Source organism: Grampus griseus (genome assembly GCF_964374135.1).
Source record: "Grampus griseus genome assembly, chromosome: 1".
Taxonomy (NCBI): domain Eukaryota; kingdom Metazoa; phylum Chordata; class Mammalia; order Artiodactyla; family Delphinidae; genus Grampus; species Grampus griseus.
The window spans coordinates 160,953,329-161,014,276 of NC_139017.1; the positions used below are offsets into that span (position 1 = coordinate 160,953,329).

Genomic DNA, 60,948 nt, shown 5'->3' on the forward strand with positions numbered 1-60,948 from the left:
GCAATATTGTAACAAATTCAATAAAGACTTTAAAAATGGTCCACGTCAAAAAACAATCTTTAAAAGAAAAGGGGGGTGGGGCTTGAAAGATGAGTGAGCGGCAGCAGGGAAGGAAGAGTGTCTGGGAGGAGAGTACGGGACAGGCTCAGAGCTCCCCAGCTCAGTGCCAACTACCTCTGCGTGAATAGAGGCCTCGGTGCTACAGGCAGAAGGCGAGGGGCCTCGGAGGCCCGGGGCCCCAGCAGCCCAGCAAGCGTTGCACAGTGGGGAGAAGGGCCTTCCGCGGACTTACCCTCAAGGACAGTGCATACTACCTCCCCGCCTGCCTCCACAGGATGGTGGAAGTGAACGTGCTCCATCTGTCTCCTGTTTTTTTCTATCAGGCTGTCATTTTCCTTCTACAAAAAGTATTTCTTCCCTTTCCTGTCTCTACTTTTTCTTCTCCGCTCATTCCCTTCAGTTCCCCTTCCCACCACTCACCTCCTCCTGCCCCGAATTTGGATTCCCATTCCCTCCACTGGATCCCTATTGCCACCCACTCCCATCTCTCCTCCTTGTCTAAGCTCAGTAATTACTCTCCAGTAGCACTGACGTTGCGCTTCTCTCATCTCCACACTCCACGCTTGACGGTATGAGAAATTGCTTTCAGTTGACCTCATCAGATGGGTATTCCCCACCGGCAAGTCCCTGGCCTCCTTCTTCCCCTTTCCACCCATCCCTGTCCTGCCCCCAAAGCCTGGGCAGGACTCTGAACCAGAGGAGGACACTGGGGGACTAGACTGAGTGCCGACAGTCTCAGCCCTTGTGGAGAGATCCTGCCTTCAGGGACATCTCTCCCCCTCCTGCAAAGGGCCCTGGGGCTCAGGGTGCTGGCCTCCCAGGGCCATTTTGGCGGTGAGGCAGGGTGGTGTGGTGAACAAACACAACGTTAGGAGCCCTGGGACTAGCATTCTGTCACCAGATGTACAGAACTGTAGGACTGGGGAAAAAAAACTTAGGCATCGTCTCATCCAACCCTCCCTTCGTTTACAGAAAAAGATGCTGAGGTCCAGGGGCTTCCCTGGTGGCACAGTGGTTGAGAGTCTGCCTGCCGATGCAGGGGACACGGGTTCAAGCCCTGGTCTGGGAAGATCCCACATGCTGCGGAGCGACTGCGCCCGTGAGCCACAACTACTGAGCCTGCACGTCTGGAGCCTGTGCTCCTCAACAAAGAGAGGCTGCGATAGTGAGAGGCCCGCGCACCGTGATGAAGAGTGGCCCCCACTCGCCACAACTAGAGAAAGTCGTCGCACAGAAACGAAGACCCAACACAGAAATTAATTAATTAATTAATTTAAAAAAAAAAAAAAAGATGCTGAGGTCCAGAGTGGTGAAGGGACTTACACGCAGCAAATTAGTAGCAAATTCAAGACCAGAACCTATGTCTCCTGAATCATGTAACAATGTGCTTTCTCCCACACCGGGCAGGGTGACCTTGGGCAACTGCATCTCTTCACATACCAGGCACTTTGGAAGCACTGTTATGTATATGACGTGGTTTAACCCTTCACCTAACTCTTTCAGGGAAGAAGTGCCATGATCCTCAGTTTACAGACGAGGCATCCAAGGCTCAGAGCAGTTCAGGAACTCGCCCGATGTCATGCAGGGGCTGGATTGCAACCCAGGTCTCTCTGACTCCAGAGACCCTCCTGGCCACGGCACAAAACCTCTTTGTGAAACACAAAGCACTCCGGGCCGCAGTTTCCTCACCTGTTAAATGGACGAGTTGAACTTCATGGCCCTAAGACCCACCTGCGAGGCATCAAAAAGAACTCCAAGGAGAGGCAGGCTGTTTGCTAGTTGCCCACATTCGTGGGAGAATTTGCTTCAAAACAGCTAGCCCCCGGGTTTACACTGAGAGGAGCCCAGGGATGGTACCATGGCAACCACAGCGGCTCCAGGGAGCCGAATTCGCCTGACTTGGCCAGACTGGCAAACCGAGTGACCTGAGGCCTGCCCTACTGGAGAGGGTCAAGGCAGAGGCACAGCTAGCCCAAAGGACTTGAATCAGACCACAGGTTGTCCAGGGGAGGGGTCAGTAGCCTGCACTCTGCCCCAGAGATCCTGCCAGCGCAGAGCGCGCATGGATTTGTAGCCTGAAAATAAGGTTCTATGGCCAGATCCGTGACGTATAAATTTGGGGATCTTGGGCAAATCACTTACTCTCTCTAAGCCGCAAGTATTTTCTTCCCACCTAGCACATAGAGTATGCACAAAATAAATAGCAGCTACTATTATTAATACTAATATTCAAATTTTGAAGAGTTGGATGCCCATCAGCTAATGAACTTGAAAATGCTTTATAGAGAATTTCCTAGTGGTCCAGTGATAAGACTCTGTGCCCTCACTGCAGAGGGCCCAGGTTCACATAACTAAGATCCCGCATGACACATGGCTCGGCCAAAAAAAAAAAAAGCTTTATATAGGGCAGCACTGCACAAGTGCAAGATATTATTATTACCCAGTAAGAATATTCACACTCCCCTGGCTGTGTAGGACCCTTTATTGCATATAATAACTGAACCAAGCACTTTCCATATAAAAGCCACATTAGACACTATGTTTGGGGAGAAGTACAAAGAATTCTCAGAGCACCTGAATCTTTACAGGCTAGAAGGTGACATTATAAGGGAGGAGTAAGTGTTATGAGCAAGGGTCAGATGGAGGTGTTGGGAGTTGAGAGACAGAGACCATAGCTTGAGTTGGGAAAGGCTTTCCTGGGGATGTAGCCGAGTAGGGAGGCCACATCCTCACTGTACCCCGGACTGCAGACACCTCTGTTAAGCATACACCTCCTGAGTTATAGTTGTTCACAGCCATTGTCTCTCTGGTTGCAAGTAACAGAAACCCACTGCAGCTAACTTAAGCCGACAAAGGAGATTTATTGTACGGGAACGGAGTGTCAGAGAATACAGAGTCAGGGATGTAGACTGGCTCTGGAAAGACCTGGGACCAAGAACAGAATCCCAGGAACTCAATCTCTGTTTCTCACCTCGCCCCATTCTTCTCTATCTACAGACCAGCTGCTTCTGTGGCTCCAGCCAAAGTGATGGGTCTGACCACCCGCAGCTCCTAAATGCTCAGGTTTAACACTCAGTCTGGAACCCAGCAAATAGGGCAAGCAACCATCCCGGGACTCTCTTAGTTTTTCCATGGCAACCTCTCAGTCCTGGGAAAATCAGGAGGGTTAGTCACCCTGACGATAGCTGCTCAAGACATACTGAGTTCATAAAGGTTCTAGTGCCAGCTACAAGCAAGGGTAGTGTCTGAACCCCTATTCAGTGGTCCTGAGGGAAGGAAACCTGATTGGTCCTGCTTAAGTCAGGTGACCTCCCCCCCAACCAATCAGCCATAACCGCAGAGTACAAATATGGCTGCCAGGGGTGAGGTCATTGGTTGCTGGTCTGGATAGATTTCCCGGAGGGTGTCAGCTGTCATTTCTGTCTTCCCTCCAAATAAGGAACTCTTTAGAGAAAAGGACCATGCCCTATTTATCTTTGTATTCCCAGAGCCTAGCACATGTCTGACAGAAACTACATAATAGGTACAAGATTTTTCTTTACACTTAACTGTCCCTTCTACCTAGAATGTTCTTCCCCCACTCCCCACGTGGCTGGGGTCTCACCTCAAACAGCAGCCCTGAGCTCCAATCTAGATTACATTCCTCCCCCATATCACTATCTTTCACGTCAGCCTCTTGCAAACAGTTATTACTTCCTGGTTTTCTTCCCAGCGCTTATCACCACCTGAAATTATCTTCTTCAATTTGCTGGCTGGAGTTGTGTCTGTTTTCCCAATACTAGCATGTGCACTCCAGAAGGGCAGACACCTTATTTCTCCGTTCATCACTGTGTCCCCGGTGCTAAGTCCCACTACATGCACTGTTGTAGGTGCTTAAGAAATTTTTCTTGAATAAATAGATGGATAAAATGTAGAGGAGGGGGAGGTACATTCCAGGTGTGATAACAGCACCAGGTGAAACACAACAGAGAGAATTAACTGCAGGGTCTGTACCTTGAACAGGAAGTAGCTGAGTCTGGCTGGAGAGTAGGGAGCGCAAAGGGAAGCATGCAAGGATTTGATGAGCAGGTTAGTGGGTTAGGGTCAGATCTTCACACCAGAGTGTTCAGCTCTTAGCTTATTCATGCCTGCAGGAGAAGATTTTAGGTGAGGCTCTCCTTTTTGTAAAAGAATAAGTTCTTGGTTGCTTCAGGTCACATAGGTAGTGGCACTTTCTATCAAAAGAGACATTTTGTAATAATGTCAGACAGGAGCATTTTGTAATGATGCCAGACATGAGCAAAGACCTTTGTGGAATGTAAAATGCTTGCAGGAGAATGTCTTCTATGCTCTGACAACAGCCCTGGGAACCACACAAGGCTGGCTCTGGTCACCATTCCAAGACGCCTTGTGGTAGGGTGGAAAGAACAGCTGCCTGCACTGAGTTCTGAAGACCTGGGCCTTCTTTTTGCCAGCTGTGTGACCCTGGCCACTCCTGAAGTTCATTCATTCATTCACTCTGCCACTCATTCAACAAATAGTTATCATGTGTATATCGTGATGGTTAATTTTATGTGTCAACTAGGCTGGGCACAGTTAAAAGATATTTGGTCAAACTTTATTCCAGATGTTTCTCTGAGGGTGTTTTTGGAAGAGATTAACATTTAAGTTGGCAGACTTTGGGTAAAGTAGATTGCCCTCCATAACGTGAGTGGGTCTCATCCAATCAGCTGAAGGACTGAACTGAACAGAAGACTAAGCTCCCCTAAGCAAAAAAGGAATTCTCTAACTTGACAGACTTCAGACTCGAACTGCTCTTCCCTGGGTCTCCAGCCTGCCAGCCCAACCCAAGGGTTTCGACTTGCCAGCCCTCATAATCACCTGAGCTAATTCCTTAAAATAACTATTTCTCTCTACATATACACATCCTGTTGACTCCATCTCTCTGAAGAAACAGCCTATTCTGTGCTTAGTTCTGAAGACAGAGCAGTGAGCAAAATGCACAGCCTGTGACCGCACTGAGTTTACATTCTGAAGGGAAGATGAAACTCATGAGAAACAAAAGCGACTTCCCTGGTGGCACAGTGGTTAAGAGTCCACACTCCCAATGCAAGGGGGCCTGGGTTCAATCCCTGGTCAGGAAACTAGATCCTACATGCCTGCCACAACTAAGAGTTCACATGCCACAATTAAGGAGCCCACAGGCCGCAACTAAGGAGCCCCGCCTGCCGCAACTAGGACCCGGTGCAACCAACTATAAATAAATAAATAAATATTTTTAAAAAGAAACACAATATTAAGCACATTAATTAGAGATGTTTACAAGTGTGTACAACCCCAGGGCATAGCTCTCCCTGCCCTGAAGTCCAGCCCAGGTGAAGAGCTGGGTAGAGCAGCTTTTAGGCAACAGGCAAGACTCATTTCAGTTTCCTCTTTTGTAAAATGGAGGAAGTTCCGTTGTCATAGAGGATGTATAGAATGAGCTCATTTTTGTTTAAAAAAAAAAAAGAGATGTGTCTAGCAGGATGGAAAGAATTGTCATCTTAACAGATGGCAGCAGGTTCCTTGGGGAGAGAATTGTCTCTCTTTAAGATCACACTTTGATAAACCACTTGAGGAGGAAAGTGTGCACCCAAGGGCATTAACTCTCAGACCAGCCTGTGAGAGAGATGCATTAAGAACAACATGAGGGAGGGACTTCCCTGGTGGCGCAGTGGTTAAGAATACACCTGCCAGTGCAGGGGACACGGGTTCAAGCCCTGGTCCAGGAATATCCCACATGTCGCGGAGCAACTAAGCCCATGCGCCACAACTCCTGAGCCTGCGCTCTAGGGCCCGCATGCTGCAACTACTGAGCCTGCGCGCCTGGAGCCCGTGCTCCGCAACAACAGAAGCCACCACAATAAGAAGCCCGTGCACCGCAACGAAGAGTAGCCCCCACTCGCCACAACTAGAGAAAGCCCCGCGCAGCAACGAAGACCCAACGCAGCCAAAAATTAAATTAATAAATAAATAAACAAATTTATTTAAAAAAAACAAGAACAACATGAACTGTGGAAGGAACAAGGAAAGGAAGGAGGGTGGGATGGGCGCCCTGAGAGAGGATCCAAGGACTTTTCTTAACAGCTTGTCAACATTCAATTTTATTTGTATTTTTTTAAATATTTATTTATTTATTTATTTGGCTGCGCCGGGTCTTAGCTACAGCACCAGAATCTTCGTTACCACGTGTGGGATCTTCATTGCGGCATGTGGGATCTATGCGGAATCTTTGGTTGCAGCATGCAGGATCTTAAGTTGCGACATGTGAACTCTTAGTTGCGGTATGCATGTGGGATCTAGTTCCCTGACCAGGGATTGAACCCAGGACCCCTGCATTGGGAGCACAGGGTCCTAGCCCCTGGACACCAGGGAAGTTCCCAACGTCCAATTTTAAATGGTTGTATTCCCCATGACTGTCCTTCCTACCTTAGCAATGTTTGCAATATGTATATACCTGGCTTCTTATGAAGGCAGTGTTTCTGGAAATGGAGGAAAGGAGCTAAATTCCAGGTCTCAGTCACCACCTGGTCCTGTTGCCCCAGGAGTTACACACGAGAACAGCCAAAAGGATACAGAGCAGAGACTAAGAATTCCGGTGGAGGGCTTCCCTGGTGGCGCAGTGGTTAAGGATCCACCTGCCAATGCAGGCGACACGGGTTCAAGCCCTGGTCCAGGAAGATCCCACATGCAGGGGAGCAACTAAACCCGCAAGCCACAGCTACTGAGCCGGTGCGCCTAGAGCCCGTGCTCCGCAACAAGAGAAGCCACCGCAATGAGAAGCCCACGCACCGCAACGAAGAATAGCCCCCGCTCGCCGCAACTAGAGAAAGCCCGGGCGCAGCAACGAAGACCCAACGCAACCAAAAATAAATAAATACATTAAAAATAATAATAATAAAAGAATTTCGGTGGAGTTGGCAAGGTAGGAGCCAGATGTGACTGGGCTCATGTAGGCTCCCTGGGGTAACTCAGTTCTGAGGAGGGAATTGGAATTTCCAATGGGCGTGGGAGGAAGGGTTCAAGCCCACCTTATCTTCATCTTAAGACCCCAGCTGACTTCTGGGTCACCTGGATATGAAAGCATAAGAAAACAAAGTGTGAAAATCTTGCCACCAAAATGCTAACGGGGGCTATATCTGGATGATGGAATGATGCCATGATCTTGTTTACTTTATAGATAAATGATGATAGATAGATAGATGATAGATAGATAGATAGATAATCTTTATGCAGCTGTCTAAATCTTTTATAATAAGCAGAAAAAATCCAACAAAGCTATTTTCCTTTTCTTAGAAATCAGTACAACTCCTGCTGCCAGTCCTGCTGAAGTGGCCGAGACACCAGTAGGGGACATGGAGAGGGGCTGGGAGGATGTAGGCTGGGTGCCCTTCCTCCACTGCACTTGGAAACAAGACTCATCTTGCTCTTCAATTGTCTGCGAAAATGAACACAGAGCTCCCAAGGAGCCTCGCAAGTTGCCCAACTCTCCCTTCTCTCTTTCCACAGTGAGAGTGAGAGGGACCCGACCGTGCTGCTCTCTCCAGAGGGCTGGCTCCTGGCCCTTTGCCTGCATCCCGGAAAAGGCCTCCTCTCTCTGCAGCCTCCAGTGCCCTCCTGAAGCCCCCAGCCCTTTACGCCCACCGGCCCTGCTGTCAGGGAGAGCTGCGGCCAGAGGAAGCCAGGCCTCTCCCACCTGTCTCCTGGAGACCCCACCCGGACCCCACCCTGGTTCCTCTCTGCAGCCCAGACTCTTCCTCACCTGCTTCCACTAGCCCCCTCGTCAGATTATGGTCCAGGTAGAATCTGCAGAGGGGCTGGGGATTTGAAAGGGAAACACAGGTTGGAAGAACCTAAAGGCCAAGGTACATTTAGTGAATGGTCCAAGTGAGAGAAATTGTTATCAAGATGGTAACAGTTGTCACCTGAGAGTCCCATTTTCTGATATGCCTGGCTCCCCTTCACTTTTTTTTAAAATATATTTTATTTATTTATTTCTGGCTGTGTTGGGTCTTGGTTGCTGCGTGCGGGCTTTCTCTAGTTGCAGTGAGCAGGGGCTACTCTTCATTGCGGTGCGCAGGTTTCTCATTGTGGTGGCTTCTCTTGCTGCGGAGCGGGGGCTGTAGGCGCGTGGGCTCAGTAGTTGTGGCTCGTGGGCTCTAGAGTGCAGGCTCAGTAGTTTGGTACACGGGCTTAGCTGCTCCGTGGCATGTGGGATCTTCCAGGATCAGGGCTCGAACCCGTGTCCCCTGCATTGGCAGGTGGACTCTTAACCACTGTGCCAGCAGGGAAGCCCTCCCCTTCCCTTTAATATCACATCCAAATTGTTCCATCTCTCCTTCTGAACAACTGCAAGAACTCCAGTCTTCTTGCCAATATTTCTGTAGAGGAGGTACTTAATAATAATAACAATACCAACAACAATAAAAATAATGTCCTGTGTTTGTTGGGTCCTTATTAGGTCAAACCATATGAATTTACCTCTCAACCATATTTGAACACAAAACAGCAATTTCATATGGTTGAATTGAAGTCTACATGACACGCGTTATACATACGGCACAGCAGTCCCCACTTGTCCTTGGGAGGTACGTTCCAATACCCCCAGTGGATGCTTGAAACTGAGGATAGTACCAAACCAGATATATACTATATTTTTTCCTATATATACGTACTTACGATAAAGTTTAATTTATGAATTAGGCATAGTGGGACTTCCCTGGTGGTCCAGTGGTTAAGAGTCTGCCTTCCAGTGCAGGGGACGCAGATTCAATCCCAGGTCAGGGAACTAAGATCCCACATGCCGCGGGGCAACTGAACCTGCCTGCCGCAACTACAGAGAAACCCTCGGGCCATAACTAGAGAAGCCCACCCACCGCAATTAGAGAGAAGCCCGCAAAAAAGAGCCCGTGCAGCCAAAACAAACAAACAAAAAAGTAAACAAATTAGGCATAGTAAGAAATTAACAACAACAGGGACTTCCCTGGTGGTCCAGTGGTAAAGAATCCACCTTCCAATGCAAGGGACGCAGGTTCAATCCCTGGTCAGGGAACTAAGATCCCACACTCTGCAGGGCAACTAAGCCCACACGCCACAACTACTGAGCTCGCACACCTCAACTAGAGCCCGCGTGCCGCAAACTACAGAGCCCACACGCCCTGGTGCCTGCGCGCCACAACTAGAGAGAGAAAACCCGCATGCCACAACTAGAGAGAAGCCCAAGCACTGCAACTAGAGGGAAGCCAGCACGCCGCAAAGAGACTGCGTGCCATAAGGAAAAAAAGATCCCGCATGCCTCAACAAAGATCCTGTGTGCTGCAACTAAGACCCGACACAGCCAAAAAAAATAAGGAAAATAAATTAAATAAATAAATATTTTTTTAAAAAAATTAACAACATTAACGCATGTATGTGGAACCCAGAAAAATGATACAGATGAACCGGTTTGCAGAGCAGAAATTGAGACACAGATGTAGAGAACAAACGTATGGACACCAAGCGGGGAAAGCCGCGGGGCAGGGGGGGCGGGGGGAGGGGATGGTGGTGTGATGAATTGGGAGACTGGGATCGACAGGTATACACTGATGACTAAGTGTATTGATGACTAAGAAGAACCTGCTGTATAAAATAACAAAATAAAATTCAAAAACACAAACCAACAAAAAAAAATTAACAACAATAATAGAACAATTATAATGACATTTTGCAATAAAAGTTAGGTGAATGTGGTCTATCTCTCTCAAAATATCTTATTGTACAAATTTAATGCTTTTTTTCATCTTAACTAAACACTTATCATGCATTGTGACCACAACTTTTGCAGTTTGAGGTGCAACAGAAAAGGTAGCACAAATTTGGGGACTTTCCTGGGGGTCCAGTGGTTAAGACTCCGCGCTCCCAATGCAGGGGGGCCAGATATGATCCCTGGTCAGGGAACTAGAGCCCGCAAGCATGCCGCAACTAAAAGAGCCAGCATGCCACATGCGGCAACGAAGATCCCACGTGCTGCAGCTAACACCCGACTCAGACAAATAAATAAATAAATATTTTTAAAAAGGTAGCAGCACATGGGCTTCCCTGGTGGCACAGTGGTTGAGAGTCCGCCTGCCGATGCAGGGTACATGGGTTCGTGCCCCGGTCCGGGAGGATCCCACATGCCGCGGAGCGGCTGGGCCCGTGAGCCATGGCCGCAGAGCCTGCGCGTCCGGAGCCTGTGCTCCGCAACGGGAGAGGCCACGGCAGTGAGAGGCCCGCGTACCGCAAAAAAATAAAATAAATAAATAAATAAATAAATAAATAAATAAATAAATAAATAGCGTAGCACAAATTCCTATTTCCTTCTTCACAATTTCATGGATAGAAGATTCGTTCTTACTGTAGGTCTTAGCAACCTCAGCATACGATTTTTTTTTCTTTCCTTAAGTTTAGAACTTTCAACTTTCACTTAAAAGAAGCACTTTATGGCTTCTCTTCAGCATATGTGAAGTGCCAGCGCCACAACTCTTGAGCTTTGGGGCCAGTATTAGGTAAAATAAGGGTTACTTAACACAAGCACCGGGACACCTCGACAGTCAATCTGATAACCGAGGCAGCTACCGAGTGAGTAACGGGCAGGATGCGCTGGACAAAGGGATGAGTCACGGGCGGGACGGAGCTGGACCGCACGAGATTTCATCGTGCAACTCAGAACAGTGCACAATTTACGACTTATGAATTGTTTATTTCTGGAATTTTCCATTTAATATTTTCAGACCATGATTGACCATGGGTAACTGAAACCTCAGAAAATGAAACCACGGTTGAGGGGGGACTGCTGTATCTCATTTAATCCCCATGACAGTCCTGTGAGCTAGGGACTGTTTTTCTCATTTAACAAAGAGTAAAATGGAGGCTCAAGGAGGTGAGTTAAAATTGCTCAAGGTCACACAGCTTGTAAGGTACACCCAGGAATCAAAACCCGGCTCTCTGAAACCAAACCATAGTCACATGTCTTGTTTCCGTGTAATCAGCACAGCAGCTCTGGTTGCTTCCCGATCATTCCAGGCTGCCTTGCAATCACTTTTTCAGGCTGCTGCCACCCTCCCAATCGCCTCCACCCAGAGAGAGCCTCTGTTCTTCCCTTCATCGCGCAAGGCAACACCAGCCCCAGGCTAGTTGTGGCGCTAAGAAGCCTTGCTGACGGCTTGTGTAAGTCATGAGGAAATAGCAATTCAGTCAATGCAAACTGGAGACTGATGTCCTACCAGCAAACTCAAACGAGGGGCACCTTCAGGCTTCTCAGCCATGCCCCTCTGGTCCCTCAGCCTCCCCTCCAGCCCCTGCCACGTTAGTGGGGCCTTCCCTGCTCAGATGAAGCCCTTCCGTCCCTGCCCTTTCTTTTCTGTGTCCAAACTGTGCCCCACACCCATTTCTTGGGTCCTCCAGAGAAAGAACCAGAACAGCATCTATAACCAAACAAAAGCAAACAACAGCAACAACAAAACAACCAGCCAGAAGACTCGCCCTTTATCTCCTGGTGCAAAGTATTTAGCCCTTTTGGTCTCAGCTTCTCTCTCCCCATTCATCCTGAGACTCGCTTGGCACCATGGGAGGCCAAGTAGGAATATTGTCCCAGAAAAGGTAGTCTTCAGCAGACCATGCTTTCTTTTCCAGTGATCTTTGAGAACAAAAGAAAAGATCTTCAGATGCAATGGTTTTGTGTAGCATCTTGTCTGTCACGTTTTGTAAATACTGGAGCTTTGACCAATTTGACTTAGAGATGGAATGTAACTTTGCTTACGAAAATTGCCGTTAAACTGTTTAAGGTACCCTAATTTTCTGTGAGCACACTAAAAGCGAAAAGTGAATGTGACTGAAACGTTAAATAACTGAATAAATATATAAGGTGGTCTTCCACCAAGAAGAAATGAAATCTGGCAGCTTTTTTTTTTTTCTCGTTGAATATACATAACATAAAATTTACCATTTCAGGCAGCTTTTTAAAAATAGCAATTTTCCCCATCCCTGCTATGTTATGAATAAAGTGGGCAAAGTCTGAGGAGAATGTGAGTGACAGAGGGTGGGAAGGGGGCATCGTTTTGCCAGGCAAGTGGCCCCAAGTGCCCAGCCACAAGTGGCAGGCACTTTTCCCTGGTGCCCCCTGAGTTACTGCTCTGCTTGCCTGGTGGCTTCTCTGCTGGGAGTAACAGGGGATGAGACTGTGAAGGTGGGTTGAGGCCCTGCTATCGAGGCCTGAAATGCTACTTAGTTAATGACGTGTTACATTTCTAATCCATGGGGAGCCACTGAAGGTTCTTGGGCATGATCAGAACCACGCTTTACTAAGATTCATTCAGGGCGAAGTTGAAGAACAGCAGAGGAAGACTCCCAGGGTAGGGGGACTTCCCTGGTGGTCCAGTGGTTAAGACTGCACGTTCCCAATGCAGGGGGCCCAGGTTTGATCCCTGGTCAGGGAACTAGATCCCGCATGCTGCAACTAAAGGAGCATGCATGCCGCAATGAAGATCCTGCGTGCCACAACTAAGACCTGGCGCAGCCAAATAAATATTAGGAAAAAAAAAAGATTCCCAGGGTGGGGAGATGAGTTAAGAGATGGCAAGGGGTAGCTGGGTCCAGGTTCTAATGATACAGGATGAGGAGGACCCTCCAAGGACTACACCCTCGGTGGAAGAAATGAGGAAAAATCTCTCCTCTGGCACAGAAAAACAAGGAAATGTGTTATGTCTCGGCCTGCGTTAGAGTAGGAAGGTGGGTATTTCCCTGAGAATTTATAATCCAAGCGCAGGTTTGTTTGTTTGGTTTTCGGTTTTTTTGGACGCACCATGTGACTTGTGGGATCTTAGTTCTCCAACGAGGGCTTGAACCTGGGCCCTCGGCAGTGAAAGCGCGGAGTCCTAATCACTAGACCTCCAGGGAATTCCCCAAACCCCTGTTTATAGTTTGACTTTACACTACTCACATGATCTTGGAATCACAAGCTGAAGAATTAACATAAAAGGTGTCCTGGGCCCCTAAGGATGCTCGGGAGGGACACTGCTTCATCCCAGGCCTGTACAGCCTGGGGGCAGTGCTAGACTTCCCCTGGAGGGTGAAGGGGTCCCTAGAGGGACTTCCAAGGAGCAGAGGGATGGCTCAAGCCTTCCGTCAGGGCCTCCTGCTAATTTCATGGTCTCACACTGGGCACTGTCTTTGGGGATCAGACTGGAGGCTGCAGGGTCTGTGCTCAGCAATCTCCCCAGCTTGAGAGGCAGAGAAGGCCTCAACCCCAGGGCCCAGGAGCCCCTCATGAAGAGTCCCGGACTTGTTCTGGGGGAGATGCCAAGGACGAGGAAATAGGCCTCTGTAGGGTCTCACTGGAAGACACACGGAAGGAGGAGTTTTAAATCACCCATGGAACATGCAATGCAAACTGAATACATGCCACCACGAGGCTATGAAATAACCGAATGACAGGGCTCAGTCAGGGACGGCATCTCAGTAGAGACGTGTCTAGTCAGGGCCCTGAACAGGGCAGAGGAGATGGAGTTTCACTACTGGCTCTGCCTATTCCTGGCCATGTCTTGTCTAGTCCCTTCCCTTCCCCAAGCCTCTGCTTGTCCATCTAAGGTCTCTTCAGATGCTAAGATTCTCTGACAAGCTGGGGGAACAGAAGGGAAGAGCAAAATCCAGAAGGACTCAGCTCTGAGGCAGGGGAAGTTGGGAGGAGTGGGACGCCCAGTGGAGCCGAGGGCAGTGGTGGGCTGGGGCAGGTGGTAGAGAGCTTGGACTTGGGGCCTGTGTTCTCATCCGCCTGAAACCCCACATCCTCACGCTCACTCAGTCCCCAACACTGGCCTGACCACACTCCTGAAACTGCCTTCTCCGTGGTTCCCAATGACCCAGGTACCAAAGCCCTCTCTGGGTCCTCATCTTCTGTCTCTTGGGAGGAGGTGACAGTGTTACTTACTATGTCAGCTGGCCTAGGTCCAGACTTCCTGCTTCACACAGTCCTCTTGTGGGTACTGGGTTATTCTTCCTAAAGTGGAAAGAGAACCCCTTGTTCCCTTGCTCAAAAACCTCCAAGGATCCTTACTGTCTGCTGGTTCAAGTACCAGCTCATCTCCCAGACATGCAAGGCTCTCCACGGCACACCTTCCACCTCCCTTCCCAGCTTCAACTCACTGCTCCCTTGCAACAAACTGTGTCCCCCAAGCACACCTTCACCGTTCTTTCCTACTACCCTGCCTTTGCTCATCCAGTGATTCCCTCCTGGAAACTCCCTTCTCTGCTGGTCAAATTACTTACCATGTCCACACTACCGCTTCCTTGAAAATCTGTCTCAGTCATTCCCAAATGTAACTGTGATAGTTAAACTGCTGAAACAAAGACACCCTCAAATACACAGGCTTGAATGAGCCTCCCTTGATTCCCGCCTGTTTTCTGACCCTAGTTCTCCAGTTCTCCTTTGATTCTGTGAGCTATTTGATAACCTTCCAATACGCTGGTCCTCTGCTTAGGCTGCCCAGAATTGGTTTCTGTTGCTTGCCATCGATAATACCCTACCTCCCTCCTAGATTTCTGTCATCAAGTGAGACGCTGTGCACACAGGTGCTTTGTGAACAGGGAAGCCCAGCAGAGATGTGATTTACCATTCCCCTCTGTGTTCCCCTATCTGTTCCCTCCCATCATCCAGCCACCGCTGATAGAAGAGAACCAGCAAAACAACTCTCAATCGCATTATCCAAAGGGAATGAAGGGCCAGAAGAGCTAGCAATGAGGCCAAAAATAGATCAAACACTCATGTTACACTTGATAATTACCTCCCTGACTATGACTTTTGCAATATATAATCCCAAACTTTTTTTTTCAGAGTAAACAGGGAATATATAATCTCCACAACCACTTACTGACGATTCCTGACCCCATTTAAGTGTTTTGTTTAGATGCTCTGTCATTGAGCCACCGAGAGAGAAAGTGGCCGTTTCCCCCCTTGTAGTTCCTTCTCCAGGCCATGCAGCTGCCTTGTCCACTTAGCTGGAAGAAATCGCTCCCTTCTCTAAACTCCTCTGGTGCAATTTTTTTAAATATAATTTACATACAGTTTACTGTATGTGAGATTTCCACAAATCTTGGGACTCCCCTGGTGGTCCAGTGGTTAAGACTCCACGCTCTCAGTGCAGCAGGCCCGGGTTCGATCCCTGGTCAGGGAACTAGATCCCGCATGCCACAACTGAAGATCCCGCACACGGCAACGAGGAGCCCACGCGCCTCAGCTAAGACCTGGGGCAGCCACATAAATAAATAAAATAAATATTTTTTTTTAAAAAAAGAGATTTCCACAAATCTTAAGTGTACTGTTGGATGAATTTTTACATATTTTGCATATGCCCAGGCATCCACTACCCAGATCAAGAAAGAACATTTCCAGAAACTCCCTCATGCCTTTCCCAGCCAGTACCCCAGTGGGAATCATGCTTCTGCTCTCCATCACCAGTTCTAGAACTTCACAAAAATAGAATCATGTGGTATGGACTCTTTTGCTCCTAGCTTCTTTCATTCAACAAGTTTTTGAGTCTCGATTTTTTTTTAATAACTTTTATCACTTTGCACATGAAAGCTTTCCTTTTTTTTTTAAGATGTTTTTGACGTGGACCATTTTTAAAGTCTCTATTGAATTTGTTATGATAATGCTTCTGTTTTATGTTTTGGTTTTTTGGCCATGAGGCACGTGGGATCCTAGCTCCCCAACCAAGGATCGAACCCACACCCTCTGCATTGGAAGGCGAAGTCTTTTTTTTTTTTTTTAGTATGTATTTATTTTATTTTTGGCTGCGTTGGGTCTTCGTTGCTGCGTGCGGGCTTTCTCTAGTTGTGGAGAGCAGAGGCTACACTTCGTTGCAGTGCACAGGCTTCTACATTGCAGTGGCTTCTCTTGTCGGGGAGCACGGACTCCAGAGTGCAGGCTCAGTAGTTGTGGTACACAGGCTCTGCATGTGGGATCTTCCCGGACCAGGGATCGAACCCGTGTCCCCTGCATTGGCAGGTGGACTTTTAACCGCTGCACCACCAGGGAAGTCCCTGGAAGGCAAAGTCTTAACCACTGGACCACCAGGGAAGTCCCATGAAAGCTTTCTTATTTATGTTTTCTGTCTTATTCTAGACTTGGGGTGGGAGGTCCATTTCAAATGGTTCCCCACACAGGACGCTCCACAAATTAGATGCTCGATAAATAGTTCCCAAATGACCTCACCAATGAGGATCAGACCCACTTTCTCTGTCCCCTTGACTGTCTCCGTCATGATGCTGTGCGCATCTATTGAGCACCTACGACGTACCAGGCTGAGCCCTTTATACACATGAGCTTCACATAAGCGCTTACAACAACTCTGGATGCGGGTACGACTTGTCCCCATTTTCTGCGTAAGCGCACTGAGACTCAGTGATGTCACGTGACTTCCCCAAGTTCAGCTTACTAAGAAGTGACAAAGCCAGGACTCAGACCCTGGTCTACCTGACCCAGAACCCAGACTGCTAACCACTAACTTGCACTGCCTCGCGGTTAGGAAGGAAGCTGACATTAATGGCATGGAGGTCCTCTGTGACAGCTCATGAACTCCTCTCATCAGCCCAGAAGTGCACATATGATTATGCCCATCTTTCCCGCAGGTGGGAAAGCTGAGGGGCAGAAACGTTGAATGACATGTTCACACAACTAGCAAGTGGCCAAGACTGGAAGCTAGAATCCCAATGGAAAACGCTTGTTCTTTGTCTGACACCCCTGACCGCCTTTCTGTAGGACAAGCTGACTGCATGAAACGCTATAGCAGCAAATCTCTGTGCAGCCTGGGTATTTGCTTTCTTGAACCAGGGTGATGTCGGGGTCAATGGCCTCTTTTATTTTTTATTTATTTATTTATTTATTTATTTATTTTTGCAGTACGCGGGTCTCTCACTGTTGTGGCCTCTCCCGTTGCGGAGCACAGGCTCCAGACGCGCAGGCTCAGCGGCCATGGCGCACGGGCCCAGCCGCTCCGCGGCATGTGGGATCTTCCCGGACCGGGGCACGAACCCGCGTCCCCTGCATCGGCAGGCGGACTCTCAACCACTGCACCTGGCCACCAGGGAAGCCCTCAATGGCCTCTTTTAAAAAATAGCATTGGAGCCTGGTAGACTGGACTGTGCAAGGCTGTAACTAGGGTGGCCCGGTCTGTGAGCATTTAAGATGTCATCCTCAAATACTCTAAAAGAGCAGATCCAGGGCATTCCCTGGTGGTCCAGTGGCAAGGCTCCACACTCTCACTGCCAAGGGCTCAGGTGTGATCCCTGGTCGGGGAACTAAGATTCCACAAGCTGTGCAGCCAATAAATAAGTAAGTAAATAAATAATAAAAGAGCAGATCCAAATGAAATGGCCGTGGCCTTTTCTTCATATGTGTTGAGATCATGACGTGAGCCAGGCATAGTGCCAGGCACTGGTGAACACAGCAGACCTGGTTTTTATTCTCATGGAGCCTCTGGTCTAGCAGGGGAAACAGGCATGCATAAAGAAGGCAAGGTCAGAACCCTGGGGTCTGTTAACAGGGGTCCTAACTGAGCCTGGAAGCCCCAGGAGAGCTTCAGAGAGGAAATGAGGTTTAATTTTGACCTGAATGATGAACCAGGGTTAGTAGTTGAGGGGAGCAGAGCATGTGAGTGTGAGGGGAGAGTTGTGGCAGAGGGAGCAGCCTGAAGCAGGAAGAGGAAGCTCGGGAGGGGTCTTGAGGGCAGAGACATTCACCTTGTTCACACCCAGTCTCCTAGTACCACTCCGAGCACCAGTGAGGCACTCTAGAAATATCTGGTTGCCTGAATGAATGATTGAATGAATGCTTAAATGAAATTCCTACTGGCTGAAGTAGAGTGGAGGAAAGTCCAGCATGAGATGGAGCCTGAGAGGTGGGCATCAGCCAGAGCATGCAGGGTCTTGAAGGTCATGGTTAAAGGGCAAGGACTTTATATGAAGGAAATGGAGGGAAAACAACAACAATAAGGACAGCAAAGAAATGCGAGGGTTTGAAGAATGTTGAGTCCTGGCATGATCTATTTGCATTTTTAAAATGTCACTTTGGCTACTGAGGAGAGAATGGCCTGCAGAGGGAGCAGCTGGAGGTGACGGTAGTGATGTGAATGGAAGGCAGTGGAAAGATTCAGGCGAGAGTGAGGGGGCGGAATGATCAGGACTTGAGTCAAGGATGACTCACACACACACAGGCTTCTGGCTGACTAGACAGGCTGGGTGATGCGGCCCTTCACCATGATAGAGGAATAGGTGGGGAAGATGTGGAGTTTTTATACATGCTGAGATTACGATGCCCAAGAAACATCCAAACGAAAAAGGCAAGTAGGCTGTTGGATGTGTGGGCTAGAGCTCAGAGGAGAGCTACGACGACAACTCCAAGGACGGTTGACATCTAGATGGTAGTTGAAACCACGGGGAAGAATGAGATCACCCAGGCAGAGGATAAAGCAAGAGGAGGCTAGGGCCTAGAACTCAACCTTAAATGGCTACAGAGAGGAATGGAAGAAGCCAGCAGAAGAAACCAAGAAGAGGAGAGAGGCACGTGGTAAACTGGAGAGGATGGGGGTCGCACAAGTAGGAAGGAGACTGTTTCGAGAGAGGAGTCCTCTGAACTAAGAACGAGGATAGAAATTCAGTGGGTTTATCAATATGGATGCGATGGATGACATCAGCTGCTATAAAAATATAAGTGATGATTACTATTTTCTCATCCCTAAGGAAGGAGACTATGTTCCAGGGACAAGACTTGGGAATCCTCTAATAAGGAAGGCTCTGGACACCAGGGACCTCACAGGTTAATTGCAATCCTTTCCCCTTTCGGGTCAGGCTTTTCTTGTCTTTAAGGGAAAGAAAAGCTGTCTGTGAAGAGCTTCAGACACAGGAGGAAAGAATCTTAGCAAACACAGTCTTAAAGCATCAGCAAGGACATGTGATTTAGCAAAGAAATCACCACAGTCCCATGATTCATTCATTCAACAACATATTTATTGAGCCTCTACTACTTACCTGACACATAAATCTCAATCCATTGACTATTTCTTGAGCTGCTATGCATTGCATTAATTCCATAAGTCTTTTGTCCTTTCACCAAAAATGTAAACTCTCAGAGCAGAATGTTTTCTTTACCCCTTTATCTCCCACCGAACTGGGATAACCCAGCCATTCTTGGCAATTCACCAGTCTCCCAATTTCCCATGAATCCATTCGCTCTACCTAGAATGTCCTCCAACTGCATAAATCCTCCTCATTTTCAAGGCCCAGTTCAGATGTCACTTCCTCTGTGAACTTTTCCTAAATGACTCAAACTTAATCCTCCCTTATCGGGGCTCCTAAGGGCCAGAATAGCACTTGTCTTCCTGTACAGTGTTGATTTCTGTGTGAGGCTTCTGTCTCCCTGGCCCAGCTATCTCTTCTTACAACCTTCAGTGCCTAGTAGAGCTGCTTAGTAAATTTGTCAAAAATCAGCTACCTCCTCCCCTGGTCAAAATAGGGCTCTGCCCCCCAGAATGTGGGCTTGGGCAGAACTGACATCTCAGAAAATGCTCCTTTGGTGCCATCTCCTGGCTAGATGGGGTATGACAGAGTCTGATTTCAGGCTTTCAACTCAAATTCTGTCTTTCAGTTCATTCTTTTGTCACTTCTATGCCAGGCTCTAAGTATACTGGTGAGCAAGACAGACGCAGTTCCTGGCCTCAAAAAATTTACAATCTAGAGAAGAAGACAATCTTAGAACTAGAGTGTGGTAGGAGCTGTGATCCTGAATGTTTTGAGGCCTCAGGAAAGGGGGCTTCTTTGCCTGTCCCTCAGGCTGACATCCGCAGAGGCCATGATTGGGTCATGGTCTAAGCAGGACATTGTCCTCTTCTGGCACTTGGGCTCTTGCTTGGGAAGCACGTCTGTGGCAGGCAGGTCCTCCATATTTCACCCGCCACACACTCCCCCTCACTTTTTTTTTTAAAGCTTATCGATAACAACAAAGAAAAACATAATACCACACTGCAAAACAATTCTCTTTTGGTGCCTCTAAATGGCCAGTCCTAGAATCTCTTTTTTTTTAATTTTATTTATTTTTAAAACATCTTTATTGGAGTATAATTGCTTTACAATGGTGTGTTAGTTTCTGCTTTATAACAAAGTGAATCAGCTATACATATACCTATATCCCCATATCATGTCTTATATTCTTGAAGCCCTAAGATTAGAATCACAGTGTGAGAGCAGGAAGAGGCCTTCATTCATTCATCCCATAATTACTTATTGAGCACTATTAGGTGCCAGGCATTGTGTTAAGTGCTGAGGACATAACAGGGAACAAGAAAGGACATGGTATACACTCTCATGATGTTTATGTTCTCTTTGAGGAGATAGGAAACAAAGCAAGTACACAACTTTTAATATTTACTTATTTATTTTTAATAGGTGGTACACTATATGATTCAAAATACAAAAAGGTGCACAGTGAAAAGCCCCCCACTCCTGCCCCTAGCCACCTAGTCCCCTCCATAGAGGCCAGCAATGTTATCGGTTTCTTCTGTACCCATCCAGAGTTAACATACAAATATACAAGCAGATATATTCTCCCCGTCCACCCCCCAGCCTTATTATACAGATGGTGGTATTCTATACACTCTGCACTGCACCTTGGGATCTTTTTCACTTAACAATATATCTTAAGAAATCGTTCTATATCAATACATAGATTTCTATCTTTTTTACAGTTGTATGGTATTCCATTGTGTGAATATTGCATGGTTTAAAATAATGTTACACTGTGATAAATGTTATGATGAAAACAGAAAATAAGTAGGGAGCTTAATTTTAAAATAACAAGGGAGAACTGGCTTTAGATAAAGTGATCAGGAAAGGAAGCTCACACTCAGGAAATGACACTGAAGCTGAGTCCTAAAAAAATGAGAGGAAATCCACCAGGAGAACACAGGAGGAAGAATGTGCAAGCAAAACAAAGGACTGCCAAGGCAGGAATGAGCTTGGCATACTTGAGGGGTTGGAAACCACTGTGGATGAAACCAGATGAGGTGGAGGGAGCACAGAGCCAGATGGCGAGGGGCCCTGTAGGCCAGGGTAAGGAGCACAGGGGTGATTCTAAGTGCAGCAGGAAGCTGCTGGAGGGCTCAAGAGAGAAATGGGCATGCCCTGATTCATACTTGTACATTCACTTAGGCAGGTATGTGGAAGGTGGATTAAAGGACAAGAGTGAAAGGAGGAGATGAGAAAGGAGGCTGATGCAGTAGCCCATGCAGGAAATAAAAACAGCATGGAGAGGAGGTGGTGGCAGTGGGGATGAGAAACACTGACAGTGTTGGGATGTATTTTGGAAGTAGGGTTGACAGGACTGGAGGGTCAACCTTATAGATCATTTAGTCCCAGTTCCCTCACTTTCTGGGCTGAGCAAGCCTAATGACTTGCCTGCCACAGGTCACAGAGCTCCTTAGTGACAGAGCCAGGCCTAGGATTGATCCAAGACTTCTGACTCCCAGGTCAGTGTTCTATCACTCTAGGGAAGCCGGAGTTGGAACTGGAGAACAGAAACTATATCTTTAAAATTCTGTTAACCACGAATTGCCGATTCATTCAATTTTTTAAAAATTGTGTGACAGCTTTTTATTAGCTTTCTTGACTGCCCACTTCAGAGTAGAGAGAGACAGATGTGCGGTGAATGGAATCTCAGGTCCACCGCTGCCTACTCCCAGAGCAAGGGAGGCAGGCAGCGCAGGAGATGGGAGAATGAATGGGAATAGGCTGCCCTGCAGACATATGAGGGAAGGGTATTCCAGGTGGAAGAGCCAGCTAGGGTGCAGACCCTCTGACAGGAACCTGGCTCATTTGAAGGGTAGCGGGGAGGACAAGGTGAGTGGAGCAGATAAGAACAGTGAGATGAAAGTGGAAATGGGAGGGTCAGATGGCATAATGATTGGTGAGGCGTCGAAGGCTCTGGCCTTTACTCTGAGTGAGACGGGAGCCAGGAGAAAGTCTGAGCTCAGAAATATGATCTGATGTACATTTTCACAGGATCCCTTTATTGCTGTGTGGAGGATTGACTGTAAGAAGCAAAAGTGCAAGTAGAGACCAGCTAAGAGATTGGTGCAGTCATATAGGTGAGAAAGGATGGTAACTTCACCATAGATACGGAGAGAAGTGGTCAACCAGTAAGATTTGCTGCCAAAAATGATGTGAGATAGGGAATCAAACATTACTCTCAGGATTTGGCCTGAGAAATGGGAGAGATGAATTTATTACAAGAGATGGGGCAGATGAGGAAGGAAGGAGTTTAGGTTTGTAAGTGTTGGGTTTGAGATGCTGGTGAGCCATTAGTGGAGAGGCTGAGCTGGCAACTGAATATACCAGAGTTCAGGAGACAGACCTGGACTGACTCTACATTTGGGAGTTGTTGACACATGGTTGGTGTTTAAAGCTGCAGGACTGGATGAAATTTAGAGTGTAGAGGGTCGAGGACTAAGCCCTGGATCACTCTGGCATCAAGAGGACAAAAAGCAGAGGAGGAACCAACCAAGGAGACTAAGCAGGAACAACCAGTAAAACAGGAGGAAAATCAGGAGGAATGCTGTGCTCGAATCCAAGTGAAGAAAGTATATCAAGGAGATCACATGCCATTTATAGGTTAAATAAAGGCTGAGAATTAACCATGTGAGGTCACCAGTGACCTTGACATGATCAGTTCCACCGGAAAGCAGAGGATGAAAGCCTGACTGGAGTGGTTTAGAGAGAATGAAGAAGAAATGGAGCCAGTGAGTAACAGCTTCCTCTTTGGGGTCTTGCTGCAAAGAGGAATAGAGAAACGGGTGGTAACTGAAGGAAGAAATGGGAGAAACAGCGGCACATTTTTACGCTGATGGGAATGATCCAATAGAGGTGAAATTGGGATGTGGAAGAGGGAGATTTCATGGAGCCATGTTCCTTAGTTGCTGAGAGACGAAGGTCTGGTGCACAAATGAAGGGCCTCTTTCTAGACAGAAACATGCATAGTCCCAAGGGCATTGGTTCGCAAACTAAGCTTCATCAGAATCACCTGGAGCACTTATAAAAGCACAGATTGCTGGGCCCCACCCTCAGAATTTGATTCAGTAGGTCTTAAGTGGGACCCAAGAATTTGCATTTCTGACAAGTTCTCCGGTGGTGCTGATACAGCTGGCCCAGAGACCAGGCTTTAAGAAACATCGATCTACAATTATGTGAGGTGAGGTAAGTACACATAGTGGAAGGAGTAGGTTATGTCTCGTTCTGATTGCTTTATTTTTTCTCAGTCAAGTCATTGAGAGTAAAGGTGGAATACAAGGTGTTGGAGGTTTGAGGAAAGGAAGAAGGTATGAAATGGTTGTCTTGTAAGGAGGAAACTGAACAAATGGGGCAAATGTTGATGATCCCCCCTCCTGAGGTTGCTGATCATGAATTTAAGACACTGGTTGAATGTTTTCTCCAACCACTCTAAACTGCAGAGGTGCGGGTAGATGCAGTTATATGTAACCAGGATTGTGGTTTGTCAGTTAAAATAGATGAAGCAAGAGTAAGGGGCAAGGGGATGATGGTGAAGACGAGGTGAGAGGGGGATTATGATGGACCATGGATTTAATCTGGGAAAGAAGACAGGTGCGGTAAGGTGAGGTAAAATGAAAAGGTGATGATACACTTTTCTCAAAAGTGAGTGCTTCCCTCTCAAAGCCTTACCCAGCTTGTCTTCATCACTCACCTCTCTGAATTTGTTAGCATGACTCTTCCAGCCCATTTATCTTGTGTTACTTTTCTCTATAGTACTCATCACACATGACAAATGTGTCTGTCTCTCCACCAGAATTGAAGTCCCATTGAAGGCAGGAGCTCTTAGCTTTCTGCTGTCGCCGTGGTGCCTAGAATTCTGCCTGGCATTTAGTAGCACTCCCCTATCCACTCCTGGCCAGCTTACTCTTCCCGCACGCCCAGGACATGTCCTATACTTCTGCAGCAAAATGCCTTGATTTGGAATGACATGCCTCTAAAAACAGAGTGCCTAGAAACTCTTCACACTGAAGAGAAACAGAAACTCTTCACATTGAAAGGCTTTGGGGAAACAGAAGTCTGGAAAAGTTTGGGTCCCAGTGCTTAAGAAGAACAAGATGAAAAGGTCAGGGTTCTGCCAGGTAGCTGTTGATGACAGAGACCTAGGCCCTTGGGGCACTGCTCACTCCAGGATCCTAGAAGGCCAGCCATATTAAGTTGTTACAGAAGACCTGGGTCCTTCTCAAGCAGACCAAAATAGAAATTCATGGAATTGTGATGGGGGGAGGTGGGGACACTGTAGATGGTCTTGTATTATTCCATTTTTGTAAAATAACTTAAAATTATATGGGTTACTTTCAGGAATACACACATGCTATATACTATATACTGAATTTACATGTATCATAAAGCATTTTTAAAAGGTTTAGAAGGATAGATAACAAAGTGTTATACCAAGATATATATATTGTTTTATTCTATATGTAACCGTCTGGACTGGTGGTTTTAATTAGAAAATTAGTAGTTAAAATGAATTTAAATCCCTGCAAAAATCATACATCAAGTGGCATCAGAGGTCATTTCCTCTTTCCAATGAGGAAGTATGTGCACAGAGTAATTCCCTGACTTGCCCAATCAGACATCTCAATGATGGAGCAGAGTACCTAGGAGAGCGGAAACTGCGAAGGAAGATAAAGAGGCAAGGAGCTCGTGGTTTCCACTGATTAAGAAAAAGCTAGGAAGGAAGATCCAATATTGAAATAGCAATCTGCTGGGTAGATGCCCCTCTTCTCTTCCTACCCTGTATTTCCCCAACTCTAAACCGTATTACAGTGTAATCCTTAAACTAAATTCTGAGGACAAGAATATTATTCATTTCCCTTTCCCCCAGTGCCCAATAGCACCAACAGGGGCTCACAAAATACAGAATGAATGAATAGATGGGAAAAGCAGATGAATACACTAACACGAAAAACTGGACAAAGCAGCAAAATTGGGAGTTTCTTCAGGGAGCTTCCCCTTAAAAGGCAACTCCAAAGTAACTTTCTTTTTTGAGCACGTGAACGTTGCCTATGGCCAGCAGGTGGGGCCACAGTAACAGTTTTACAAACTTTAGCCAGCCACGCGGTCGATCATTATTTTAAAAGGTAGGAGAGCAACAAGCCACGCATGGCACTAATGTCATCTTTGCCCTGCGAGCAGGATAGCGTGAAATTCCAGCTCCCCGTCCCATAGGAGACCTAAGCTCACCTATGAAGGTAAAGGGTTTGGCACTGGGAGAGGCTTTTGCTCAGGTGCAAAGGCAATGGCGACACCGTTTTAAACCCACATTTTTCGCGGTAAAATAGGGCAAGGGAAAAGCACACAAAATGAACGGGTATGCTGAGCGGCCCCCCAGGCTGCAGCGGGCTAGAGTTGACGGGGTCGCGGGAGTATGGAGAGAATCACGTTAGCAGGACAGAGGTTTGCCTCCCTGCGGGTCACGATGCAGTGGCCACCATGCATGGCCGCCGACGTGCTCGCGCCGTCCAGTCACCGAGCCCAGCTGCTGGACGGGGCAGGGCAGGCGGGGCCACCCTAAACTCTCCAGTAGGCGGGGCTACAGAGCCAGATCAGGAAACCTGTAAGCAGGTTTGTGGGACCTTCTCCAACCCACTTAGTCTCGCTATGGATGTCTTACCCCACAGCCATGTCAGCTTTCCACGTGCAAAAAACCCTGCAGCTGAAATTATTAGTTTCAAAGAATGGCTTCTCAGGGGTAAGGAGTTCCACCAGCTGCCCAGAAACCACTAGCAGTGAGTGATACAGTCTTAAGTAGCAATACTACCCAAGGCAAAAAACAAAAATGATTGTAAACTGGCTTTATCATATCTGAATCCTAGGGACACTTTTACTCTCACTTTCATTTTCAGAGGGAAGGGCCCTACATTCATGACACAAGATTACTTCTCCAGAAAAATTGTTTTTCAAATAAAAGCGGCAATATTCAAGTGCTATCTGCTCCCTAATGAAAAACAGAAAACTTCAGTATATGACCATTTATTTTTTCACAGGTAGAAAAAGCTCTGAACCCCTAGAACAGTTTAGATGCGTTGGAAATGAGGCCAACGTTTTGGGTCTCTATTTACAAGGCTAAAGATAGAAATTATGGAAGGGTGCAAACCAACCTACATTCATTGGACCTCACTCTAGGTGAAGTATTATGCCAGGTGAAAAGCCCTCTCCACAACTCCAGAAGACTGGTATAAAAGCTCTACAAAAGTGGAGGAAGAGATGAAGTGGTTAGGTGTTTTGATTAGGCTAAATAATTCTTCACCTACAGGAGTAATAAAAACTCCACTTTAATAATCTGTTGCTATTTAAAATGTTGCTTTAAAAAAGAAATCAACGATTGGTTTCTAAATATTCTCCAATAAAAGGAACCTTTGTTCCTTTTGAAAAATGGGGCTGGGGCACTGAAAATACAAGACTAGCCAAGAACATCTTACAGAAGGGCTCCAAAAAACATCGGGGGCATGTCAAAAAGACACAGGAGCCAACTTGAAGGAGGTCCCAATGGCCAAAGGTGGGACAATCTGAGCAAGAAATTAAATGATAGCATTGACCTATGGAATAAAATACAAAGTCCATACTGATATCACTGAATAAATAAAATGGGGAGAAGGGACAGCTCCTCCTTATAGCAGAATTCTAATTAGTATGAATGTAGAAGAAATAATAGACATAATGAATTAACATTAGGCAAACGCCACAGCAGTATTTGTTCCGGGGAATAACAATTCAAAGACGTCAAAATTAGTGAACCTAAGATTGATAGTTTAAAATTATATTCCTCCACAAGTTACTTAATTCATTACAAAGGGAAACAATAACTTTACAGTGGAGAAATACAGCAAATACTACCTTAATGTGATCAAAGTTAACATCACCAGTAATAATACATATGGACATCATGTACCCTGATATAATGCACTAAGAAGGCCATATATGATTTTTGCAGTATTCTTACAAAAAAATAATTTCAATATAATAGTGAGAAAGTATTAGACAAATTCAACTCGAGGGGCACTCCATAAACAACTGGTCAGTACTCTCCAAAAGTGTCAAAATCATAAAAGATGAAGACTGAAGAACTTGCAGTCTACAGACTAGAGAGAACTAACCATACTGTGGGATCCTGGACTGGATGCTGAGCTAGAAAAGAGACATTCCTTGAACAACCGGCACAATCCAAATATGGTCTATAGATTAGTTAATAGTACTGTATCAATATTTACTGTTTTTGAAAATCATTCCATGGTATGTAAAATGTTAACATTTGAGGGAAGCTGAGTGAAGGGTGTATGAGAACTCTTCACACCATTTCTGCAAAATAAGTTTTTTTTTAAATGGAACATGTTGGGGGAAGGTAGCCAATCAAGTGTAACTAAGATTAAATCTAGTGAATATAAGACTTATACACTTTTTGATATTAAAGGTTTAAAAAATGCTTTGAATTTAACACTGATGTCACGTTGTGAGATTGTTCAGTTTCCCCTCATATTCAATAAAGGAGAACAGTAAACAAGCATGGCTATCCAAAGTCTTACATTCACAAATGACAGAACAAAGCATTAAGGGCAAATAGTCAAAAGTCAACACTTTCCACTGGCAAAGTTGTTGTTAGCAAATAAGAGAACTAGTTGAGCTGCATTTTGGGATCTTCACCAAACCAACTTCTGGACCAACTCTTTAAGAGTGAATATTATCTAATTTTTTTATACATTACAAGGCCAGTATGGTTTTTAAAAAAATACACAAATTCAACACCCTGCCTCCCTCAACACTCACTCAGGGACAGCTGGGTGAGCAGCCTTTTTAAGGGCTCAAATTCCTTTCAGCTTGTCCTCAAAGCCACACCAGTAGTTTCTATGTGATGTAAAAATAAAGACTGGGAAGGACTGGCTTAAATACTGAGGCACTAGCATTTCAAACTGTAAAAAAGCATATTGAATAATCTCATATCCAACTTGAATACAAGGTAGGAAAATCTAGGTAAAACTGATTTTGAATTTGCTTTTCTCCGGATATTTTTTTCTCTTTCAAAGGTGAAATACTAAACCTCCATCAAGCCCATGGGAGTCCTGTAGAAGTCACAGAAGTTTCAGCTAAAATTGAAAGCAATAAATGCTACATTTCCAATTCAAAATTGGGCATCTTCAAACCGATGAAAGCACAAAGGACTCCCCAATCTGGGGGGAATATACTTCAAAAAGCTTAGCAAATAGGAATATCTAGGTATATTGTGCGGTGCTTCAGATAGGCAGAGAAAAGTTCTCAACTCAAAGTGTCAACAATAACGCTAATTACAAAATCAACATTTATTAATTTTATCGCACCCTTGATTTAGTAGCCTGGGCTGTGTAGAATAGGATGAATAAGTAATCTGTGGGCAAAACAGGGTCCAACAGTATTATAATCCATTTTCAGAACCCTTTCTTACTACAGAAGTTTTTACACATTTAACTAAATCTCCAAAATTGGGACATCTTAAGGGCTAAAAATCTTCAAGGCAGAGAAGCTCCAAACCTTAGGAAATAAACAAGGATGAATCAATTAACATTACGGTTATATGGTTCACAAAGATTCAAGCCCATTGGAATTTCTTATTCTTGGACCACATGGAATCCTGCCTAAATAAGTCATATTTCAGATTAAACACTTAAAATCTCGACACTGGGCTCTACCTACTCTGCACGTAAGATATGTGGCCAGGTTTCCTCAAGGTTATTAGCACAATGCCTGGCACCTAATAAGCACTCACGATCAAATATTTGTTGAACAATTTAGCATAGCAGTGGCTCTACCTTCTCAGGGAAATATCCAGAAATAAAGCATTATGAATATTGGCCCATCTTGCTTTGCAGAGGTCATGGTTATCCAACCCTGGGTACCAAAGCAAGCCTGAACTATTCCATCTCAGTGAACTTTCTAAAAATGGTTGCTGTCTCACCTCTTAAAACTCCTTATACTCCAAAGCTTTCATAAAATATAGCAGATTCAAATAATACTAATAAATGGTACTAAAAGTGATGCTCAACAGGATCTCACGTTTATTGAGAAGTGATTAATGGTAAAAAGAAAGGCAATGCCCTTTCCTCATTGGCTGAACAAGAAACTGAAGAAACATTCACTACACGTTTTACAATATTTTTCTCTTCCAAAATGCATTTCTGTAAACAAGTTTTTACCACTGTTCTTAGCTTTGAAATCAAATTAATCCTGACTTAATCAGTATAATGTACAAGAACAGAACATTTCTTAGGACTCCTAGTATTTTACTTTGAATAACAAAGGGTCAGAGAAAATGAACCACCCTTAAAGACACAACCTTGGGTAACACTGTTAAATTCTCCAAGACAAAAATTCTTCATAAAAATGTTCTTCCAGTTCAGAAGGGAAAAAACAAATTCCCACTTTCTGGGGTGGATGCCCAAAACCTTCAAAACTCAAGTGTTCTCCAAGTGCAAATGTCAAAATGGGGGGAGGAAAGGGTTTAAAAATTAGAGAAAACTGTATGCACTTACGGACTTTAAAATCCGAAAAACATAGTAAAAAGACAAAAAAACAAAGCATTATGCTCTGAAATCACAACCAAAGCCAAAATAAAAGGGACATTTTTCACCTAAACTACCTAGAGGGATTTTTTGTTTAGTTTTTTCTTTTTCTTTTTTTTTTCATTTTCCAGTTAAGTCCTATGTCTTTTGTGAAATTCCAATACTTAAACTGCAAGTCTGCAATCGTCTCTGAAGTCAATGAAATTAAGAAAAAAGTCCTAATTCTCTTGAAGGTCAATTTTTTTCCTCTTAGGATATGCAGACGCAACCGTTGCTGCAGTCTGTGCAGAACTGCCTCTTATTTCCCACGACCTTGACGTTCCTATAAGTTAAAAAAAAATTGAAATGGTTAGTTAAAACTTATCTGAACATGTTTAAGAATTACAACTTCATAGAATAACTCAACAGAAATTTAATTATTTGTGCTAAATAGAATATTCCCCACAAATAAAAACTTTTACTTCTTATATTTTAAACCAAAGTACTTGCACTCAAACACCCCAATTAATACAAAATTATTTTTCTTTGACTTTAAAATTCTTAACTGACTAAACACATTTGTTTTCCTATTATAGTTGGTTTACGCTAATATGTGTCAGTCCCCCCAAAATATGGGCCTAAGTAACTCAAACATATATCTATCAATGGCCTGCAGCAGGGAAGCAGCATAAGCCCTAACAGTTCTAGAGTCATCCCATATTAGTCCCAAGGCCTTAACCATATTCATAGGCCTTAATTTCCTTTTTTTAAAATAAAGTGAGGATATGTATCTGGGCTGTGGGAGAATTAATAAGTCGACATATAGAAAGCTCTTAGTCCATAGCAGGCAAGAAAATCATCCTTTTCCCCTAGGGAGAGTTTAAAATCCACTCAGAAGTGGATTTTGAAAACTGAATGCAATTCTTACATTTTCCCTGAAATAGATCTAAATGCTCCTTCCTTATTAAGAATCATTCTTTACGAGCCTTTCCTAAATGTACCCCAAACAGCATTCCATTTCACACACTACCTCACTTATTGGGATTTTTAAAAATATGACTCAATCCACATGCCTTTTAAAAGCAAAACCAAAAGCAAAAAAAGCAAAAGCATTAAGTGGTTAGGAGCAAGCACACAAACCTGAACTTAGACTCGATTCATCAAGCCACATGAATAGAGTCATTTGCTCCCATTCACCTTATGGTAACTATGGTTCTGAAGTTAAACATGATTCCTATTAAGAAAGAACAGCAAATACTACTTATGGGCTTCCATGTTCCAGGCACTGTACATAATGATCTTAATAACCACCTTACAAGGACTATACTATTCCTGCTTCAGAGATAAGAAAACTAAAGCTCAAAAAAGTTAACTGACCAAGGTTACCTAAGAACCAAGATTCAAATCCATGGCTATATGGCTCTTTACCTACACCATGTCATTACAAATATTTACGTAAAAGTCAACAAAGTTAAGTGAGGCTCTGTGATGAACTGACTACCACCACTAAACTACTCCAAGGATATAAAAACAGTAAATTTCAGAAGGAACAGTTATCTTTTTGTGATGTCCCACTTCACATATCAGGAATTCAGAGATAAACTCACCAACATACAAGGATCTGGGATATTTTCAAAATAAGTCATTTTGAAACTTCAACCTTTATAAAATTAATTTAATAAAACAATTCACCCACACACTGTTTCTGGAAATCAAACTCAATTCAAGAATAAGAAAAAGAAATTCAATCCAACATAAAAGGGACCTCAAAAGTTTTGATGTTCCTGGGCTGCAGTACTGACCCTCCCCTTTCTATAACTCTCCCAAAGTTTTGATAATTAATATATTGTTTATAATAGGAAAATCACAACTAAAAAAAAAACCAAAACCCTCTGGCATTGACCAAAATGAAACTTACAAAAGCACCTAGATTCTCATATCAATCTTTTTTTAAAAAATTGTAGTTGATTTACAATGTTGTGTTAAGTTTCAGGTATACAGCAAAGTGATTCAGTTATACATATATATACATATTCTTTTTCAGATTCCTTTCTGTTACAGGTTATTACAAGATACTGAATATACAGTTCCCCCTGTGCTGTGATAGGAGTAGGTTCTCCTATCAATCATAAACTCATCTACCTCGTTCAGTCTTTCTTAATTTGGATGGATACTATTTATCTAACCTCTCTTCTATTGCTAATCAAAATCTACCTTTAGTTTCAGGAAATATGGACTCTTTTCTTTGTGTTTCTTGATTAAATCTCATTCCCATGCTTTTAAAAGCCAAGAATGCCTGGCCTTCTGGCCCTGGGGTACACTTCAAAACCCCTTCCTTCTCTGAGACTTCCTCAACCACTGCAGTTTTCAAGGTGCTTCTAAATCTGCATCCACAATTGAAAATCAAATTGTATTGACTTATTTCATATAAAATTAGTCCCAACTCAACCAAAAGCTCCTAGAAAGCAAAGAACAGTTCTTTAGCTAAGCTCACTCACAAACTTATTTATGAGTTTAGCAGTGGATAACAGGCTACAGTTGACTTTTATGTAAAATTCTGGTTCTCATCACAAGAAAAAAAATGGTGATGGATGTTAACTAAACTTATTGTGGTAAGCATTTCACAATAAACATATATCAAATCATTATGTTGTAGTACACCTTTAACAATGTTGTATGTCAATTATATCTCAATAAAAATGGGAGAAATCCCTAGAGGCAACTTCTGTTACCAGTTTCTTGTGTCCTTCCTGAGTTATTTTAAGCATATAAAAACTTATTACATCTTTTGTTTTTTCTTTTCACAAGCAGCATACAAAACACACTTCATTTTGCTTTTTTTCCCGTCACTTAATATGTCTTACAGATTATTAAATTTTAGCACATATAGATCTGTTTTTTTTATGGGTCTGGGAGCACCCTCCTTGCTCTGAATTCAAGAATTGAAGATCTAGGGCTTCCCTGGTGGCGCAGTGGTTAAGAATCCGCCTGTCAATGCAGGGGACACAGGTTCAAGCCCTGGTCTGGGAAGATCCCACATGCCGCGGAGCAACTAAGCCCGTGCACCACAACTACTGAAGCTCACGAGCCTAGATAGAGCCCGTGCTCCGCAACAAGAGAAGCCACCAAAATGAGAAGCTCACGCACCGCAATGAAGAGTAGCCCCCGCTTGCCAGACTAGAGAAAGCCCATGTGCAGCAACAAAGACAGACGGACGGACAGACGGACGGACGGAAGGAAGGAATTGCAGATCTAAAAGAGAAGCAGTTCTCAAAGACATTATGATGAATGAAAGAAGCCTCAGACAAAAGAATACACACTGTATGATTCCAATTATGTGAAGTTTTATAACGGAAAATGAATCTACGGTGGGGACAAAATTAGAACAGTAGTTGTCTGGGGTGGGGTGGGGGTGGAAATTTCTAGGATGGTAATGTTCTATATCTTCATTGGGGTTTGGGTTACACAGATGGGTACATTTGTCAGCACTCAGCAAATATACACTTAAAATTTGTGCATTTTATTTAACTCAAAAAACACGTAAAACAAATACTGAGCTCTAGTTAATGATACGCATGCTGAAACATTTAGGGGTGAAGTATACTGATAATGACAATTTCTTTGAAATACATCAAAAAACAAAACGGACTAGCAGAAAAACAAAAAAAACTGGAGAAAAAATTCTGCCTATTATTTTAATGTAATGTAACCCCAGGAATACAAATAAACTTACATGCTCCAAATTGTACCATTAAATTAGAAAACCTAGACTTTGCCAAATCCATTTTTCCCTAAGAAACACACTTATGGGAATTCCCTGGTGGTCTGGTGGTTAGGACTCCACGCTTCCACTGCAGGGGGGGGGCACTGGTTCTATTCCTGATCAGGGGACCTTAGTTCCCCACACGCCAGGCAGCTCGTCAAAACAAACAAATAGAAATACACACTTGTAAGTTCATCACAATGCTTAGTAACAGCATTTAAAATATTTAGTCAAAAGAAATGCAAAATAGCACTGTGAAATTGCACTTATTAAGTCATCTCGTTTTTAAACACAAAGTTTGTTCCTCTATAATGTGATACTAAATCCACCTGTGTTCAATTTTGCCTCAAACGTAACATAAAACTATTCCTGGGGCTTCCCTGGTGGTGCAGTGGTTAAGAATCCGCCTGCCAATGCAGGGGACACAGGTTCGAGCCCTGGTCTGGGAAGATCCCACGTGCCGCGGAGCAATTAAGCTGGTGCACCACGGCTACTGAGCCTGCACTCTAGAGCCCCCGAACCACAACTACCGAAGCCCATGCGCCTAGAGCCCGTGCTCCACAACGAGAAGCCACCGCAATGAGAAGCCCGCGCACCACAACGAAGAGCAGCCCCCGCTAGCCGCAACTAGAGAAAGCCCGCGCGCAGCAGCAAAGACCCAATGCAGCCAAAAATTAAATAAATTCATAAAAAAAGAAAAAACTAGGGCTTGCCTGGTGGCGCAGTGATTGAGAGTCTGCCTGCCGATGCAGGGGACATGGGTTCGTGCCCCGGTCCGGGAAGATCCCACATGCCGCAGAGCAGCTGGGCCCATGAGCCATGGCCACTGAGCCTGCGCGTCCGGAGCCTGTGCTCCGCAACGGGAGAAGCCACAACAGTGAGAGGCCCGTGTACCGCAAAAAAAAAAAAAAACTATTCCTGAATCTTAGCTACACAATTATACCAAGAGGGCAAGTACCACCTGTGCCCTAATGTAAACCTGTGTGACAGAAGCTTAAATTATGGAAATTACATGCAAACAACAAATGGCATTAGCTGCCTTAATCTCCTGATCAACATCAAGAAAATATTACATTGATACAATTCAGCAAGCTGATTAAACTGCTCTTCTATTTCCAGATACAATTTTGATGTGTACACAAAAAAATAAGCTTATATATTTACAAATGATAAAGATAATATCCATCTTCTCAGAGATTATAAAGATACTTAAGCATTCACATCATACCATCTTGAAAAGTAAAATGAATTTGGCACCAATAATAAAACTGTAAACAATTCACAAGATTTTAAATACTAGCTATTTTAAACATTTTTATTAAAAAAGAAAAAAAAAAAAGGGACTTCCCTGGTGATGCAGTGGATAGAAGACTCCACGCTCCCAAAGCAGGGGGCCCAGGTTCGATCCCTGGTCAAGAACTAAATCCCACATGCATGCCACAACTAAGGAACCCACAAGCCTCAACTAAGGAGCCAGCAAGCTGCAACTAAGGAACCCACATGCCAAAACGAAGACCCGGCAAAACCAAATAAACAAATATTAAAAAAAATAAAAACCAAACAAAAAGAACACTTGGGAGAATTCCCCAGAGGTCCAGTGGTTAGGACTCTGAGCTTCCACTGCAGGGGGCACAAGTTCAACCCCTGGTCAGGGAACTAAGATCCCAAAAGCCACGCAGCACAGCCAAAAAAAAAAAAAAAAAATTGGTTGAAAACGGGAATGAATCAGAGGATCCTGCTTGAAGGGCCTGCCATCACCCAATTTGAGCATTACACAACCTTAATGATAAGTAAACAACTATCACAGTAATATCTTTACTGGGCAAGAACTGGCAATGGATGCTAAATCTAAAGGGTGAAAATTTGATGAGAATAACTGATTCACTTTATTATAAAGCAGAAACTAACACACCACTGTAAAGCAATTATACTGCAATAAAGATGTTTAAAAAATGTGATGAGGAAAAAGATATTTATATAGAGTCTCAAACTATTTTCCCACTTATTAAAAGGAAAATAGTACCTTTAAGTGGAGAACCAGGATACCTTAAATAAGTGATCAAAGTAAACATTACTAATAACGGCATAAACAGACCATCTTATACTTCCTACTGTGATGCACTGAGGACACAAAGTCACTTATGTAGTATTCCTGCCAGAAAAGCATAATCTGAATATACACAATGAGGAAAGGAAACCTCAGACAAGCAGCGACATCTACAAAAATAAATAGCATATACTCTTCAGAAACGTCATATCATAAACAAACAAAAAGGATGAATGGGTGGGATGTTGGTGTGTGAGTATGTGTGTATAACTGCAGATTAAGAGACTAAAAAGACATAAAACTGAAAGATCCTGGACTGGACCCTGGACACCCCCCCGCCCCGCCACCAAAAAATTGCTACCAAGGACATTAAGACAACTGGTAAAAATATGAATAAGATCTGTAGATCAGATAATCGTATTGTGAATGTTAAATTTCCCGATTTTGAAAACTGCATCGTGCTCATAAATGCATGTTCTTGTTCTTAGGAACTACAAACTACACAGCAAAATATTTAGGAGAAAAGGTCATGATGTCTTGGAACTTACTCTCAAATGGTTCAGAAAAAAATTTCACACATATCTCCAAAGAGAAGATGCAGCAAATGTAGCAAAATATTACATTGGTAAATCTGGGTGAAGAGTACGTGGGAGTCCTTTGCACTATTCTTTAAATTTCTCCAAGTCTGAAATTATTTCAAAGTAAAATGTTAATAAATTGGGGGATAATTCATTTAATTCTTCTGCAAAAATTGGCTGCATTAAAAAGTTATATTTGGGACTTCCCTGGTGGTGCAATGGTTAAGAATCCACCTGCCAATGCAGGAGACACAGGTTCAATCCCTGGTTCAGGAAGATTCCACATGCCATGGAGCAACTAAGCCCATGTGCCACAACTACTGAGCCTGCGCTCTAGAACTCACAAGCCAGAACTACTGAGCCCGCACACCACAACTACTGAAGCCCGAGCGCTCTAGGGCCCGTGTGCTGCAACTACTAAGCCCGCATGCTGCAACCACCGAAGCCCGCATGCCTAGAGCCCATGCTCCGCTAGAAGAGAGGCCACCGCAATGAGAAGCCCACACACCGCAACAAAGAGTAGCCCCTGCTTGCCGCAACTAGAGAAAGCCCGCTTGCAGCAACGAAGACCCTACACATCCAAAAATAAAAATAAAAAGTTGTGTTTAACAACTCATGAAACTTTGAAATGTGTTTATTTCCTCATACCTACACTAAAATCACCAAACATGAGGGTATTTTAGCAAAAGAAAAAAATCTGCCTATCAGCTTTTTACAAGTCTTCTAAAATGAGAAAAAAAATGACACAGAGAAGATTCTAACACAAGCACCGTTATTTTAACCACTTTGGGACATTAAAACCTTTTAGGTTTCCATAAAAGACTTCTCTTACAGCAGGTCTTTTCTTTCACTTTTGTGACTATTTCCTATTACCACTGGGAATTCCACTAAATTGCTTTGACAATTTATGGTCGAAAGACTTCACTTGTCAGATGTATTTATTAACATTTCTAATTAACCAGTCCTACCTTGGTAATATTTAATAAAGAAAAAGCTGGGGTTGGGAGGGTGGGGGACAGAAGAATGATGACAAGATACACAATAAAAGGAAAGAGCAGAACACATAAAAAAAAGCTGGGACCTCCAATGGGTCCAAGTCCCAGCTGGAACTGCCATAAACACAACATGCATTTGTGTCTTGTTGGACACTCCGGCTTTTATACATGAAGATGCTACTAACCCACCGTAGCAGGGGAAGTGGTGCAGCAAACTGGCTTTCCCCATGGTGGTGGTGTCATGTTGCAGCCTACCTACTACCTTTTTTAACCTAGTGCCATGTTCAAGGAAGCTACAGTGAGATTTGTGGTAGGAACAGGCTGGACTGGCTAGTCTAGGTTAAGCTCCTGCATAAGATCCTCAAGCACAAACACACAATTAATCATAAAGTCCCAGTTAACCAAAAAACAGACCAAATGCTAAAAGGAAGGGAAGAAGCATTCCTAAAGCTTGAGGATACTGTGATGGTAATAAAGAAAAAAGGAAAACAGCAGAGCAAGATTTTACTGAATTCACACCTCATCACAAAATTCTCACTAGGACATTCATCCTAATCTTTAAATCAGTCCACAATCTCATTGTTCATTGTAGAGACTAAAAAAATTTTTTACAAAATAAAAATAAATTTAAAGATATTAACTAAGAATGTATAAACCAGGGGAAGAAGTTTCTAGGCCTCAATATCTGGTCTGTCACTTAAAACAACTAGAGGTTAATACTCACACCATTCACCCATCACATCTTAGTCCCTCCTCACCTTATATCTATAACTATAAAATGCAAAAGTTCATCTCTAGAGGAAATATCCTAAAAGCCACAAGGTGGCAATGTTACTTAAAGTCTGCACATTTGAAATCTCTTCCTATGATATAAATCTGCTTAATTTTTCCTCTATTTAGCTTAATATCCTTTCTCATTTCTACTACCATCCCTCTCCCCACTTTGAAGTGGGCCATAAAACACAACAGGCACACATATATTTATTTGTCGGATAGAATTTTATTAACTTTAAAATCTGATGTCTACCCCTCAGATAAAATTCACTTAATAGCCCTCAAGTAAGTTTTCTTATATCCCCATGGTCCCTGATAGAAAAGAACACAAATTTCAGGGTCCCTGGCTGAAAATAAGACAATGCTTACATAGTTTAACATGAAAAAATAGGATTATACTAATATGACTTTCAATGCTTTATATGGCTTATGAAATCAATCTTTTTTTGGGGGGCACTGTGCTGTGAGGCCTGTGACATCTTAGTTCCCTGACCAGGGATTGAACCTGGAGCCACGTCAGTCAAAGCGCGGAGTCCTAACCACTGAACTGCCAGTGAACTCCTTGATCAATCATAACAGTCTCTGATGCTATGAATATGAGTTATACACACACACACAAACACACATATATTCCCTCCCTTTTAACATTTTCTAGGTGCAGAAATGGACACTTACTTGAAATAAATTTCTGGGAACTGGCATAGGAGCACTAGGATGAAGTAAATGCATTTAACTAATAACCTTTCCTACCATCAAATTCTTTTCCAAGATTGTTAGTTAGTAGCTGAACTCCTATATACATTTCACTAACAAGGTCAGAAGTAAAAGCCTGGATAATCTACTGTTTTCAGGCCCTGAATCATAAGTCTTAACTAGTAACAGAACAAACGGTAAGACAGATACATTAAAATTTTTTCAGTTATTCTTTGAATCACTCCTTGGCTCTCCAGTAAGAACTACATTTGAACAAAAACTAATTTCACAATAAAATCAATTTCTGAAAACACTTCCGAATACAATTAAACAAATAAGGTTTTTTAATAGCTTGTCAGTCAAATCCCCCCCCCACTCCCAGCATTTGACAGTAGGTTCAGAAAGAATGAAGCAATCACTGAATATGCTTTCCAGATATCTGATAAATGATATAACCTCCAGTTCCACCTTCAAAAATTTCCAGTCGAACCATCCTCAACACCTCCATTAATACCTCTCTAGTCCAAGCTACTGTACCCTCTCAATACGACTTTGCCACAGCCTCCTTTTAACTGATCGCCCTTTCGTCTTGTGCCCTCCTCAGTCTATTCCAAGGGTGGGACCCCAAAATGGAAACTCAGTAGCATTATTAAGTATCATGCCAAAAGTTACTGAAGAATGTGATGACTGATGTAAAATAAATGAAGGTGTATTTATGTGTATATATACATTTATATGCCTGAGATTATGGATCACAACAATCACTCATAAAAGACCTGTATGCAAGTACTTCACTTGTATATATACATTTAATCCTAATAACCCAGTAAGTTTTTTCCCCCGTTTTCATAAAATACTGAGGCTCAAAAGTTTACTTACTCAAATCACTGATAGTGGCAGATATGACACCATCTTCTGAGCTCCTAGCCTTTTCAATACTATGCTAACAAGGAAACAGAATCTAGGATTCATGCTTATTAATAATATCTACCTAATGTATATATACACCTAAACTTTTTAAAAGGCCCATCATACGTAATATACTTAATAGAATAACAGAATCCCTTCCCACATCCCAAAAAACTAATTACCTTTAAAAATCAGTTAACGGGCTTCCCTGGTGGCACAGTGGTTAAAAATCTGCCTGCCATGGGCTTCCCTGGTGGCGCAGTGGTTGAGATTCCACCTACTGATGCAGGGAACACAGGTTCGAGCCCTGGTTCGGGAAGATCCCACATGCTGTGGAGCAACTAAGCCCACGTGCCACAACTACTGAGCCTGCACTCTAGAGCCCGCGAGCCACAACTACTGAGCCCACGTCACAACTACTGAAGCCCACACGCCTAGAGCCCGTGCTCCGCAACAAGGGAAGCCACTGCAATGAGAGGCCCGTGCACCGCAATGAAGAGTAGCCCCCACTCGCCACAACTAGAGAAAACCCGCACACAGCAACAGAGACCCAACGCAGCCAAAAATAAATAAAATAAAATATATAAATTTAAAAAAAACAACTCGGTTAACATCTTCAGGCAACTTCAGGATGGTTAGTAGCCACTAAATCTTATTGCTTAAAATTATCTAACAACTCTAAACAATTAATGTGCTCACAAAAGGATACAATAAAATAATGTAAAACTTAAAACATTAAAGCCTCTTAGAAGTAGCCATAATGCCTCTGAGGAGTAGATTATAACAAGTAACACGGAGGATATTCAGCCAAAGACATCTGCACCTTTTAATGAACAAACAATACAAGCAATTCACTAGAGGCTCATAATATTGATAGCTGATGAAAAACACTACTCAAAGACCCTTTCAGCCTTAAGGTAGGCCACAGTATAAAAAGGTACAGCCAGACTTATCAGACACATTGTGAATTCTAACATTGCTTCTAAAGATGAAGTCTTTTCTGACCCAGAAATATGGCAGTTTCATATGGTTCTGATTAATATTTAATAAAAATGAACTCAACATCTCAAAAAAAAAGATGAAGTCTTGAGACTAGCAAGCAGAGACTGGAAGGAAGACTACAGAGCAAAGGAAGAAACTTACAGGAAAAATAAGCATGAGGAATTTGAGGTGGGGGACATACAAAACACTACCTAATGACATTTATAATTTAAATACAAGAGAATCACCTACAGGGCTGATAAAATGCAGATTCCAAAGCCTCAACTCCAAAGGTGCCCACTCAGTAGGTGAGGAAACACAAGAATCTGCATGTAAGTAACTCTCAGATGGTAACCTGTACAAACTGGGAAATTTCTCTTCAACTGCTTCTAATCCTTTTAAGAACTACCTAGGGAGCTTACTAAATAAAATTTCAGTTTAGTAAATCTAGGGGTAAACCTAGTTATCAGTATTTTTGTAAATACTTTCCAGGTGACTCAAAGTTTGCTTTAACTTGTTGTTACCATTTTTTTTGGAATTTATACTCTGAAGCTCTCACACCATGTCCACCCTGCTCCCCTCCCCGGGGACCCCTTTGCAGGCTTACGGACTGCAAGTACGGTAACATCTGTCATAAATGATTTTGAATTACCCAAGAACTTGTCTAGGGCTCTAGTTCTGCCACTAAAATGAGGTCTTGCAGTCTGTGTACAAAAAGAGTTAGGTAGCCTAAAACCTTCCCATTCGATTTTATAACCTTAACCTTCCAGAGTAATTATTCAGAACCATTTGTGTTCTCCCTTACTCTTGCTGCCTGTCATTAGCAGCAACTCTCTCACAAGGTTAGGTAGAGTAGATCCAATCTGCTCCCTTTTGATGCTTGTGATGAGGGAGTTTTAAACCTAAGTGCTTAAATGAAGGTTTAAGTTTCAACCAATTATGCTCTCCTCATATAGCCAACGAAGAGTTGACTGACTACAAGCATTAGTAGATAATAGAACACTGCAGTTAGTTATTTTAAATGATAAATGTGAAGATGCAGCAAGGCCTAAGAACAGAAAAGCTTTGGGGCAAAACGAATTCCAGCTCTTCTACAACCTAGCTAGTGATCTTAACAAAATTACTCCTTTCTGAATCTCAGTTCCCTAACTGTAAAATGAAGATAATCTTGGGGACTCCCTGGCGGTCCCGTGGTTAGGACTTGGAAGCTTCCACTGCAGGGGGCCCCGAGTTTGTCAGGGAACTAAGATCCCGCAAGCCAAGCAGCGAGGCCAAAAAAAAAGAAGAAAAAAGAAAATAATCTTATTCTACAGGATTGTTACAAGGGATCAGAGATACGATATGGAAAGTGCCTTATGTATAAATGCAAAAAATGGCTAAATATGGGTAAATACCTGAAGTATTAAGGGGGAAAAGCAGGATAAAATACTACACAGAATATGATTATAATTGTATAAACCACTAACTTGTGTCGGAAAATAAGCCAAAATGATGACTGGTTTTGTCAGGGTAGAGGAACCATGAGTGAGTTTTCTTTTACTGTCTACACATTTTATGATTTGGTTATTACAATGAAAACCAAATGCACACGGAAAATTTGCAAAATGCTAATATAAAATTTGCACATTGCAAATTTTTTTAACATGCAAACAGTTTAAAAGCTCTATATGCTATCTATACCCTGATTGCGCAAAAGGTCCACATGAAGTCAAAAGCTTACATGTAAGTCTACCTTTTCTAAATGGCTTCACATATTACACAAGTGATGTCCAAATTTTTAGCTTTGACACATGTAGCAGAGTATTAAATACCTCATAAGAACCACCAGGTATTACAACAGCAGTAAATGCAAATGAGTTGGAAAGAGCAACTGCCTGCCTCTTCCCGCTCCCCACATACCCAACAGCTTAAACTTGAAGCCATTTTCTTCCTTCATCTTTCTTTCCACAATCTTTTCCTATATACATCCTTCTAGACCCAACTCAAAGCCAGTCTTCCATAAAAATGACTCAACTCTGGTCTTGCTATTCTTTTCTTCTGTACTTGGTCTCATCCTGTAAAATGAGCACTTTTTTTTTTTTGTGGTACGCTGGCCTCTCACTGTTGCGGCCTCTCCCGTTGCAGAGCACAGGCTCTGGACGTGCAGGCTCAGAGGCCATGGCTCACGGGCCCAGCCGCTCCGCGGCATGTGGGATCTTCCCGGACCGGGGCACGAACCCGTGTCCCCTGCATCGGCAGGTGGACTCTCAACCACTGCGCCACCAGGGAAGCCCAAAATGAGCATTTTAATATCCACTATACTATACTGTTTCACTTATATTTCCTCCCTATGGCTAACTGGAGTTAAATCAGTTCAATTAGGAATTACTTATTCAGCAAGGGATGAAAAGCATTAGGGCACACTATTGAGCTAGTTGTTAGTCTATACTGTCTAGTTGTTATAACTAGAAAAATTTGCTTTGGAGGTGGTGGCAGCAGGATGCAAATTTAAATTGAATTACCTGTTTCTGTGGAGAAAGGCAGAAAGGATGATCTGAGCCTACCACACTCTTCTTCCTCAATTGCAGACTTGCAGATTTCAATGGTGAAGAAAGAGATCTTTTGTTTTCCCTAATTCAGGGAACAGAGCTTTTCCTCCTCTACCTGAAACTCCTATATAGTGCAGGTGTCAGTCCTTTATCATACAGTTCCTTAAACTAAGGCAGTCAAAGCCAATGCTGTAGCATCGCCAGCTGCTGTGAGATGTTTTTCTAATCCTTCCCTTCCTCCAAGACTAAATAACCAATACACCTAAATGAGATGCTGAAGCTGCAGATTCCTTGCATTTCTTCAATTTCAAAATAGATTCCCCCACCCCCAACTCCACCTCCATGCACCATTATTCCATTTTTTGAAAAATTCCTGTCATCCAGTGGATTCCAAATTATGCTTCATAGAGGAGATGCTTCGAAGATCACCCAGGGAAAAAAAGAGAGCTGAGCGTGTGAAATTAGCCATTCATGGGGCTCTGAGTAAGGTTTTGTTTGGAGGAGAAAAAACAATTCCACTTTTTAAAAGTTTGAAAACTGTCATAGGACTAATCTTTACTTCTGGCAGGTAAGCAGAACGGTTCACATCTGAGTAATTCTTGATTTAAACTATTCAGAGTAAATACTAAATGATTCTAGAATCGCTAACTACCCCTTGTCCCAAAATGTTTAAGTCTGGAAAAACAGCAGTCCCCTCTGGATCAATCTTTAGCCAAAGCAAAAACAGAATACTGACATTTTTAATACCCAACTGCATTTCAGACATTATTATATGGTCTAATTCAACAAAACAGCCCGTACTAACTAAACAGAAGCTGGTCTTACTTCATTAAATCCCTGAAAGACTTGGAACAGACAGCTTAGAAAACTTCACAGGTTGTGAAGGGCTGGAGCACTATAGAAACAACAAATGCACAGTCTGTTGAATGATGTATGGAGACCAAAACCTTCAAACCCCTAACAAAGCACTCTCATGTTACTTTTATTCAGATAGTTGTTGGCATTTGCAGTCATCTGCTACCTCTCTACAGTCTCTGAATAAGTTGATTATACCCCACTGCTTGAAATGCTACTCAAGATATAGCCCTTTCCTTGTTCTCTTTCTAAAGCTCCAAGTACTCCCTCTCAAACCCTTTCACTTGGTCCCTCTTTAATCCATCCCTTAAATTGTGTTATTGCAGGGGGTTCTTTCTTTGGCCCTCTTCTCTCAATGCATGTTGGCTCTGGAACCGCACTGAAGTAGAACATCAGCTCTGCTTTCTTAGTTTGGGCAACTGTGCAAAAAGAATATACTCTTTTCTGTGCTTCAGTGCCTTCATCTGTAAAACTGAAATAGCTGTACATACCTCACAATGATAGAATTAAATGAAAACGTACATAAAAAAATGTATTCAGGGACTTCCCTGGTAGCGCAGTGGTTAAGAATCCACCTGCCAATGCAGGGAACATGAGTTCGATCCCTGTCCCGGGAAGATCCCACATGCCGCAGAGCAACTAAAGCCTGTGTGCCACAACTACTGAGCCCACGTGCCACAACTACTGAAGCCCGTGCGCCTAGAGCCCATGCTCCGCAACAAGAAAAGCCACCACAATGAGAAGCCCACGCAGCACAACAAGGAGTAGCCCCCGCTCACCACAACTAGAGAAAGCCCACACGTAGCAATGCAGACCCAATGCAGCCAAAAACAAATATTTATTTTTTAAAAAATGTATTCAGGACAGGTGCATATTAGACACTACAGAATGTGCAATAATTTCAGCCATTATTTTTATTACCAATATTCTTGAAGAATCTTGAACTCATCCATGCCTTTACCTATACTGAGAGCTGGAAACTCCCAAATTTCTATCAACAGATCTCTCCTGAGCTCCAGATCCTACTATCACCTTTCTGTCCTACAAGCACCCCAAATACTATTTCCAAAAGCCAACACATCTCCAAACCCTAACCTGCTGCTCATCCCACATTCTCTGTTTTTTTTTTAAGTAACTAATCAGCAAATATTTCTACCACATTTTTCAACTGTAACTTCCCCATTCCCACTATCTTGATACAGGCTCTGTCTTTCTCCCAACTATTGTAAAAGACTCTCATTTGGTATTTGAGTCACCTACACCTCTCTCTCCTCATTTAATAGATGACTTCAGGTAAGTTGCTAACCTGAGTTTCCATTTTCCTACCTATAAATATGGGATACTGCCTCCGGGAGTTGGTGTGGGGGTTAAAGTAAAACTATGAAAGTACCTAACGAAGTCAGTGCTCAGTAAGTATTTCATCCTTCCCATCCTCTAAACTGTCACTCTACACTGACTATCCTCCCTTACAATCTAAAAACATAAGTACAGGATAAAAATCCAAAGCCCTTCTTATACCAGGCCCAACCAACCTCTCCAGCTTTATCACTTATTCTTTCCATATTAAACTTCTCATTTCACAAGACCCAGTTTTCTATCTGGCAAACTCCACATATCACACAGTGGTCCATGGGCTTTGGGACTAGAGAGAGACTGGCTTTGGGTGGAGTTCCAACGTATTTTCATTTATTGATACTAATGACTTAAAGACAAAAGTGAAATAACAAAGACATATGTCAGAACTTCACTGGCTTGTCAATTTGAGCAACTTCCTTGCTAAACTGGATAATAATTTTCAAATTCTGGAAGACTAATTCTTCAAATTTTGTTTCATTCAAAATATGTCAGGGATAGAGACATGACACACTTAAGTTTAATCTGCATTAAGGGAATTCCCTGAGTGGTTAGAACTCCGCTCTTCCACTGGAGGGGGCACGGGCTCAATCCCTGGTCGGGGAACTAAGATCCCACATGCCTTGTGGTAAATCTATATTAATATTTTCTCCATCCCTTTAAGTCTAGACAATCAAGAAAAATCAAGTCCTGATTTGTATATAGCATTTGCCAATTTCCGTGGTGTCAATAACATGGCTGACCTCAAACTACCAGTGGAATACAGGAATACAGTGGGGCTGAGAAGACATGTGCAAAAGCACAACATTATATACTGATACAAACATAATAACTTTAAGAGTGATGAATTTAAATATTACAGTTTAATTGTAATCATAATGGTATTCTAAGTTTATGTAGTTTAACTGTAACATATTACTAACTGTAGTATACAACGTAATTCAATGTAAATAGAAAGGCATTTAAAACACCTTTTAATACAATGTATTTAATTTTTTTTTTTGCGGTACGGGGGCCTCTCACTGTTGTGGCTTCTCCCGTTGCGGAGCACAGGCTCCAGACGCACAGGCTCAGCGGCCATGGCTCACGGGCCCAGCCGCTCCGCGGCATGTGGGATCTTCCCGGACCGGGGCACGAACCCGTGCCCCCTGCATCGGCAGGCAGACTCTCAACCACTGCGCCACCAGGGAAGCCCGTATTTAATTTTTAAGTTTATGCAATTTGACTGTGCTTAACAACTAGCTTGCTAAAATTCTTGAAAGCTAAACAACTGGCTCACAATTAGCTAGCTCTAGCACATTATTGGACTTGGACATTGAATTACCAACTCCACCACTTGTTAGCTATGAGACCTTGTATAAATAACCTCTTTGAGCCTGCTTCCTCATCTAAAATATGAGAATGATACATTACATGAGATAGCTAAACTTTTATGTATACCATGTGCCAAGCACTGTGCTATCATTTAAGTGCTGATTACCCAATTACTCATTCTATTTGATATAGATCAAATGTTCTTTCCCCCATGAAGACTTTCTTAATTTCCCCAAATTTATCACTTCTCCAGAAAGCCAAAATATTTCTTCATCCCTCTATTACAGCTCTTATCTCATATTTTATCCATTTTGTTGTCTACCTAGCAACACTATCTGGTCCTAAGCCAAAGATGGTGCCTTGTTTATCTGTTCTATCCTAGCAATTAACACAAACATCTGGGGGCTTCCCTGGTGGTCCGCCTGCCAATGCAGGAGACATGGGTTCAAGCCCTGGTCCGGGAAGATCCCACATGCCATGGAGCAACTAAGGCCCATGGGCCACAACTACTAAGCCTGTGCTCTAGAGCCTGCGAGCCACAACTACTGAGCCCGTAGGCCACAACTACTGAAGCCCACATGCCTAGAGCACGGGCTCCCAGCAAGAGAAGCCACCACAATGAGAAGCCTTCGCACCACAATGAAGAGTGGTAGCCCCCGCTCGCCACAACCAGAGAAAAGTCCACGTGCAGCAAAGAAGACCCAATGCAGCCAAAAATAAAATTAAATTTAAAAAAACCACAAAACATTTGTTGAAAGATGGATACAAACAAAGGACATGCTTCAAAGAGATCCAAATTCAGTATCACCTATTCTCTTTTGGTCCTCCTTTAACAAGGCTACAGAAAGGCATTTTATCCACAAAGCAAGGAAGGTGGTGAGTAATACAAATAGAATTCCCTCAATCCTACTGGCAGAAAAACAAGTAAATTTATCTGCAAGACAGAAGACAACATAGACGGCCTTAGAATTTTACAAAACGTTCAGGTTTGCCATCCTGATTAAAACAGGATGCCCACTCACTAGCTCTGAAGAAGCAATTTAAAACAGTGGTGGAGTGGAGTAATGTTAAATGGAAAGAACAATACTGCATGGTCATTTATTTCTTAAAGATTTAATAGTAAGAAAACAATATATTTGGCTAAAGTGATGTTTCTTTCTTCTGATTTTTGTATCACTAAAACTTGGATATTTTAAATTTTTTTCTGAAGTTGAAAATGGAGCCAAGATGATTACCTCAAACATTTATAAACAAGGGACTAAATGCCCAAATTAAAGGGTTAGGAGGAAAAAGATGGCTGTAAGGAAAAAAAAAAAAACTTCCTTATATAAGAGAAATATTACTTATGCCAACACTATAGGAAAACTAGATTTTTTTTTTTAAAGGAAACATTTCTCAAGTAATCACTTCTATGTTCCTTTGCTAAGTCTTTATTACATTTTAGGTAATAATTTTTTTCATTAATACACAGTAAATATATTAATAACTACCCAAATACCTAATCTATACTACGATTCACTGAGAATCCACAAATCCTATCTGTCATCTATCTCCTTCTGTTCTCAAGTCCTTTCTTATGTTTTATATGTAATTAGTATTTAGGTCAGAAATTATAGAACACAAACAAAAATAAGGTCTTACTAAAAAGACCTGTTTTGTACCATCAATTCCTCTCCATGAACCTCAAATGTTATCTTGGGCCACCTAATCCTCTTTTACTCCTCGGTTTCTCTGATCTAAACTATCCCATGTGTGAATCTTCTCTACAATTTACCTAATAAAAGTTCTTTTAGTCTCTTCTTGAAACCCTCCTGTGACTAAGACTCCATTTTTAGAAAGTTCCCCCTTTACAAAAATCTCCCTCCCTATAACCTTTACCTATTGGTTCCAGTGCTGTCACTAGCATTAAAAATCATTTGATAACAGCTATCATATTCCCCCTTATAAATCATCTCTACTAAGCTAAACACTATGATGAGAAATAAGATAACATGTATAAAGCACAGTGCAGGAAGAAGTGAGCTATATATATATATACAGTAATGATACCTATTATTACGAAGTACTGGTTCACCTTTACAAGTTTCCCATTGCCTTTCACTGAAGCTTACATCAAAGACCTCCGCCATCCTAACTCAAATTAGATCTTACTCCTCATTCTCTTAAACTCTAGTACTTTATTTTAAGCCAACTTTGTATCTCTCTCAGTAGATTCCTTCTATATCCAACTAACTGCATAAACATTTCATTTAACTCCCTTTTCCTAATCTAATCTCCAAACTTCCCTTCCTGGAAACCCATTCCACAAACTCCCATTAGACTTGTTCTTGAACTGTACAGGAATTCCTATTCCAACTTATTATTTCTACAGTGTTATTATCTATACAGATTTGGGCTGTTCTGAACCATGTTCACTCTTCTCAAAACACCTCTGGCTATCTTCTATACATCTTCCAAGGCTCAGCTCAGAGATCACTTCTTGCAGGATTCTTCTATGATCAATCAACCCACACCCCAAGTTGGGTTAGGCAATCTTCAAGCTTCCAAACTGGCACCTTGTGCATACCTTGAGAAAACACTTTTCATTTTGTATTGTTACTTGTCACTAATATAAGGCTCCCTGACAATACATTTGTGGTTTCTCTGTAGTGTCTAGCACACAGAAAAGTTGTTCCAAGAAAAGATAAATAGCTTCATCTCAATTCTTAAACACCGTAATAAATTTTCAGTATGTCCAAACACACTCCAAGTCACCATTTTTAGGTCTTCTGCCTGAAAATCAGAATAATCCTAAAGGTAAAGAAATGCTGAGTTCTTTTTCCCATCTTGCAAGATGGCGTGTGAAAAGGCTGAGAAGCCAGATACTAAGGAGGAAAAACCTGAAGCCAAGAAGGCTGATGCTGGTGGCAAGGTTAAAAAGGTGAAGCAGGTTAAGAAGGGGAAGCCCCAATGCAGCCAAAACCCTGTCCTGGTCAGAGGAATTGGCAGATATTCCCGATCGGCTATGTATTCCAGAAAGGCCTTGTACTAGAGGAAGTATTCAGCAGCTAAATCCAAGGTTGAAAAGAAAAAGAAGGTGAAGGTTCTTGCTATTGTCACAAAACCAGCTGGTGGTGACAAGAATAGTGGTACCTGGGTGGTTACACTTCACAAAATGCCTAGGTATTATCCTACTGAAGATGTGCCTCGAAAGCTGTTGAGTCACGGCAAAAAACCCTTCAGTAAGCATGTGAGAAAACTGCACGCTAGCATCACTCCTGGGACCATTCTGATTATCCTCATTGGGTGCCACAGAGCCAAGAGGGTCATTTTCCTGAAGCAGCTGAGCAGTGGCTTGCTACTTGTGACTGGGCCTCTGTCCCTCAATCAAGTTCCTCTGCGGAGAACACACCAGAAATTTGCCATTGCCACTTCCACCAAAACTGATATCAGTGGTGTGAAAATCCCAGAACATCTCACTGATGCTTACTTCAAGAAGAAACTGCGTAAGCCCAGGCACCAGGAAGGTGAGATCTTCGACACAGAGAGAAATACGAGATTACAGAGCAGCGGAAGGTTGATCAGAAAGCTGTGGACTGACAAATTCTGCGAAGAATCAAAGCTGTTCCTCAAAACAAAAACAAACAAACAAAAAGCTGTTCCTCAACTCTAGGGTTACCTCCCCTCTGTGTTCGCTCTTACAAACGGAATTTATCCTCACAAAGTAGTGTTCTAAACTTCTTACAAAGAACCTAATTAAATAATTCAGTCCAAAAAAAAAATCCTGCTATTCTCACTTAATAGCAATGAAATTTTTAAAAATATACACCTTAAGCTGTTGTCACTATAGTAATATTTACTCTAGATCTGTCTCTCCTCAATCTCCCCTTAGCTTTCCAGTTATTCAGAAAAATCTTTACCCAAGTGCCTGATTGAGTCTAATGTTGGGCTAGACATTAAGAGAATTACACAGCCCTGAGTCTCCCCTACTAGACTATCTTATTTTTACCTAGAGTTAAAAAGCTAGAAAGGTAAGACAAAACTAAACCAACTAGGGACTTCCCTGGTGGCACAGTGGATAGGACTCCGCACTCCTAATGCAGGGGGCCCGGGTTCAGGGAACTAGACCCACATGCATGCTGCAACTAAGAGTTCGCATGCCACAAATGAGGAGCCCACGTGTGGCAAACTAAGGAGCCCTGGAGCCACAACTAAGGAGCCTGCCTGCTGCAACTAAGACCGGGAACAACCAAATAAATAAATATTGGGGGGGGGGGGACTAAACCAACATTTTATGAGGTTTCTTTAAAAAAAAAAAAAAATCACTATTGCAGGGAGTACCTCTCCCTTTATGCCCCACTATTCCAAAGTTGAGACAGAGAAAAAGATTAACTGACTGCCATCATCTTCTGAATAGCTGACAGTAATAACAACAAAAAAAAAATTTTAAGAAAAAAGCTCATATGGCAATATATAGCACAGGCAAGACCTTCAAAAAGCATATATCCTGGGCTTCCCTGGTGGCGCAGTGGTTGAGAGTCCGCCTGCCAATGCAGGGGACACGGGTTCGTGCCCCGGTCCGGGAAGATCCCACATGCTGCACAGCGGCTGGGCCCGTGAGAAATGGTCGCTGAGCCTGCACGTCCGGAGCCTGTGCTCTGCAACTGGAGAGGCTACAACAGTGAGAGGCCCGAGTACCGCAAAAAAAAAAAAAAAAAAAAAAAAGCATATATCCTTTGACACAGCACTTAAGGATAGGTATGAATCAATATTTATACCTTAGGATATTTACAACTGTTATTTTAGCTGGAAAAAAAATTATAAAGAAGCTATTCAGTAACAGGGACTGGTAAATTACAATAAATTTTTGATAGAATACTATGAAGCCATCAAAAGTGATGTCACAGCTATATACACTAATATGCATAAGATAGATAACTAATAAGAACCTGCTGTATAAAAGAATAAATTAAATAAAATTTTTTTTAAAAAGTGATGTCACAGGGCTTCCCTGGTGGCTCAGCGGTTAAGAATCCACCTGCCAATGCAGGGGACACAGGTTTGAGCCCTGGTCTGGGAAGATCCCACATGCCGCGGAGCAACTAAGACCGTGCACCACAACTACTGAGGCTGAGCTCTAGAGCCCGTGAGCCACAACTACTGAAGCCCACACACCTAGAGCCCATGCTCCTCAACAAGAGAAGCCACTGCAATGAGAAGCCTGCACACGGCAAGGAAGAGTAGCCCCCGCTCGCCACAACCAGAGAAAAGCCCGCGCGCAGCAACACAGACCCAATGCAAACAAAAATAAAATAAATTTTTAAAAAGTGATGTCACAGAATAACAATTAGAGGAAAGTTCTAAATAAATGCAGAAAGCAGTTTACAAAATAGTATCTAAAGTATACAACGAAGTAAATGAAGTCACTAAAATTTGCTGGAAGTGTCAAGCCAGACAGATCCAAAATATCCAAGCCAGACAGATCTTGAAGGTTCTATGGTATTGAATTAGATCATGTGACAGAACAAGGCAAAAATGGCTGTAGTTCTGCTTCAGTGTGTTCTGCCAAGAAACATGCCCAATCACGGAACTTTAGAACAGCTGTGACATCATTTTCAGGATGAAGTTTTAAGTATTTCCCTACTGACTGAGTTTCCATTTGGCTGGAAGATTTTTTTCAATCTTGTAAATAATACCAAGGCACATATACAAACACCCCACTTAAGAGAGTCAATGCTTCAATGAGCTATCAGTCCCATTATCATGAAACTTGTTTTGTCTTGGAAGCCTAATTAAAAACTGGAAGAACAGTTTACAGTCAGTTATGTAAGGATGTTAAAGGGTAACAGTGGGCAACACAGGAGTAAGGCAATACTGACTGAAAGGGTAGCTGGGTTTGGAAGCAATCATAGGGACCTTCCTGAAACCCCAGCAAGCTCTTCTTAAAGAAAGTAAACTAAAAAGTAATCTGACACAAGTATAATTGAAGCTTTTAAGTTTTTACCTTTGGTGGTTTGTTCACCAGCCTCAGAACAATTAGGATACTCATTCATCAAAAGTCTTTACAGAACGGTTTTAAGAGCCATTAGTTAGCTTAACAAAGACCCTAAACCTTGATTATTATTACACTCACTGAAAACACAAGGCTAGTCAATGAATCTTACACCTACTTATGAAGTTTTATCATTCACTGAACCACTCAAGTGAATACAGATATATACTTGATTAAAAGTGCACACAAATTAACAATCCTCAGACTTGCTACTTCACTTTTAAACACAAGCTTTCCCACTAGTTCTAACAAATACAAATTTATCTTAGCAGCTATGCTGCACATTCCAAAAAATACTCCTATCTTTGCCTTCCTGCTTTTAAATCACAAGATGTAGGACAGAACTTTGCAGATGAAAGTAAGCAGATTCTTAGTATGCAACAAATACTATGCATATTTCAAGTAGTTAAACCAAGCACCTGGATGCCCCCACACACGTTCATAATCTGCTATGCCACTACATGATGCCTAAAAGGCCACAGCCTCCTTCCTTGTTCCTCTAGAAACAGAAGCCTGTTAAGACATCTTTAGAGCCTTTCAGATGTTTGGCAAAAATAATCAAGTATCTTTTTTCTACAGATTCTGGAGGATTTTAAGTTAAACTGTTAAACTCTGGGAAAGGAAAGAGTTTAAAGAACTAAAAAGTACCAAGTTTTATCTGACAGCCAACTTTCCAGTAACCTGGCTCTATCTCCCCAATACTTTCAGCATCACTGACAAGCATACCTCTATTTCTTATCTGTCTGTACACACTGGAAGATAAAGAGTCAACCATCCTGGGCTTCCCTGGTGGCTCAGGGGTTAAGAATCCACCTGCCAATGGAAGGGACATGGGTTCGAGCCCTTGTCCGGGAAGATTCCACATGCTGCGGAGCAACTAAGCCCGTGCGCCACAACTACTGAGCCTGTGCCCTAGAGCCCGCACGCCTAGAGCCCATGCTCCACAACAAGAGAAGCCACTGCAATGAGAAGGCCGCTCACCGCAACTAGAGGAAGCCCGCAAGCAGCAACGAAGACACAATGCAGCCAAAAATAAAAGTCAATCATCCAGCTTTAGTTAGACAACTATGGACCTCTGATTCTGTGTTATGGAGGTCAAGAATCTACCAGAGCAAACTTACTTCTCTGAGCAGTCTTCCTCCCACTGCTCAAAGGAATAAGTCTTTATAAAGGCATAACAAGTGCCTCAGGTCCTAGATCAATTACGTAAGATCCCTATGAATTTATGACAAATTCAAGGAAAATGTATTTACATTAAGTCTGTTACGTTTTGTTTATTTTACATCTGAAGCTAACCACTCAGGATTCTATCATTAATATATACATATGTTTTAAAAACATTTTCTCCTTGCCATTATCTTTTCACCTACTTCCTATACTTCAACATGTCTAACTTCTGGATAATATGATCTGCCCCAACCACTATTTTATCATTTTCTTATGGTCCTAGAGTTTACACTCAATACATGGGATCAAGCATTACCAACCCTTTCAAATAAATTCAACTCTTTACTTTGGAACTATTCCCTACCACTCTGTCCAAGATTCCCACTTGTTACAGAGGAAAAGAGAAAGTGAATCTTTAGGAATACAACCAAATGTTAAGAACAAGAAGCCAGCTCTTTTGGATGATCTGCTTTCCAAGTTTTATATAATTACCTTTTCTAATGGGAAAAAGATTTTGAAAAAAAAAAAGTGATTAACCAGAACACTACAAAAGACAGAAGGAAGAAAGGTCTGAAAAACATCCTCTTAACACTACCAGTTGTCAGCAGGCAGGCAGAAATGTCAGGGCTTCGTGACACACCAACTCTTGAAAATAACTACAGTACCCCAGCAAGGTCAAAAGTTAATTCCGACAGAATTATCTTTTTCTCTGCCACATTACAGCCTCAATCTTCTCCTACTTTCATTTCTACGTTTCTATCACTTCAATTATTCCCTTTGTGTTTTTTTCAGACTCATTCTTCACCTCTTTCTGCATCATGTAAAGCCAGTTTCTCTAAGTTTGTTTCTGCTTTAACTTAAGCCCACATTTCTGTCCTCCACTAATGTTCCCATATTCTTTCACACTAAGGTTCAAATAATAAGACCAATTATCCTCCATTAAGGCTTGAACTGTTAAGTGATACTTGTGTTATTTACAAAGCTTTTATTAATGGCTCAGTGTAATACTTCTCCTGTTCTCTCTAGTTCCTTCTCCTTCCTTTAAAGTCTTAAGAAGGGTAAGCTGGTTACCTTTTTAACACTTTCTTCTTCCTCTTGGCGTTTCTCATAGTGTGAGAAGTCATCAAAAATGGAAGTGGTGTGCTTGTAGCTGGCTATGATTTTCAACACCTGCTTAGCCTTTTCCAGAGGCACTTCCTGAGTGTCCCTGGAGTTGGTCACTGGTTTATTCTCGTTGTTCTCTAGGCGAATGTGTCGCAACTGGCTATTGGGAACGTCCTTCACAAAAATCCACCTGACATCAAAACGACCCTTCCATTTGTCCTGGGACCACACACCTGCACATGTGTTGTAGTCCACAGCAGATTTCATTTCTGCAACGCCACAGAAGTGTCCACTGCCGTTGACACTGAAAAGTAAGTAAACGGGGCCCTTCCCGTTCATGGAGCGATAAGCAGCATCCAGTCTCTTGTTACCATGCTCTGTGCTGCACCAGATATTATACTTAATGGAACGGTGGATATCGTCCTCAGAGTAGCTCTTAATGATGAAAACCCGGCCATGTTTCAGATTCCAGTCAAAATCCTTGGGGTTATAGTTATTAATGGACCGCAGCTTCTCCAACACTGGGTGAGGTTCTGAAGGAGTAGATCCAGATCCAGCCTGAGACTGTCCTACTCCATTACCATCCACCCCATTATGACCGAACCCACTGCCACGGTTCCGAGGTGCTACCCAGCGGGTTGGCTGAGCTGCCTGTTGCTGCACTGAGAGCTGGGCAGGCTGTGGTGGTGGTGGGGGCAATGGCTGTGTCTGTTGCCCTACTGATGCCTGAGCCGCTGGTGGGCTACTGTTAGCCTGCTGACCTACAGGCTGGGGAGACCCCTGGGTTGGCTGCTGACCTATGTTCTGAACCAAAGCCTGTGAGGGAGTTTTTGCCACAGGACCCTTGTTATCCCAAGTTCCAATATCCATGTTATGTTTTATTGGAGGTGGTGGAAGACTTGACCCTGCAATGCCATTCTTGGTCTTCAACTTGGGTTGCTGTTTTGCAGGCTTGCTAGCAATATCAGCCCAAGACGCTGGTTTTGGAGGAGCAATGGTAGCTGGAGGCAAACTATTGGAAGCCACGATGTTACTAGTAATGGACCCGCTACCAACAGCAGAGCCTACAACTTTTGGAACATTGCTTGCAACTTCTGTGCTACCCAACTTCAGGGCTGCCATCCCCTGGTCTATAGTATTCATGCCAGGAGCCTTATTGAGGGTCTCACTGGCAAAAGCTGACTGTCCATCAATCATGGCTCCACCTAAGGAGCTAGGTGCATAAGCATAATTGCTACTATATCCAGAGCTCTGAGTAGACTGTCCCTGAGAACTGTTATTTCCCCAAGCTGAGAAGTCAATCCCACTGGGAAAGAAATTAAAACCATGCTGACCAAGAAATGGAGTGCTACCCAGGGCTCCTGGTTGTCCGAACATTGCATCTGGTAGGAAGTGAGGCTCTCCGTTGCTCAGCTGTCCATAAGAAGTTAGATAGGGCATGGCTGTGTCACCCCCAGTAGACCAAGCAGCTTCACCCAAAGAATAGGAGAAGCCAATGGAGGGACTGTAGTAACTGGGTAAGTAGGAATCTGACATGGCAGTATATGCATTATTCTGTGGAAGAAGAAAAAAGGGTTAATTAAAACTAAACACAAAAATATATAAAACGACCAGAACATTTCCTCTCCCAATTATTCACACAATTCAAATATTTCAGTCATTGCCATAAAAAAGGAGAGTGACCTTTTCAGATGGTCTCTTCCCATAAACTTGCTATTTTTATAGACTTAGATAATATTTTGGTTTAATAATTGAACTGCTTAAACATTTAAAATTAAACTGACATACAGTGAATACCAGCCTTACCTTTTAGTGCTACAATTCAGAAAAGGGAAAACCCGTCATCTCACTAAGTTTAAGTCTTCCTCTATAGATGTACTGAGATGATGCCTTCATTAAAACCACTATCTTTGGACTGAAGGAGTGGGAATATTGGCAGAAAGAAAAAGTATTCACAAGAGTTTCCTATTAAAACTTACTATATAATAGATAAAACAAAAATAACTGGAAATTTCAAGTTCTACCCCAAAAATCTGTGCAGCCATTCCTCAACCATAAACCAAAAATCAAGGTTCAGTACACCTACTCTATAGTAAAGCCTCCTGGCAAACCATCTGGGAACATCAAGAGATGCCACTATTTAATTATAACCTGGAAAGAAAATGCACAGTGGCTTCCAGTGGATTCAAAACCAAAAAAAATGTTGCTACCTGTTTTGCTTCACCTATAAAAGTTAAGGCCGTAAGCTAAAATGCACACCTAACTTTTTCATTAAAAACAGGAATATAATTCTAAAGACAGTACAGTCCACATCTTTATAAAAGGAATCATCCTTCAGAACGACAACCAGAAATAAAGTTATACTCAACTAGTCTTCACATTAGAAGATAGATTACATTGCAGAAACATTCTTACTTTCATTTATGCTGACAGTTCTTTTTCATAAATCCTAGTAACTCACAAAGTACTCCCTTAAATAAGAAGCCAGAGATATATAGAATTGGTTTCTATAGATATAGACTCAGCTCAACTCAAAAATAGACTACTTTAACTTCAAAACAGCTCTGGTATCTAAGAATCCACTAACTAGTCAATAGGGAGTTTTGTTCGTAAGAGACTTGGATGACCATAACTATGTCAGGCCTTAAGTTTGTATTACCAAAGCCAACAGTACTTCTTCCTAGCCACTAAAACACATCTCCTGAAGATTAAATATTTCAACTAATATAGTTTGATAAAATGGTGGTGCTTCTCTCTGCCAATTCTAAATTTTCTTTTAAAAACCTAACTCTTTCACATATACTCTCAAGTTTAAGAGAAGTCTATTTCTCGAAGACAGTGTTATAATTTTAACAGCCCCAAATCCATTATGAATAAGAAATTCAGACCACCCTTAATAGATTAAGCCTGAAGAATTATTCCAATATAAGGTGATGAAAAACTGGTTAAACTAATAAGAATCTGCTGAATAAAAAAGTAAATAAAATTCAAAAATTAAAATAAAAAACTGGTTAAAAAGTAGATGAAACAGCCTTGACAGACTACAGAGAGTCTCAGATTATGTCTATTCAACCAAAATTTATATTTCCCCCCAAATTTTTCAAAAATATTTAAGCTTTAACTTACTTAAATAAAAAACAAACTCCCCCACAAATTTTTCAAAAATATTCAAGCTTTAGCTTACTTAACAAATAAAAAACAAACACATTTAATATCACAGGTTATGCCACTATAGAGCTAAATGCCTACACCTGAACTGGCAGGTTCCCACATGCCCCTGAGCTCAAAAATCTGAATTACACAATGTTTCACAAGAACTACCTAGAATTATGTTTCCAAATGCTCCCACTCTCCTTGTTATAATGATTATGTAAGCAAACTACCTCAAGAGCAAGAACCCATTAATAGTTCATTCCTCCACTTCCTTCCCTACTTTTCCTGATTAACTGGTTGTCTACTGCAAAAACTTTTTTCCAATCACTTGCTTAAGCGGTTTCTACACTTTCAATTCAGAAAATTCTACACAAGGGATCAAAAAGTTTTATGTAAGCATTAGGCCCAAACATGCGCACGCACTGTCAAGTTATTCAAGACTGTTATGAATATCATACACCATCTGTTCAGAATTTATATAAATGTTCCACAAACTTTTTCATCTTTTAGGATATTCTGGATGAGTTGTCAATTTTCCTTTTGGTTTATTAGTCTGGTGAGTTATACTTATTAGTTACAACTTTGTGACTGTCTTTGGGATGCAAGATAGTAACACAAAAGAACTGCTGAATCAAAGAAGTCTCTGTGCACAGTTCATGGTCATATATGGACCTACATGCAACTAATCTTCACATTAGAAGACAGATTACATTGCAAAAACTGGAATTCCATCATTCTTGATCTCTGTTCTCAACAGTGTTTTATTTTCCTTCAACTCCATTTTGTAAATACAGCTCCCCTAAGAAGCCAGATATATACAAAATTGCTCTTTACAGATGAAGATGGAGCTCAACTTGAAAGAGTACCCAGCTCCAAAATAATTCTGATAACCTAAGAACCCACTAACTAGTGACTAGACAAAACGAAGATACTCAGTTCTGCAGCACTGAATAAAGTTCAGGTGATTTTATGTTAGTTTTTCCCATCACGTATGAATCCAATTTTCCTAAAAGAAAAATGTTTGGGAGGTGAAAACATTTAACACCAGAAAGTATTCTTAAGTTTTACATTGTTACATTCTTGCTAAGGAGGAAGAACTACTCAAGCAAGTGTTGCTGTTAGTACACTGTAAAATGTTATCAGTACTAGCCTCAGAGAATGGTATGTTTGCTCACAACAGAGATAAGATCCTTAAGGGCCTATGACATTTGTAGCAACTGGTTTTATAACATATTGACTGATATTAAGAAAGTCATCCCCTGAAAATGAAACTTATTGATAGAGCAGAGAAAGAATAATGGTATACTGCATCCTCTGATCAAGCACGAAAATGGTTAACTACTCACGGGCCTTGCCTGTGGACTCAAGTAAGGTTCAAAATCATCATCATTTAATCCATCCTTTTGATGTACAGATCCATTTTGTACTAAAGGAGAAAAAATTCAAATTAGGAGTGTCTCAATCGTACAATCCACCTCCCAAACTAATCAAATACCTCCTAACCAGAGAAAAACCATACTACACAGAGCAAATAAGTTTGCGTTTCGAAAGGATAACGATGAGAATGAATGCTGAGCAACATTCGTCAGTAAAAATGTCTCCCTCCACCCAGAGCAAGTTGATCTAAAAAGGTCATTTTATTGGCTCCTCTAGATTTCTATTCCCTCCCGCTTCCCCTCCCCCATCACATGTGAGCACTTCCAGAGTGTGATCCACGAGGATGAAAAACAAAGGCCTTCTAAGACCTACAGGAAACTAAGGACCTGGGACATTTCAAAACCGAATCCACCCCCACCCCTAATGAATTACTCCTTGTTCACTACAAAGCTGTTCGCCAGCTACAGGAACACACCGAAAAGGGTCAAATACTTAACTGTGAGGCACCTGCAAACTAAGCGGCTTCCGAAAGGTCCTCTCCCCGGGGCGCTTCCCGGAGACCCCGCCCCCCCCACACGGGGTCCCCCGCCCGCCAGGGGCACCGGCGGAGCTGGGCTCACCTTTGTTTCCTTGACCTTTTGGTCTCTGCGGGGGAAGGAAACGTCGCCGAGCAGCACATCGTCCGAAGAAAAAACGGAAAAGGAGAGACAAATTAAAGCCGGGACCGAGACGGGAATAAAGGCGCAGGCCTAAGGAGAGGCGTCAGGAATGGGGTGAGGGGGAGGCTGAAGATGGGAGGCGGGGGAAGCGCGACGCTGGCGGGGCCAAGGGGGAGGAGGGGGGCCGCGCCACAAACAACGCGAGGGAACCAGGGCTTCAAAGAAGGGGAAGGAAACAAGAGAAAAACGAGGCCCGCTGAGAGGAGGGGACGCGGCGCGGCCGGCGGTCTCCGAGGCCCAGTGCGGAGCGGGGAGAGCGGGCCGAGGGCGAGGCGCTGGGCGCGGCCGGCCTGAGAGCCTCAAAATGAGGCCCGCTAAAGGCGCCGCCTCAGCTCGGCCCGACCGGGGGCGGCGGGCCCGGGCCTAGTCGGGCTCCCTCTCGCCTCACACAATGGCCGAGGCATGCGGGCCGAGCCTGTACCTGCTCCAAGAGGCTGCTGGCCGACATGGCTCTCGGATCCTCACGGGTGGCGACGGCGGCGGACTCTCCTCAGGGTGGCGGCGGCAGCGGATGAGCCCCGGCGACGGGAGCAGGCGGCGCAGCGGCGGCTTTTGTCCCTGACACTCGGGGGCCTCGGCGGACGCAGCGGAGACACAGCGCGCGGCTCGGGCTCCGGCTCCGACTCGGCGACGCTCTAGCCCGACAGCTCAACGCCCGTCTCTATGCCTTTACGCGCGCGCCCGCGCCTCGCAGCCGAAATAAGGGCGCCGAGCAGCGGAGGCGGACGGCGCGCACGGCGCGACGCTGACTCTCACATTCGCTCACCCACGCTGAAGGGGCCCGGCGCGAAGCACTCCGGGAAGGCAGAGGTGGGGCCGCAGCGCTCTCTGGTGGGCTGGAGGAGCGGAAGCGGCGCGCGCGGCCTCCCCGCCCCCACCGCCTTGGGATTGGGGCCTAGGAGGGTGGG

At 43.1% G+C, this 60,948-nt stretch overlaps 1 protein-coding gene and 1 pseudogene across 3 annotated transcripts; one reads left to right on the forward strand and one right to left on the reverse strand.

Moving 5' to 3' along the window:
• Positions 1–29,193: 29,193 nt before the first annotated feature.
• Positions 29,194–60,658, reverse strand: YTHDF2 (YTH N6-methyladenosine RNA binding protein F2; the record flags this gene model as incomplete). Of its 2 annotated transcripts, XM_082664374.1 has the most annotated exons (5): positions 60,462–60,658; positions 59,942–59,966; positions 59,291–59,370; positions 54,759–56,345; positions 29,194–30,042 (listed from the first exon to the last, which is right to left on the reverse strand). In XM_082664374.1, the coding sequence occupies exons 1-5, from the start codon at positions 60,486–60,488 to the stop codon at positions 30,019–30,021; spliced, it is 1,743 nt and encodes a 580-aa protein (XP_082520500.1). In that variant the 5' UTR covers positions 60,489–60,658. The 2 variants fall into 2 exon arrangements, with proteins under 2 accessions (XP_082520500.1, XP_082520499.1); XM_082664373.1 differs by lacking the exon at positions 29,194–30,042 and having other exon boundaries at positions 54,729–56,345.
• LOC309837127 (large ribosomal subunit protein eL6-like) lies at positions 49,313–50,204 on the forward strand (annotated as a pseudogene). Its single transcript has one exon. The product of its transcript is annotated as a large ribosomal subunit protein eL6-like (transcript).
• Positions 60,659–60,948: the final 290 nt, after the last annotated feature.